The sequence below is a fragment of the Salvia splendens genome, chromosome 13, assembly GCF_004379255.2.
Source record: "Salvia splendens isolate huo1 chromosome 13, SspV2, whole genome shotgun sequence".
Lineage (NCBI taxonomy): Eukaryota > Viridiplantae > Streptophyta > Magnoliopsida > Lamiales > Lamiaceae > Salvia > Salvia splendens.
Window position 1 is genome coordinate 8891065 of NC_056044.1, and position 72089 is coordinate 8963153.

The following is a 72089-nucleotide window of genomic DNA, read 5'->3' on the forward strand; positions in this document are numbered from 1 at the left end:
GGATTTTAGTAGCATGTCAATGCCAAATGAATTTCTCACTTCTTTAATTAAATTTACGTTCTATAGAAACCTGCAGCGGTCGTTAGCGATAGTCCAGAAACCTGCAAAAATTTTCATCAACACGAAAATGAAAATTAAACCAAAAGGTACCAAAAAACTTAACTAAAAATTGCCGAAACACAAAAATTAAATTGTCTTAAAACAAAAACAAATGATACAATTGCTCATTTAAAGTGATGAGCTTGACTTCATCATTCTTGGGAAGAAGGGAAACGGGCATTGAGGTCTTCAAAGGCGCCAATGAGATACGTGATGTCGCCCCTCATGGTTTGGCACTCCTCTCTAGCCTCGTCGGCCATCCTTTGGAGCTCGGCGATTTGTTGACGTTGTTGCACATCTGCGAGCCTTTGAGCCTCCCAAAAATCTTGCTCCGCCGCCCGCCAATCGCCTTGCGCCTCCCAACCTTGCTGATTGAAGGTATTGACTTGTTGTTTCACCCAACGGTTGTCCCAAGTGTTAGACATGTTAGGTGGGCAGAAGTGTCGTCTTGGAACTCTTCGGTGGGATCCGGCCTTCCTCGTCGGCGGTTCCTCCTATTGCGGTGGCGGTGGCCTTCAACCTCTTCTTCTTCTTCTTCTTCTTGTTACAGCTGCGCCCCACTTCCTTGAGCATTCGAATGCTCTCCGCCCTCGTGGTATTGATCAATGGCGTCGAAGGCAGAGTCCTCCTTCGGGTTGAAGATGGGGATGCGCAACGGCATGTTCATCTTCTTAATCTCCTCTTGAATGGGGTTAGCCTCAATGGCTCTCCGGTGGGCGGCGGTGTCGAGCTTCCAATTGGCCTTGTTGTCCCACGTATCGACCTTGATCAAATATGGGATTGGAACGGGAAAGTGATCCCGCTCCACATGGAGAATGAAAGCTTGGCCATTTGAGTCGGTCTTCAAAAGCTCCACCGCAAAAAGTACTTCATAGGTGATGAACATCTCACCCATATCCGGAGTGAAGTCCGTGGTCGGAATGCCAAGGTTTTCTGCAATCGACGTGATTAAGCCCCCGCAACAAATAGTGATCCCGTCCTTCTTCGAGATGCTGTCGACATAGATAATGAAGAGGATCCCAAAGTTGATCACCTTCTTGTTGAGGAGACTCCACGTCACGTCCAATTCGGTTTGAGAGACGCTTCGACCGTCAGTTCGAGCAAACATCAATAAAGTCATCGCCTAGTGGAGGTACCTTAGGACGGGGTTGCGGATGGATGAAAACTTGGCATAAGCCGGGATGAAGTCCTCCCCCTCAATAGTCATGGCACCCCACACATCGGAGTAGTCATACTCCACTTCCTCGCCGGGGTTGAGGTTGTATCATTGAAACACCTCGCATAGAGCCTCCATGGAGAAGGAATGATTGCGGTTGCCGAGGTAGAAATCTATCGTCTCGGGGATGAGGGAACAGCGGTTTTTGTGCACCTTGAGGGGGGTGCTAAGAAATTCGAGGGTGAGTCTCCTATAGGACGGCCACCTCCCTTGGAATATGTGGCTCAAGCCATTCCCGTTCCCGACGTCGCACAACGCCCAAAAATCTTCAATAATCCTCAATGTGGCGAGAGGAAGCTCGTGAGGCTATCGTGAAGGCATCGTGTCTCTAGCCGAAACCTTCTTCCACATAGCCTTGTGGTCATCCAACGGAAGTGATAAGGCTAATTTCATGCATTGATTAAGGGGTTAAATTCATGCATTTGCGGGGTCTAACACATGTTTTAAGCCAGGTGTGTAGAAGGTTTCGCCAGGTCCAGGAAGAAAGAAGGACATTTGCATGGCGAAGGGAAATGGCGATAAAAGTGAGCATTGTGGAGAAAATGACTAGACGGAGGAGATCACGAAGCTGAAGGGCAGAATGGAGATTTCTGCGAAGGCTTCTAGAAGATCAAACTCGCACCTATATAAGGGAGAGAGCATGCAATTCACGAGGACTTTTTTGTTGGCAGGTTTTTGGCTCTCTTAGCTCACTTATTTCTACACACTTGGGGGGATGTCCGGGAACTTATAGGGGATTTCTGGGTTCGCTTTCAATTTCTGTTTGTTGTTGGGTAACACCGTCCTCACGGAGGGCGAAGATACAGTTATTTGCTTTCATTTTATTTTGCAGTCGTGAATTTCACCGAGCTTCGTTGTTCGAAGCTCGGCTCTATTTTTCTGTTGGTTTATCGTGATTAATGCACTTTCTGTTTTCTGATATGGCGATGTTTAATTTGAGTATGGAAGATATTTTATTTCTGAGTTTGTAGTTATTTACTCGATTGGATGCTTTTCACGTTTGCTTGTTGAATTGGAGTAGAATCGTTGAGGATTGTTGTTGATCGGAATAGATTTGCTGAATTGGAGTTTATTGAGTTGATTTTGGTTGTAGTTGGGTTCGGATTGCTTGGATCCGGAGTGGATTAAGCATCCGACGTGTGGATCTGAAACAGAGTAGTTGAAGTTTGATGCCTAGTTTTCGTGTTTTCGTTTCATTCCGTCTAGTATATGTAGATCTGTTTTATTTCTGGTTAATTGCAAGTTTTCTACGTCTGAACTTTTACATTCTGTTTGAATCTGGATATGTGCTCTGTTTTCTTCATGTTCGCGTTTGATTTAGGTAATGAGATGAACGTCGTTGTTAATTAAATTCTTAGTTTGTTATTTGCAGCTTTTCTTCCGTACTTGCTATTTCTGAAAAATGGACTGCACTGTTTACTCGCATTCTGTCTAGCCATATTAGGTAGTCGTTTGCTCGGTCTAGGAAGTTAGTTTGATATCTCGTAATTACAAGGATGTTCGATGTCTGCATGATGTTTTCAGTCTCCTAGGTCTAGTGCTAGATTTTGTTCCTAAGTCTAGTAATAGTTACACCTCAACCCAAATTTGTGTGGCAGCAGCCATTCACCTTTCCAGAGTCTTCTAAATGCTTTCTTACGCGTCCATCTTCGTGGGATCGATCCCTGCTTCCCTGTACTAATTCATAGTATAGCGGGTTGAGGGTTTTGAATGCGGAATTTGTGTGTCCAACGTCTGAGACTTATGAGACTCTCAGAGTTCCTAGACCTTGTGATCTAGCGGATTCTCTGGTTTGAGAAGCTCGACCTAGCATAAAAGCACACACGGTATTCTTGTAGCAACTTCAAATGGCACCGTTGCCGGGGATGGATGACGTAGTTTATGATTGTGTTTAGAGATTTTGGTGTTGAAAGGACCAGGGGTGCGTAGGTGACGTTCAAGCAAGGATATATCCTACTGGTCAGGATAGAGATCCTAACTAAGCCTAGACCCTGGTTTCAAAGATTCCTCAACCCACTCCTACTGATCAGTATAGTGGTGATAAGGGGTCGAATCCCACAGAGATGGTGCGTTTAAACTACCGCGGTGATATTTGGAAAGGTTGGTTAGCTACCACGCTTGGGTTGAGTCTCTACCTAGGCAAGAACTTAAAGGTGGTGTTTTACTGGTCAGATGGTATGAAAGACATCTGGAATGTAACTGTGTACGTGAAATGGGGAGACATTTTTGTAACAGAAAATATTTGGAAGGTACGGGTTTCTATTTTGGGCTAAACGGAATATTCAGAGGGTAGTGGTAGTTTGGTGACTAGGCTGACAGGGCTTAACTAAAAGTGAAGGACAAAAGCAAAAAGCATCTAAAAAGTAAGTGGTCCCCTCCAATTGAAATAGACACCATCTTCTTCAACAAACACATCCAAAATTCAGATAACAATTCCAGATTCAACACGGAAAACACAGATTATCAACTCGCGAACACAGATCTAAAACTACGAAATCAAATCTGAAATCAAACACTGGAACTGGACTTCTGCATACTGGTCAACATGGAAGAACGATTCGGAAATTAAAACTAAGCTTTGCATGCAACGATCCACTTCCCAATCAAACAGTACCAGCTTATACTATCCTAGAGAAACTTGCTACGTAAAACAGATATGAGAGATTCAACACTTAAAACACCAAGAAACTTTAGATCTAAGCTAACTAGGCAAGGAAGGAAAAGAAAACAACACAATAAACGAAACGGAAATCAACTTCATAGCATAAACACGTTCGGATCTTCAACAAGTACTTCAAAAGCAGAAAATATCCAAAAGCAACAAAGATCCAACGTAAGGAAAGCAAGGAAAATTAAACTACGAAGGCAAATAAAAGTGTTTTCGCCACTCCGGGTGATGGAATCTCTAAGCTACAGTCTTGCTGGCTGGAACGGACGATGACTGGAACTCTGGGAACATCTGGGCGTCAGGTGATCATGGCTGCGGCGAGGAAAGAAACGGGACACGGCTGAAAGACTGGTATTACCGAGAGGACTCTCTACCTAAAGATGGTGGTGAATGAGTGAATGTGGATTTTTTTTCTCTCTCTCCTTCTTGGCTTCCTTTTATAGGGAGGCTTACCCTTGATTTTAGGGTAAATCCTTATTGCAAGTTGACTTCTTTGCCCTTAATTGTGGGTAATCCGTCCCAGCTATCCGTCTTCTCCATCTCAAGCCGTTTCAGCACGAATACTGATCAGTATGAGATCATGCTGGCGCCCTTTTTCACCTGAACATTCCGAAACTTCCCTACTGGCTAGAACACTTAACCTGCACACTTTGAGCAACTATTTTGCAGATATAATCAATTTTGCACATCATACTGACCCGTAACAAAGGCCTAGAATACGACTTATCAGGCGTATATAGTTTTGATTTGTTTTTCTTTCTCTTTATTTGCAGTTTATGAGCAGAGACTCACGGTTTGGACACTGAGGTAACTCATCTGGGTGGAGGAACGACCAGTTTACTTGGAAGGTCAGGGACACAGCATCTATGGTCACCACCATATCGGGATTATCTACGGGAGATCCATTTCCGTTTGGTTCGGAGAGTGACGACGATTGGATTTCGTCAGGAAGGGAGGATCCAAAGTCAACTTCAGAAACAGATACAAAGGAGGTAGAGATTAGAGACATGGTACACGTAGTCGATCCAGATCCGGAGATCGGTTCGCTCACTGTCCATCTAGATGGTGAGCCAGCCCAGGCTATAGTTATGAACCCACGTCAGAGGGCCATTGATATTAAGACAAATGTGTTAGGCATTCTACCGACGTTCTCTGGACGTAGGAACGAGTGTCCATACGAGTTCCTAAATGAGTTTAGCAAGTTGTGCAGTATTCAGAAAAGGCCCAACGATGCGACGGAGGAAGATTACCGCCTACGTGCAATTTCGTTCGCCCTGAAGGGAGAGGCTAACACATGGCTACTGAGGCTACCTCCGGATTCCATCCGAACATGGAGGGATTTCAAGTTGGAGTTTCTAGATTACTTTTTCCCTTCAAACAAGACCAACGCTCTCAAGAAAGAAATCGTGGAATGTAAGCAGGAGTATGATGAGTCTCTTAGTCAGTATTGGTCGCGGTTTAAAGGATTGTTAGATGTCTGCCCAAATCATAGAATGATCAAGGCAGAGATTTACTATATGTTCTATGAAGGAGCAAACCCTGAGTCAAAGGATTTGATGAACTCCTCGAGCGGGGGAAATTTCTCACGAAGAAAAAGGAAGGTGAAGCGAGAGAGATCTTGGGAAAGTTGATAGAGGCCAAAAAGACGTACGACAGCCCGAGGAATGTAATGAGGAGGGGGTCAGCAAATGAGCTGAGAGAGCAGGATGACGAGAGGGTCGAGGCGAGAATAGATAGGCTTGCGAAAACACTCTTGAATGCAATCGAGAAGACTAATCTACCAGCCTCACAAGAAAACGAAAAGCCTCCAGGTCCAGGAGAAATTTCACCCCAACAATATTATGGTCCTCAAGAAGGAGATGGGAGTTGGAGCCCAGATGGAAGTTGGAATCCAGGGAGACAGAGGGATGCACCATGGAGAAACCATCCCAATTTCAGATGGTCTGACAACGATCCGAACCAGCCACCTCCACAACAGAACGCCCAGTTGACGCATCAACCAGAAAGGCAGACTAACTGGTCTGGGATAAGTCAGGAGAGGCAGAACAATTGGAACAACCAGAACCAAGGAGATCACTCTAATTGGGGAAACATGAATCAAAACCATCATGGGAACTCTTACGTACCGCCACACCAATGGAACTACCTTGGAAATTATCAGAATACCCAAACCACTTACTAGGGAAACCAAGGGCCAGGAAATCAGTACACCAATAGTTCAGGAGGTCAGAGGAACTTTCGCCAGAACCAGGGTTCTGGACCGAGTCCCAGCCAACCCAATTCTAAGCCACCAAAGAATATTGGTGATATGGTGCATGATCTAGTCAGTTCGTAACAACATATGCAGAACAACTTGCAATCTAACAATGACGTGGTGCATAAGCTTCAAGACGCTCGGTTAGAGCAGAAGGCACCAATGGACATGTTAGCTAACCAACTGTCCCAGATCGCGACTTCCTTGAGCGAGATGCGAGGGAACGAAGGATGGATTCCTGCCTCAGTAAGGCCACCAGACAGAGCTAACATCTGTCAAATCACTTTAAGATCTGGGTGAGGCTATGAAGGACCAGTGATGAGAAAGAATGAAGAGACACCGCCCGCGGACGGCGAAAAAGGGAAGAACTCAGCTCCCGAACTTGGAAACTCGAAGGGGGGCAGTGCCATAAGAAGAGATGACCTTCGGGAAGGTGATCTGGAGAAACCGCTACCTAGTGAAGCTGAACCATTTTTCCTAGACCCAGAGCCGGAAGCAGAGAATGAATTAGCAAATGAGGAAACAGGCGAGCTTCCAGCTGAAGGACCTACAAGTCCAGGGAAACAATTGAAACCATTTCCGCACTGAGGAGAGGCTAAGAAGAAGAAGGATGAGTCGGTGGATTTCATGGACATCTTTGGGAAGTTGGAGATAAACCTGCCGTTCTTACAAGTTTTGAAGCTACCCTTTTTCAGCAAATTCATAAAGGAATTCATAGCTGAAATGACAAGACCCAGTGGGAAGATCCTGATTGGAGAGAACGTGTCAGCAGTAATTCAGAAACGCAGGATGCCTTCGAAACGCACTGACCCAGGTATGTTCACCTTACCCATTTCCATTGGTGATGTCAGAATTGAGCATGCTATGTGTGAATTAGGGGCGTCGATAAATGTTTTACCGCTTTCCATATACAAAAAGTTGGTAGGAGTAGGGATGGTGGATACAAAAGTGGTGATCCAATTGGCGGATAGGTCGTGCAAGGTGCCTTTCCTCTAGCCTGGGCTATGGCAGTCTTGTTGCCAACGGGAAGTCTAAAAGTAGACGTTGGTGTGCCAGAACTCCCTTCAGGCTTAGCGTTGAAATCCATATGCGATGGGCCGCCACTGCTCATGTAATCGCCACTGCCGATGTTCTTCGTTCGCTTCAGCTTTGAGGACGTGATCGGTATCCCTTTGTCGAACTTCGGCTTGTCCTTCAACATCAGCCAAATTTGCAAGAACTTGAACTGCCCGCGCTTCGACTGGTACTCGGTCATTTCATTCTAGAGGACAACCTCTATGCTCTCGCCGCTGCCACTTCGGTCCCTCACACTTCGTGTGAATATTCCTGAAGTTGTTGACGTGGAGCTTAATCCCATCCCAACACTTGCAGAGCTGCTCCTTGTTCCGCTTGTACGCCCACGTCGGCTTCATCGTGTTGTACTTGGTCTCGATCTGCTCCCACATCCTGGCCGACGTCTGGTGGTTGGCGTTGATCAAATCCTCCGATATACCGATCCAACACTCAATCACCTTCAAGTACTCCTCCGGAGTGTAGTCATTACGCCCGACGGAGTACTCGTTGTTGGGATCGTTTGATGGGAATGGGATGGCTGGCGCCTTCTCCTTCCGGGTCGTCTTCTTCATCCGCGTCAGCACCAGAGCGGAAGGTTGCCCACAGCTCGGGTTTTAATGTGGAACTGGTAAAGTAAGAGAGAAGTATTGCTAGTGGAATGTGGGGTCCATATTATTAGTAAGACAGAAGGGAAAAAGTAAGAGAGAATTAGTCTTAGTGAGAGAGAAGGGGAAAACGTAAGAGATAAGTTGTTAAAAACTTTCCATTTTTTAAATGTGCTTTATTTTGTGTGGACAACCGAAAATGGAAAATGTGCTCTATTTTTCGTGGACGGAGGGAGTATAAAAGTTTGAAAAATAAAAAAATCCAGAAAACGCGTCGAGCTCGTCCTCGTCCACGCTCGTCCGAGATCCTACAATAGGCGGACGACGCTTCGGACGAGAGAATGTCCGCACCAAACCTTTGATCAGCCCACTCCTCCGCGAGATCGTATGTCGCCTTGCAATAGGCGGATGAGCTCGGACGAGCCCGAGCTCGTCCAGACGAAGTCTACACCATTGCAGATGCAATGGCACGGGATTTTAATAGATGTTGTTTTTTGTGTTAAGTGGAGAGAGTAGATAGCATATTTATATTAATGTAAGAGAGAATTTTTTTCAAAAAAATGAAATGCAAGAGCTTTTGCGGGACAAACTAAAAAAGAGAGTGTGAAATCTATTATTCTTTCTCTTACTTTACTTTTTCACTTTAATTATTTATTATTGTTTTTCTAAAATATGTGCAGAAAATGATATGTTTCTATTAACATGAAACGGATGAAGTATCAATCTTAATTTATTGAGGAATATCTTTCTATTAAAAAAATTACATAACGCGATAAAGTATTGCATTTCCCCCAAAGGCGGACCTACATGTTAGGGTGGGGGGCCACTGGAACCCCCACCAATTTTCAGGTTATGTTAATACTCCCTCCGTCCCACAAAAGATGTCATACTTGGGGAATGAGACGGGATTTTAGGAGATTTTATTTTATGCGTTAGGTGGAAAGAGAATATAATATTTATATTATTATGAGAGAGAATTTTTTTATAAATGAAAATGTGACATCTTTAGTGGGACAAACTAAAAAGGAAAGTGAAACATCTTTTATGGGACGGAGAGAGTATATTTCATGGGAAAATCTGAATTGTTGGAGTAGTTCAAGTGGCTGTGTAGTTAGGCTAAAATTCTTAAGCTCTTGTTTCATGGGACGGAGAGAGTATATTTCATGGGAAAATCTGAATTGTTGGAGTAGTTCAAGTGGCTGTGTAGTTAGGCTAAAATTCTTAAGCTCTTGTTTCCCCAGTTTGATTTCTACAAGTGCAATATGTACTATTTTTTTTGTATTATTCATTTTTTTTGTGTTATTGGGTTTGGTTTGTAACACCCAACATAAAATTCCTACATCTGCCACTAATTGTTCCATGTTTTTGTGATGGCTCCAATGGCAAAAATTAAAACATAGCAATGACAGGTGCATATATATTAATTTAGCATTCCAAATTAGACCAAAGAATTGCTTTTTTAATGAGTATTACTATCGTCGCGAGAATCTATGGATTGTAAATGTTAAAATTCGAGGCACATTTCTTTCTAATTCATTTTTAATTGCAATCTAACACGTCCCATGTTACGTATTGAATCTTGCCAGAATCAAGAATGATCGCATGAACATGAATAAATCAAAATAACAAACGATAGTACAATATTGTTAATCTTGTTTGGTGAGCAATCTACGTCTTGGGGATCTCCTCTAATATAAACACGGAATATTGGTCCTTAATATCATGAAATTTTTAAAAAGATTAGAGACTTCTTTTGTCGACGACGACGGGAAGTATCAATTTTAAAAATTGCAGGGAATCTTATCGCATTTAAATCGAGAGATGTCCATTATTTTCAAATGACCTCCTAAATATTGTTATATATAATCCACATTTTTCTACGATTCACTAAAACACTGTAGAGAGATAGAGAGAGTGAAATCAATAAACATGGTGGCTTCTTCCCGTTGCAGCAATGGCGATTACGATTGGGCTAAGCAAGTGAAGCAATTTGACGAAACAAAAGCCGGCGTCAAGGGTTTGGTAGATACCGGTATAACGAATATTCCCGATCTCTTTGTGCACCCGCGCAAGAGCTTGGAGAGCGATATTCAGGCCTCGTCGCCGTCGCTGGAGCTGCCCACGATCGACTTCGGGGAGGCGCAGAGGGGTGGCGCAAGAGTGGGGGTTCTTCCGCATAGTGAACCACTCGATCCCTTTGGAGACGATGGACGCCATGCTGGCCGCGGTGAAGCGCTTCCACGAGCTGCCTAACGCTGACAAGGCGCCATTCTACACGGACGACGCGAAGAGGAGGGTGAGGTTCCGCAGCAATCTGCCCACCAGAGCGAACGGCGTCGCGTTCTGGAGGGATTTCCTCACGTGCATCTTCCAGGACGACCAGCTTGACCCTGAGGAAATACCCTCAGTCTGCAAGTAAAACTGTAAATAAGGTCTTTTAAAAGGTGAGTAGCGCATTTCTAATAAATCTGTAATCATGATTGAGTTAAGGGAGGTGATCGGCAGAGCTACTTTCGGAGGCGCTGGGGCTGTGCCGCGACTACCTATCGGGAATCGAGTGCATGAAGAGCCAGTCGTTGGCGTGTCTGTATTATCATAAATGTCTGGAGCCAGACAAAACTCTGGGATCGTCCAAGCATTCCGACACTACTTTTTTGACCTTACTGATGCAGGATTCCCTCGGCGGCCTCCAGATTCTTCACCGCGATCAATGGGTCGACGTCCCTCCGGTTCGTGCCAATATTGGTGATCTCATGCAGGTATGTAGTAGGTATAGAATTCCTTCCGTCCCAAAAAAATACTCCCTTAATTTGCATTTATCATGACAACCCCCGTTTCTATGGATACTTACTTATTCTAGATATAAAATTATCGATAAAAATATATACTTCCTCCGTCCCATAGAAATAGGTTGAATTTTCTTTTTTGTCCGTTCCATAGAAATAGTCTCGTATCCATTTATAGAAAACTTTTTTCTCATTCTCTTTTACTTTATCATTTATGAGCCCCACAATCCACTACATTATTTCAAAATATTTTTTCTTATTTCTATGGGACAGAGGCAGAAAGCCGAAACCCTAAGGTTTTATGGTTAGGGCTGATAATTTACAGTAACTCGAAGAAGAAAATAACTCGAATGCCCTAAACCCAAGTGTGTCAACCTGATTAACATCCCTACTCCATCTTTGTGAAATAGATTATTAGCAATGACAAGTTCATAAGCGTGGAGCACAGAGTGCTTGCACAGTCTGCAAGGCCAAGGATTTCGGTGGCAAGCTTCTTTACTCCGAGCATGATCAAAGAGATTCTTTCCGACGAGAATCCGGCTGTGTAAAAAGAATTCATGTTCGGAGAATACTGGACATTTTACAAGACTAAATTTCAGGAAGTCGCATCGGCATTGTCGCATTACAAGATATGATGATGTTGTATTGTTGTTGCTTTGCTTTAGCTTATTTTCGTTTGGGGTTATATGTGTTTACATCATTCGCATGTAAACCTAATAAAATCAGTCGTTGTCAATTTCATCACCTGATTTGTTGAGTTTATCTGAATTAAATGTGGGATGTCATGATAAACAAATTTATTGTACGTCACTTACATTTGTACCAGAAAATCAAGTAAGAAAGATAATTAAGGAGATAAAGTAGGAGATATGAGTGAGTTAATTATTATCAAAAAAGAAAATGTTACACTTAGATTGGGATATCCTGAAAAGAAATGCTTCATTTGTCCCACAGTAAGAGTCATGTTCTTATTTCGAATGGTCTGATAGTGTCGGCGTCGGATGTCCTCTGCGTTTTCATGTCAGTGGCCATGGTTTCCAGATCATTTAGGGATGATATAATTATGTAATATGATTTCATTCATAAGGTTTTTAAAATTATTAGTAGTATTTAATAAGATGCTTTATAACGCATTTGTGAATAAGATTTGTAAAATTTATTTATTTTCGTTTTTATTTTTTATTAAAAATTGAAAATTATACTCCGTAAGCCAAATATGATCAATATACCACACAGATCTATCGGATTTATAGAATAACCATCGTAAAAAATTGACACTAATATTCAAGTTTGTGATTATTAAGATGACTTTTGAAGTTTATAAAAAAATATCAGAATTTCTTCAAAGTATTTTTCTTAAGGCCAAAATCCCTTAAAAGAATAATACTACTTCGCTTCACATTAATAGTCACATTTTACATTCACCAAAAATAATAAGTAGGTCATATATTCCACTAGCTCACTTTACTCACGTTCTATTATAAAACAATATAAAAAAAGTGGACATCATATTCCACTTACTTTTTCAACCTACTATTTTTACATTTCTTAAAATCCGCGCTCATACCAAATACGACTCCTATTGTGGGACGCAGGGAGTGCTCCACATGATTAATTTGTGATATCATTCTCAATTGTTTTCTACAAAGAGTAGTAAATATTTTTTTTATACTATATAATTAAATTATAAAACAAAATTCCAGTTATATATTATTTTTACGATAACATTTCATACGTAAAGTTAATTATTAATTTGATTACATTTGTTTTCTAAATCTATTTCTCCATCACAATTCATAAGTAAAAATAACTCGAATTTAATTTCATTTATTCTTTTAGGGAATTGATAAATTTACATAAATGTATATACTACTACAAAATTAGGCTTATTTCGTCATTTTTCAGAGCATTAGCAATGGAGGCGTCAAAACCGCGACGCCGATTTTTCGCCGACGCCGGTTCTGACGCCGAACCATTGCGACCGGCGTCGGTGAAATCGGCGTCAATTTCGGCGTACCCATGCCGATTCATGTGGTGACGCCGGTTCTAACGCCGATCCTCACGGCGCCATTGTAGGCCCCAGATCGGCGTCAGACCGGCGTCAGAATTTAATTTTTAATTTTTAATTTTTTTTTCGAAAACACTATATATACGCGCTTTGAACGTCATTTTCATTCGCACCACTTGTTTTAACGAGTACTCTCTCTATCTTTCTTTCTGTACAAGATCAATAACGAGCAATGGAGAACAACTACGCAGGAACTCCAGTGACTCCCGGGGTAGGGTCTCAGACTCCCCCGACTCCCGGGGTAGGGTCTTAGACTTCCCGGCATGCAGCCCCCTATGCAGATGATGCCGGGGGTGGGCACCCGGCATGCAGCCACCGGCGCAGCAGATGATTCCACCGGCGCAGGGGACGCCCGGGGGGGGACAACGCCTATCGGCCGACTTTTGATTTTTCCACCGGTTCTTCGCACACATCGACCCCAACGGGTGCACAGTATACGGAGACCTTCTCCTTAGCGGACTTGGGTTTTGATATTAACGAGGTTCCGAAAACTCTCATTCAAAGTCAGGGAGTAAGGCGGGGTAAGAAGAAGGGCAAGGCCAAGAAGGTCGGCGAGTCGTCGCAGCCGGAGGAGGATAGCCGGGTCCGGAGGAAGTGGACGGACGCGGAGAACGTTGCGGTTGCCAAGGCGTGGTTGAGTGTCTGCGACGATCCTCTCGTTTCGAACAACCAGAGGATCGTCAACTTGTGGGCCAAGATAGCCGCAACCTACAGGGCAGTTTGCCCTGAAGGGAGACCGCGCACCGGGGAGGAGTGCCGGAAGTGCTGGGACTGAATCAGGTCTGGCGTCTCTCGATTTTCGGGTTTGTACGCCAACGCCCTCCGCATGCAGACCAGTGGCCAAACAGAGGAAGACTGCAGGAGGATTGCGGAGAGAGCCTACCCCGATCCGCAGAAGAAGTACTATGAGTTCACCTACTACAACTGCTACGTTGTGCTCAACGAGTCGGAGAAATTCCGGGCAGGTGTCGACGCTGGCTTGCCGAAGAAGCAGAAACTGAACTATACCGGAGATTATAGCGGCAGCAGCGGTGGTTCGACAGACCTCCCCGAGACGGCCTAGGAGGTCCCGACCCCTCGTTCGTTCGGTCGCTGACCTCGCCCGGTTGGCCAAAGGCGGGCGCAACAGGTTGCGAGGGCGGGCACCCCGAGTTCCCAGGGGGTCCATTCGGCATCCCCCTCGGCAGGTCTACCGAGGAGCTCAAATTTTTCGCGCGCCAACAAACGCGCGCTCAAATGGTGAAGACCTTAGCCGAATTCCAATCGGCGGTGGACCCCGAGGTGAAGGATTATCTTCAGGTATTGCTCCAGAGCCAGCGTGAAGAATTGGAGGCGATGAGGAGGGAGACCGGCGGGAATAGCCGCGGTGTAGGTGGCGACAGAGGCGGCAACGACGACGGTGAAGAAGGGCTGGGCGACGACGGAGACGAGGACGGCGGCGAGGAGTGATTTTTTTTTACTTTTTAAATTGTTCTTTTTAATTTTTGTACTTTTTTTAAAATTATTGTACTTTTTTTTAAATTAATGTACTTTTTAAATTTTAATAGTATTATTCGAATTTCTCATATTTGTCTCGTAAATTAAATTACGTATGTTGATACGATTGTAAATTAAATTATATAATTGTTATTAGAGATGTGGATAGGTAGTGGGAAGGCTATGTGAGGGCTATTTGATGTCCAGTTGATGTGGCAAGCTGATGTAGCAGGAGAATTTTAGAGCATCCACAACCGTGCTCTTGCCAGCGGCACGGTTGTGGGCCCGGGCGGTACTATTCATGCCTGCTCTCTGGCAAGAGCACAACACCCACAACTGTGCTCTTCCGCAAGGACGAGCACAATTAATTTAATATTCAATTAAACATAAACATTTCCATAATACAAAAATTCATTAAAAAATCACAATAAATATTACAAAATACAAATAAAATAAAAAAGACATAATTAAAATCCTAAAAATTAAAAATTACATAATTAAAATACTAAAAATTAAAAATTACATAATTATTGGCTAATATTACCCGAGGAAGACTACTTATCCGGCGGCAACAACCCCAATTATTTTTGGAGACCCACTATCATGCCCTCGTGCGTTTGAAGTTGCGTGGGGGTCATAGTTGACCTATCGGCCATATTGAGTTGGGCCAAAAGGGCGCACAACGAGTTGTTCGGGGGTGGAGGTGGAACATAGGGTGCGGGTTCGGGGGCGGGGGCCGATGGAGTCGCAGAGCGCCGGCGCTCGGCCGCCGCCTTCTTCCTTTCTTGCGGTCGGCGTTGGGAACCGCTTGGTCCGACGTCGGGGCTACCCAAGTTAGCTCCGGCGAGTTGGCTAGCCACTTCTTCGGAGCCGGAGTCGGATAGGGATACCGACCTTGACCGTTTGGAGGAGCCGCTAGAGGAGGATGTTACGCCTCCCAGATACCTCGGGTGGAACCGCGTTTCCTGCTAAACGTTGAAGTACTTGAACGACTTACCGTTCATGGATTGGTATGTGCTCAGCGCCACAGTGATGATGTCGACCTCGCTCCGGCCGCTCCCGGCATTCCGCGACTCCTGGAGGAAATAGCCATTGAACTTGCCAATTTCGTCGTTGGCTCGGCCGATGCAGTTGTGCACCATACTCTCGTTGCGCTCGATCGTTCCCAGCGGCCGGTTTGCATTGTACCGGCGAGATACGCGCCACCAAAAGTGATCGCTCGATTGGTTCGTGCCAACCGCCGCATCTTCAGAGATTTCGAAGTACGCCTTGAACAATTTATCCATCTCCGCCGGCGTGTACGGTGTGTGCGGACACCGCTGCCGCGAGTAGGAGCTTGCGAAGGTTGGGAGGGGGCGGTCGGCCTAGGCTCCGGTGTCCACCCGTATCGTCCTTCAGAGGCACCTTGGTCGTCGATTGGGTATGGACGGTGGCCACCCGGAACGGCCGAATCTTGGGTTTGAGGAGGGGCCGAATATTCCGTTTCCGGACTAGGAAACGGTTGTGAACCGAACCATTCGGGGTTCCAACCGTGGGAGCCCATAGGGTTATCGCCTTGGCCGGACATAGTGATGTTGTAGGGTATGAGAGAATGAAGATGAAAATGAATATGAGAGATTGAAGATGAGAATGGAGATGAGAGAATGATGATGAGAATTGTGTAGTTTGATGTGAATTTTTGGGAGTGAAATTGGGGGTATTTATAGATGAAAGTGTGTATTTTTTGGGTAAAAAAAATAAAAAAATTAAAAAGTGGGAAAAAACGGTTATAAACGGATATAATTTTTTTTTATTTTTTATCGGTTTTTTTAATTAAAAACCGATTTTTTTTAAAAAAAAATTATTTAAACCCAACGGCTATGCCGTTGACGAATGAGGGCGCGCCACGTCAGCTGCTCGCTGACACGGCGCTGCTCGATGCATCGAGCAGCGCCGTGCCAGCGCCGCGAGCGCAGCGGCGGCGGGTGGCGTCCATGCCAGCGGCGCGGACGGCGGTGGCGAGCAACGCCACCGTTGCGGATGCTCTTAGTGCTGATGATGTGACAGTGTGAAGGCTATGTGAAGTCCAGTCTCATTGTGGATGCTCTCATTATTTTCAAAATTTGAGGAATTTTCCAATTTTAGTTGCAGCTTCATTTTACATTAAAATCCTTGACCACATCAAAGGAATGAACAACTTCTTCAAAAATAAACTTTTTAATATTTTTCTATAAAATAAGTTTAATTTTCAGAAATGTATATAAATAGTTTTATATTGTATTTTTTTTCTTAGTTTTGACATAAAATATGGAATGAGTTGACAGAAGTAAAAAGAAAAGAAAAAGGCAAAAACATTGATAATTAAATTAGATTTTATTAAAACAAAATTAAATTTTAAAAATATAATAATATAGGAGAGACTCATTTCTACATTATTTTCTTACCTGCATTCTCTGCCCTTTAACTATTTATTAGTATCATTTTTTCAAAATACGTGCAAAATGAAATGTCTCACTCAAAACACTCAATAACGTTATTATGCTGCAGCAAAAAGAGCAGGTAAAAAAAATACAAGAACTAGGTACCCTAAAAAAAGGAAAAAAAACACAACAGCACTCAAAATTACATAAGAAAATATACACACATTGTCACAGATAGAAAGGAAATTGTTGCCAGAACCTCTGCTACTAAACAGTCAACACACAAAAATAATGTTACAAATTACAATGGTTTGGAACTAGAAGAAGCCTCCAAAAATAACTCCGGCTCCATCAGAGCAGTGGCTATCGGAAACGTTAGTTGTTTGTTATGAACTTGCAGATTAATTCGAAATTTTAGGTTGCAACAGCTGCATCAATGACCATAAAACATCCATCCGGTGCATGCTTCGGTTATTCTGCTCCAAGGAAAGCTAACATATTAGAAATGTTGTACCAAAGGCATAGCCAAATCTAAACCAAGTCCCATACTATTACGGATGAAAGCTGCAAGTGATTTGGGTTTCGATCCGGACTAAAACTTAGACTATCCCCTCCCAGTTTGGCTGCCTTCTTTAACCAATTTATTCATAAATAATCTGCACTTGGCCACAATAACATGTGCTAGCAAAATAACAAAATGATCATCCTAATGATTTCATCTTTTTATTCCAAATCTAGCCAAGTCCCCTTCATACTCATCATGCAACAATAAAACCATTTCTATCTTGGTAAGGACACAAGCTAAAGAAAGATCGACTTTAACTATGTTGCTTATAGTTCCATTTTTAGATTTGACTGCAAACATGGATTAATCTTTTCAATGATTTGACATGGAATATGTTAAGCACATAACTGATAGAGATTATAAACCACAAAGTGGAACCTAAATTCATTTTATCTGTCAATTTCACTACAATTAGATGTGTACCTCAACCACAAAGCACATCCAAGCCTTATTTCCATAGGCTTCTGATACGCCTTTCAAAATACTTAGACCCAAGCTTCTGATTGCTTCTGCTATCTCAAGAAACTGGTCACACTCTTTGCACAGCATCTATATCAAGCAAGCAGGATAACTTGGAGATTAGAAGATGAGAAAATTCCATTTTATATCTTGAAACAGAGTCAGCTCATGCCACCAACTCAATTGAGTTCAAAGACTTATTTTGGATAAAAACAACAGATTTCTAAAGGTTTCTATTACCTCAACCAACATTTGCCCGTTCATATTTATATTTTCAACTATGATTGGGCATACTTTTTGGTCGTTTCCCACTTCTACAGCCCAGCTCGAACCCTGCTCACTACGTGAAAATTTCCTCATACCAGTGTCCTTGTCAAGAAACTGAAAAAATAAATTTTCTTTTCCAGTTAAAGCCAATAAAAATAATAAATGTTACTCCCTCCGTCTCACTACAAGTGATTGATTGCCAAAGTGAAAGAAAACGCAGAAAGATAATAGCATTTGCACAAATAGGAACGAATGTGCTCTGGATTGAATAATATCAATCGTTCACCTTTGACGCAGAGCATTTATGTAGCTTTTCTGAATGCTTGGTAACACTTTGCATAAAGATCATGTGCTTAATTGTTCGCTCAAGAAGTGAGTCAATACTGCACTGTGTAATTCAGAAGTTTCAGCAAATAACAAATTAGAAAATGGAGAACTATCATAAGCAAGAAAATTATGGTGCTGATATCACCTTTGATCCATTTGGAATAAGCTCTCGCAATTCTTTTATCCGGTCTTGGATCAACTGTCTATCCCTGGGCCTTGGCCTACAGCTTTCACCAGGTCTAGCTCTCTTTTTAGATGTCTTTAATGGTACTTGAGACCTTTCCACATATTCACTGCCTCTACTAGAACTGGTTGGTGAGATACCTTTCATAGATTCAACACCGTATGTCACTGAGTTGAAGCTACATGATGTGTCTCGGTCAAATGAAAAACCTGCCGAACTCAGAGTGCCTACACTATTGCAAGGTGTTCTGTCAGCAGTCAATAGAGATTCCCCAGTGTCACGGCATGACATCTCACTTTCTGTGTCATCTCCCTTATGACTCGCTTTAGCCACCACTGCATCTAGAAGGTGCATATCAGAGTTCTCCATCAGCAGACTGCAACTGCTCATTCCCTGAGAAATCTCAACGGCCATCTCTGAACCAATATTTTCTGCCTCCCAGACGCAATCATTTTGTTTCTGGAAAGAAGGTCCCAATGCCTCAAACAGTTCATAGCCAGCACAGAAACTGAAAGGTGACGTCTGCATCTCAACACAATTAGGCCTGATTGGTACTTCTGGGTTTGCAAAATCTAGTGTAGGAACATTGGATGCGACCATTTGAGAACCCTCAGTAGGTAGGGTTTCATTACATAAGCTAGACTTTTCAAACCTGACATTATTGATGGGTGGCGCACAAATAACTTCTGCCATCTTCCCTGAATTCCCAACACCATTCGATTCTCCAACATGTTTTGATTCATTAACAAATTCCATCTCTCCTTGTTGTTTCCTTGTAAGGATATTCTCACAACTTGAGGGAAGTAGAATATCATTTGCAGGGTTCGAGCATTCTGCACTTTCATGCATCTTCACTTTCAGATTTTTATTTAAAAAGCCCCCCTTTGGAGGCAAAATATGATCTTTATTAACATACTCCCCAAGCGGTGAAATCAACTGAGACCAAAAATCCACCTCATCCTCGGACCCTTTTAATTTAGCTACGCAATGCTGAAAAGCTGGATGTGAAGCTCTTATACATGTATCTAACTGAAAAGGAATGCAATGGCATAAGTTATTAAGATAAAATTAGTAATGCAGCATAAATCTGCATGTACGTGTGTCGGGAGGGGCATGAGAGAGATGGAACGACAGATTCACCAGAGAAGTATTCTTAAATGAGGTTGGGATACCACCAGCTAAGGAATCTTGCAGGTTACAGAAAACATTTCTGATATGGTCAACCAGCTTCAAATCCTCAGCAATCTGATACAGTCAAAGAATAGTAGGCATAAGAACAGATTTAACTGTTTTCTTCATACACCTTGACCACTTGTTGGCATTTTTCATTTCATCAAAGGCAAGCCACAATGATACCTCATAATACTTCAGAGATAAAATTAAACTAATGGGGTCTAGTCTTCTTGCCAGTCAATTAGAAGTATTTCAAAGTAGGTCATAGGCACTCAGACAACAATTGATTGGAAATTATTAGTGTGTTATTATTATAAGACAAAATGAATAGTTTTCCACAGGAATAGCTAATGTTCAAGATAAGATGGTAAGGATAAATAGCTGTGCTAAATTTTCCAACAATCAAGAACAAGTAGGAAATGTACTGCTAGGAAATGCCAAATTACTACATAAAGCATAGCATTAAAATACTTTTTCATCAACAATCACAAAAGAAGTAAAGTTACCAATAACCTAAGAATTGCAAGATCTTCAGCTTGTCTGAGATATGCCTCACATACAAAGCAAGAATTATCAGAAAATGAGGGCATGCATTTTGCATAACACTTCCCTTGTAGCTTGCATAAATAACAGAATGAACAAGATGAAGATGAGAACTTGAGGTACAATTAAAATACCTTATGAAGGGAGCCTAGTTGTACAACTCCATGTGGAATAACAGGCACGACTGCAATGGTCTGTACGCAAGACATCTCATGTTACAGATTTTTGTAGACAAAATGCAAAGAGCATCCAGCAAAAATACAATTTTAAAATCTCTTTTGCCAGCATTAAAGACTAGAATCTGAGAACATACATGAATGAACGAATAGGTAACTGTATTCGCAGAGTGTCGAGTTCAGTTCAGTAACTTATAGGTCCACAGAGAATCACTTATAGGTCCATGAATTACTTAAAATACAGTGCGAGGGTTCTCACAAATAAGAGATTTCTATTCGAACCAATCTTATCTAAATGGTATGGGGAAAGGTTCAAATGAGAACCCTCAAATATTACGAGGACGGAAAACTATCTTCGGCCTTTCAATCATGGCGATCTGTGGTGGATCCATGTCCTTGCTGAATGAATGGGTGTTGAGCTGAATCTCATGAAAAACGAAAGGTCTATTTTTTAATGCAGCTATTTTCACTACGAATTCTATGACTTTATACGTTTAGTTTACAGTCATCCCATGTTCTCATGAAAAATGTAGTTTTCATGATAACCCAACCTTACTACATGGTTTAAATAAAACTTTTTACTTTCTGAGAATTGTGAGAACTTTTGCAAGGAAACCGTGAGACAATTGCACTGAACCTATAAAGTAATTTGACTGAACATTAAGAATTCGTGATATTTAATACTGTATTTTATAGTATAATAAATTTTAGATATTATATGATAGATAGAACCATAATAATTAGCATGTGAGTGTTTTTCCTCATTTAACTCCTAAACTTAATCCATTATTATACTCTCTTGCACTCTCTACAAAACTAAAATCCTACGTCCATCATTAAATAGAATCCTGAAATTAGTAACCTTAAACTCATTTTGTTTTAGGCTTCATGAACCAATTTCAAGCTTCCAGAATTTTTTAAAAAAAAATCATCTTGATTAAATAACTAAGTAGACATACATAACTGAGAAGGGGGTTTTACTTTGATAAATTTGAACGTTGGGATATCCCAAGGCCCTTATTACCTTTATCATTTTACCTAGTTTTTCTTTTTAATTTGTCCCATTGAGGATAAAGATATCCAATCATCTATCTTATCAATCATGAAAAGTAAATGTCCCCTAAGAATTGAAAGCACATACGTTAAGACAATCCATGGTAAGAGGTTAAATTTGGAAGCAATCATCAAATGCGCCAACAGAAATACGCATGCCTATGTTTAAAAATGCGTGAATTCAAATCAAACTTAGAGTCCAAGACATATTTGTATAAAATAGATACCTTACTAAGATTCATAAACCTTAAACATTCACTATTAAGGTTGGCAAGCTCGGTAATAAGATAATTATCTACTTAACACTTTAAGGAAAAAATCAAAATTTATTGAGGGTTCTACGTTAGCCACTCTGCAACAGAATCTTTGCAATAACCAGAGGTCAGAAGGTCTAGGGATACAGTGAGAGAGATCATTAAAATTTATAGCATATGTATAAATGGTTCTTACAATATACGGCATTCTACTCCCACTCCATTACAGTAAAAGACCACAATAAGAAGCACCTCTTAAATCAAATCAATGGGAGATGAAATCACCTTGATGCCAGCTGAAAACTGTGTTTGCCAAGCACCATAATACTGGATAAAAGAAAGTCCCATCAGAAAGAATGACAACAAAACTGAACGTGTTGCAGCAAGGAATAGCATTACTTGATCTTCATCTAAATTTTGATGACATATTTCCAGTTTAACACTTCTAAATACCGACGACAACTTCTCTAAAAGGTAAGTCAATCTCAACCGAACCACAAAATCTTGAAGTTAAACCTTAGATCTAACCAGAGTTATTCCCCCTCAATAAAAAATCTAGCCAGAGTTTTCCTTGTTCGGGTTAATTCACAATTACAAATAACATCCAACAGAAAAATCCAGTCCACCCAATTAACGAAATTTACGAAAATAGCATTATTCTTGAAGTGTGAAAGAAACAAAGAGCCAGATAGATAACTAAAAATAAAGATATCTACCACGAAATATGACCCAAGTTACTATCTCAAAACATTTCATTCTTATGCTTGAGGATGACTAGAAGGGTAGAGCATGCAAATAAAAGGTTCTCGTTTTAATTATATAGACAGCAATATTACATTAAAATATATACCTCAGATGAGAATGATGAATCAACAACATGCTGATCCGAAAATATCCATGAATGCTTCCCAGAAACTGCAACATGCCCAACAACCCTACATGGCCAAAAGATACAGAATTTAATGCATAGCGAATTGGGTGTATAAGTAAACGTATACATGTATCTCTAGAGACAGTGACACTCATGTGTATTTTTAAATTGTGAACAGATATAGATGAAACCATGACTTCTGCATTTACCTGTAGAAGTGCGGAGACCAATAATGATAAATGGTGACCCACGAGCCATAGTTCATGTGTTTAACTTAAACTCTATCTAGAGAAGTAGATTTGAACATGCAAAAGAGAGATAAGAAGCAGAAACCGTAAGCCTCATACCCTTCTCCAAGAGAATATACTTGATATGACATCTTTGCAACAGCTAATCCCAAAGGATCATGTGAATAAGAACCTTCATTCAGGGTACTTGCTGTTGATTTCTTGTCAGGATATCGGTTGCCTTCATAATACGCATCCGCCCAAGCAAACATCCTGCAATACATTGGTGCGCAGTCAGACAGTCAAATTAATCTATACATTTAAAAATAATCAAAATAATAGAATGAGAAGTCCCCTGCAAAATTTTGTTGTTAAAAAAGTATCTCGTATGTACTCATTACGTTGATGTTATCTGGTTAATAAAAATTAAAGTCAAATGTAGCATTTGATTTGAGATTTACGAGTGATTATATTCTCTCAACTCTAAACTTTCTCAAGGGAACAAATACTTTATTACATGAGTTATTCTGAAATTCATAGGAATGGTTTGAAAGCACAACCTTCATATATTCTTTGTTATCTTTTCAAAAATTTCCAATCTTACAATGCATTTGTAATCTCACGTTACATAGCAACTTACTTTGTCCAGAAGGGATAAAAAAACATAAACAGATTAGACCTTTTGTATCATAACAAAGATGGATGGGTGCATTTGCAGTCAGTAGTCAGTACATACAAATATACCAAGCTGTACATATATGTGGTGCAGAATTTTAATAGCATCCATTTTCAAACATAATTGTAGTCATGTACTTGTCCAAAATAATCAGGCGATTCATTACAAACTAAAACTTGAAAAAGGCACATAAAGATGTGTGAAGACCATCAGAAGCAACCACAGGCCAATATTAGACATCTAGATTTCATTGTGTTAGGACACAAACAACTAATTGTTATGAAGAAGAAGAAGAAGAAGAAGAAGAAGAAGAAGAAGAAGAAGAAGAAGAAGAATTCATAAATCAAATAGCACAAGAGAAGTAGATTATCAATGTGTCATTTCAGGATGATTATATTACGAAATATATTCATTCACATCTGAGAGTGAAATACTAAGAGACTCACATCCTTGATCGATGCTTGAGCTTCCAGAAAACCACATATTCCCAACCAGTGTTGAAACACAAGCTCCTGAGTGCTTCTTGCAATCGGCTTGCCATGTTCAATAAAATTCCTACCCAGTAACACCCAACTCCAACTCTAAATCAGGAAAGAAACCCAAGAAACTCCCTATATCCACCCCCTTTTTGATGTGTAGCCCAAATCTTAGCTTCCTCTGTAGGAGCCTCTTCCAGCTTGTTTCCTTCTCAACCGTCTCTTTATAGGAGGTCCCACTGTTGGCAGCAGCAGAATATCATCTTTGCCCATCCTCTCTCCCACAACCATAACCCAAACCTCCCAATCAAACAACAAAACCTTTTTCAACAAAAACCACCGAACACAGAATCACGAAATTCCTATCTTATACCCTCCATCCCAATGACTTTCCATCTCCGTATTCATATAATATCTCACTCAACGGCTGAATTATCTAACAATAACAATACTACATCAGCTACAATCTGCAGAATCTTCGAACACGCGGCATCTAACGAGCGCTGACGTAGAATTCAACTATACAAATGATTTAATTAGATTTTTTTAATAAAAAAAACGGAATTGTTTGTGGTTAATTTGACATTGAAATGCTTAGGAGGAGTACCTTGGGAGCTGCGAGAAGAATCTCCGAGCTGAAATTGGTGCCATGTTTGCTGCAATTTTAGGCGGTTGTGATTATAGGGCAGAAGCGATGAGCGGAAAACGGTTTTTTCTTTAGGTATATATAGCAAAAGGGGAAGGGTGAATGAAATTGAAAGACCGATTGTGCGCTGTCATGAAATGAAACTCCCGCTTTTTGGCTTTTCGCCGCATGCTTGTCAAATCTCCATTTTACCCTCAATCTTGTCTTATTCCTTCACATAGTGTAATGTAAAGAGCTGTGTCAACATCCATTACACCGCCCACCAGGGTGGATAAGGAGATCAATAACCCCGTTCTCATTTCCGGCCCCAAGTCTCCTCTACGTCATTATTCCTCTACAGTTACAGTCCAGGCCCCAACTGCTATAATCCTGCATGCCGCAACTCGGGCCGCAACTAATAAATAACACTATTCACAACTCCAACCTATTTTACACGTAAAATAAAAAAACACCGAAAATTTATAACACGGAAAATTTCATTTATAACACGAGAATTTCATTTTTAATACAAAAACAATAAATTATAACCTAAAAAATATAAAAAAAATTAGAATATTAAAAAAAATTTAAAAAAAATTAAAAAAATTGAGGAGTAGGCAGCACGTCGCCCCTCTCCTTCTTCTTCCTCCTTCTTCCTCTCCCCCTCCCTCTTCTTCCTCTTCCAAAATGTAAAAATTCAGAACAATAATTGCAACCTCTTCTTCATCTTCCTCCCTCTTCTTCCTCTCCCTCTCCCTCTTCTTCCTCTTCCTCCCTCTTCTTCTCTTCCAATTTTTGGCAAAAATTGCAGCCCTTCCGTCACGGCCCCGAAGCTGCAACGCCGTCCCAGGCCGGGACGCGGGACGCTCACCAGGCCAGGAACGCGGCCCTGGGACCAGCCTGGGCCGTGACTCGCCTCCGTGTAACGCATGGGACGGGCCGGGACTCGCGATTTGCGGCCCGGCCCTCCGCGTTACAGATGCTCTAAGGGCATTAGCAATAGGGCGCCTTATACACCGTCACATCATCATTTTATCCTTCTACCCTTCCACCTGCAGTGGGCCGTCCTATAATCCGCCCTAAAGGCCGCCTTAAGCATTTTCTTTATTTGAATATTTAAATAACTACAAAAATTGGAAAAAAAAACCTTCATTTCATTTAAATAACCTTTATTTAAATATTTAAATAACCTCCTCGCGCTGCATTTCGGCTAAGCAATCCGCCATTGCGTCATTAACGGCATCGAATAAGGCTCAAGTCAAGGTCCGACTAATGCCCTCCGAGGTACTCCAGTCGTCGTCTTACCTCATTTTTGTTTGTGAGAGATGATTGAAATATTCGTATGGAAAGTGAGAGATGAGAGAAATGTTCGTATGAAAAATAGAATGAGAAACGAGGTTTAAATAGATAAAATTCGAAGAAAAAAAACAAAAACGCGTTGCATCGTCCGCGTCGCGGACGATGTCCTATTGTCCGCGTATCGTCCGCAGACGATCTATAGGGCGCAGACGATGCATCGGACATCGTCCGCATACCCACAGTGGCAGATGATGGCGCGCCCGAAACATCGGGCGGCCTATCGTCTGCCCCATTGCGGATGCCCTAATACACTGGAAAGTACCTCTTCACTCCAGTCACAACTTCATTTTTTCAGTATTTCATTTCAACCAACCTATGTAATATAGTGAACCTCAATACCTCATTTCAGTTACAACTAAAAATTAAAATGAAGTAAATGGAGTAGTAATTTGGGGAGTATTATGGTGACATTAGAGCATCCCCATTCGTATGGGCCCAGACCTACTTTTATTACTATTTTACGCCATGCTCTTCCCCAAGAGCACAACACACACATTCATGCTCTTCCACAAGGACATGTTCAAGGGTCTCACCATTCCATTATTTAATTTAAATACTTCAATTACTAAAAACATTTCCACAATATTAAAATGCATTAAAAATACCTGGAATACTATTACAAATTATTAAAAAATATATTACATAATTAAAATTCTAAAAATTAAAAATTACATAATTAAATTCATAAAATTAAAAAACTCACTACTCGTGGCCGAATTTTGCCCAAATGGATGATGAATATGTGTATTTATAGATGATTTTGGGATTAAATTTTTTTTAAAAATTTCAAAAAAGGGTAATAAAACGGCTATATTTTTTGGAATCCGAAAATATTTTTTTAAAATTTTTGGTATTATTTTCGATTTTTTAAAAAAAATAAAAATGAAAATGCCAACAACCAATAGAAACGCGTCACGTCGCCCTGCTCAGCTGCACGGACGTGCTCGATGTATCGAGCAGAGCCGTGCCGTTGGCAAGAGCACATCGGCGAACATGGGTGTGTCGTGCCAGCGGCACGGACGCCGTCCTTGCGGAAGAGCACCGCTGCGGATGCTCTTATAGTTACAATGACATTCATGACAAACAATCTTGGATACATACGCAAGCAACTCGGCATATGGTTCCAAGCAATTTGCGATAGATAAGCAAGTTTTGCTGCCTGTGGCTAATACTCATAATAATTTAAAGAAGAGAAAAGTCAATTTTGATCCTAAATATATGACCAAAATACGAATTTAGTCCAAAACATTCACTTTATGAAAATAGGTTCATAACAATTGAAAATGTCGACAAAGTAGTCCTCTTTTTACGATTCCGTTAAAAAACTAGCGGTCAACGCTAATTGCATAGTGGCATGACCGTTAGTTTTTTTACGGAACCGTCAAAAAATGACCACTTCGACAAGAATTTCATTTGTTTTGGACCTGTTTTTTAAAAAGTGAATGTTTTAGACCAAATTCGTGTTTTGGTCATATGTTTAGAACCAAAATTGACATTTACTCTTTAAAGAATGAAACACAAGTTTTGTTATTTTATTTGTTTTCTTTTCTATACATATTAAACAATACGGAGTACAAATTAAAAGTACTTACGTTAATTTAATTGAGATTAAAAGAGGATAATCAATGTTCGTCTTTAAACTTCATTTGCAGATGATAATTCTAGTAAATTTTACTGGAGGTTGTAAAGGATCGAACATTGAATTTCCATATAACTTTGCAATTCATGAATCATGATAGCTTATAATTATGAGAAAAAGAATTTCGAGATTTTCCTATTTTATTTAAAATTTGAAGTGAATGAACGAGAAATTGTGAGGGGATGAATAATATGATAACTAATTTGATTTAAAATTAAGACCTAAGTGGAGGTGAGTGAAATCAGAAATTTATAGTCAATGAGAGTACATAGTCCACTTAAATGGCAAACAAAATGATTTATGTGGCAAGAAAATGCTTCTTATCTTGCCATCATCTACCAATCTTTCCTTTTAATTACTCCATCAACTTACCCTCTCAAACGGCCAAACCCCTTTTCAACAATCATTTACATTTACATTTACTACTAAAGTTGTCACATTGTCCCCTTTACCCCCTTCCTTTTTTTCCTTTGTACAAGTTTTTCTAAAGATAATGAGATTTCGTGTCATATTTTGGTGAAATTATTTAATATTTCACCTTTTACACCAAAAAACAACAAAATAATATCGAGGGTGGGTAGGAAGTAGCACCAATTTGGATATATATATATATATATATATATATATATATATGGTTTATAGATATCATGAAAAATGCTTCATAAATTTACTTATATGTGATTGGGTTTTAATCCGAGTAAATACAAGTTGCATTCATCCACAGATTTAATTATTCCATAATGTACATTTAGATATCAATGTTATTTCTCTGGTCCAGTTTTTGGATTATAATTTTGGTTTTCCAATAATGATATCGGTAGACCAACTCGCCAGCTGTGGAGATGCTTCATGCACCTTTTCGATTTACTGTAATTTCATGTAAGTTTCGTGTAGCATTTCTTTATTATTTTTATAACAATAATTGTGAACCAAGGTCCAAGTTGGTTGGTCAATATATCTTCAATTACGTGTAATATTAATGAAAATATTCATGCATAATGGTCTTGGTTGAATTTTCATTATTGTTGTTGTTGTAACTTAATTGACACTTAATAGTTGAAAATATTGCGAGAATCTTCCATATTGTCAATTCCTTTAAAAAGAATTGATTGAATTTCGACATTAATTATAAAATGCTAGCTATTCTAAATTAGCTTTAAAATATATACTCCATTAAATATCCGCGGTTGTCAGATTACGACAAAATGGGAGGAAGTTTAAATAAAAATATATTTTTATTACGAGAATATTTTTTAATACAAAAATACAGTGCGAAAAATAAAACGCCATCATTATGTCACGATATATGTATTACAAAAATAAAGGGCCATCATTATTTTTTGTATGGTGTGATTATTGTCATTGATGATTTCTAATCATTTTCTTTTTACTTTTAGCTTCTTAATAATATTAGAAGAACTTCTTAATTGTAAGAGACGTGCATGTAACATTTCTACAAGGGCAAATACTAATCATTCTACATTAAAATCGAAAAAAGGATCAAAATAAAAAACAAATGTAGCATATAAAATATACTTATTTATATATTACCAATCTTTTATCCCTCGAGAAATAATAAAACGATTGATACTCTATGAACTATCATGTTATCAATTTACTCTCTTTGTCTCAAGGAAGATGACCCTTTCCTTAGGCGGCACGCGATTTTATGCAACTTTATTTTTTGTGTTAAATGGAGAGAGTAATGTAAGAGAGAGAATAAAGTAGAGGTAAATGTGTTTCCATTTTGAGTAATGAATCATCTTGGTTGGGGTAAATAAAAAAGGAAAGTGAGTCATCTTTAATGGGACGGAAGGAGTATGTACTAATCATTAATGTGAGAAATATATTAATACAGTATTTTTCATATTAACCAAGGGATATTAATTACTTAAAAATAATAGATAAGGCTGGTACTCATCTTGAGAGATAGGGTTCATACCTATGTGAATTAAATAATTTGAGGCCTCAATCATTATACACTATCTTGTGTTAGTGTTGAACACTATATACTAGTGAGTAGTGAGGATGAATAAGAAGAATTGTGGATTATGTAATTCATTGATAGAATAATTTCGACACAGTCTCCCCACTAATATCGCTACAACGAAATATCAATATTAATTACGGAGGCACGATAGAATTTATTTAAATATATAGAGAAAATTGTTAGAATTGTAAGAATAAATGTGACTGGTATATTTAATTTTGTGAAATTAAATTACATATCGTCGATCTACGTTCGGAGCAGATGACCGTGATATATTCATTTTCACGGTGAGTAAGAAATAATGAATTAAAGTTGGGCAAAAATGCGAGCTAATTAAATAAGCTAGTACTATTAGAGAAGCTAAGGGATTAATTAAGAGTGTTAATTTTCCAATATAGGAAGTGACAACCTTATTAAACTAGTTGTATTTAATAAGAAGAGTTATTACATGTAATAATTATAGTGGGATAAGATGAGCGGTATAGCCCACACGCGAGCGTTGCCGCCGCCACGTGCCATGTGGACTTGGATCTTGGCAATTAGTCTTTGGGCTCGGTGCTTGGGCTTGTCCCGAGGCTAGTCTAATTCTTTTAGACCACCAACGCTTCCACGTCAGCGAGCCAAATAGGATGACATCTCGTCAGTATGATGAAGTGAAGTCAACGTGGCTGACAAGTGACGAAGTCCACGTCGTGAGGGAACCTAGACGTGCAGCTTGTCCCGATACGTCCGTCCAGGATCAGCCTCTGCAGCTCCAATAAAGGCTTATAATGCCCGGCGGCTACAACTCAGCCATGATGACAACCATCAAGACTGTGTTGACCCCTGTCCATTCCATGCATTTCTTACACTACACAATTCTTTATCATAAGCTTTTTTTTTCTTTGCATGGTTCTTCTGTCGAAGTTCTGTCATCGCATCCAATCCAATTCGCCAGAGGTCTGCTGATAGCGGTGCTACTACATCAAAGACGAAAAGCCGTTTTATCTTTAGGGGTGACATGCCAATCCGAGAGTACTACCAGGGGTATCTCGTCTTGCAGACAGAGGCTTCATCAACTCGACTTATTACTGTAATTACGATTTCATTGTTTCGATATTATTATTATAATTTCGTTTCAGTTTTATTTTGTATTCCTTCTTTTGAATTGTATTACGCCCGATTAATTTTCTTGTAATCCAGAAACCAACAAAAATTAAAGAAACTATTTCTCATAGTGACTGCAACTTAATATGCATTGTTGATTTTGTATGATTTGTAATTGTGAATACTATTATTTTACTACAGTATATTAATATTAAGAAGCATTATCATACGGAGAGTATTTAATATGTAAAAAAATTATTAATAAACAGGGAATGTTCGAATGAAAACTCATTCTTAAAGTAAGAATGAATAACTAGTTGTGGTTAATCTATTATAATCTAAAGTGTCAGTTTAATGAAAAGACTTATTTGTCTTTTTTGGCGGGAAATTGTGAAGCTAATTTGTTTGCCATTTTGGTCATTTTGCGAAATGACAACCATTGGATAGAAAAAAGACAGCTCCTATGGAGCAATAGTGGCTTCTCAAATAGTCCAACAAAATGCAAACTTCTTGAAGAAGATTTGAAACACTTTTAAATAGATGGACTAGAATCTGCATTTTGTGGACGAATTTTGTGATTGCAGTATAGCAGGTTGGGTTCTGCTTGGAATCCGGCGGCGACAGCCGGCGGGTGAACGAGAGAGATGCCGGAGATGAAGGGAAGCAGTGACGCTGCTGCTGTGCTGGATGGGTTACTGCGGCGACGGTGGTGCAGGAGGGTCGACGGCGGCAGAAGCGGAATAAAGAGAAGGAGAGTCGACGGCGGTGGCGGCTGGACTCACACGACGGCAAGCCCGATACCTGAGAGTAACGAGAGAGAGGGGTTGGTGACCGGCGACGGCGGTTGGGTGGCGTGGAGAAGTCCACAGGCCGGTGGCCAAGAGGTGGAACCGCGAGAAGGAGAGAAAGGCGGTGACCATGGCAAGTAAGGCAGCAGCACCGCGAGGGAGGAATGTGCGAAGGCGCGGCGGGTAAGGCGGCGCGACAGGCGGGACGAGCGGCGAGGCTGTGTGGAAGGAGAGCCGGCGAGGAAGAAGGAGCGGTGCTCTGGCCGGGGAGATGATTTCCGCCGCCGGTTAAGGAGGAGGAGGAAGGAGGGAGGGAGAGAGAAACTTGAGAGAGATGGAGGCGTCGCATGTTGCATTAGGGTTTTAGAATATTATTAATTTATTGTATATTGTTTGAAATTTTTGTTTAATATTTAGTAGGCTTTTAGTACTTCTTATAAAACTATGTAATCAATTTAGTAGGCTTTTAGGGATGCCACTTTTAGGATGCGGGTTTATTAATTTATGTATTCCATAATTTTTGGGCTTTATTTTGGGTATTAATGTACTACTTGGGTAATATATTAAGATTTAAATATATATTTAATATTTAAAAGTTTCAATTTGGGTGTTTTGCTCGATTATGTCTTAAATTAGTAGGTTCTAATTTTGACTTTTGATTTTTGGATTATGTTTACTACGGAGTATGTATTTTAAAAATTAAATTCTTTGTAATGAAATAAATAAATTTAACATTAATTTATTACATATTTTTTATAACCCTTTAGTATACTAAAACTATCATATGCAATATAAAATAGTAAAATTTATTATTTAAATATTTATGGAAATATATCTACAGTTAAATTTAGTATACATAATTCTAATTGAGTTGATTTTATTTTATCTACTATAAATAATTACTATGTAGATCAAACTCTACAACCATTCAATAAGAACCAATACCTTCTCTAATTTGTTTTCATTTTTTTTTTTATTTCTATTAAGCTCTACAAGTTTATTGGTAGTAAGGCTATTCCATGTAAAAAAGTTGCATTGGCCCACCAGATATTTAATTAAGGAAAGAAATAGGGAAAAAACAATGAGAGAAATAGAATTAGAGTACTACGTGTTTAAAATTCTACCATCCTACTGTTTTTCATATGATAGTGGTTACGTTTAACCATAGCAACCCCCGCTATGTTATAGTATAACACAGCAGAGGATTCTCCCCATCTTACACGTGTTTTTATTGAATGTGTCTTTGTTATATATCTCTCATAAAACAAAACGTCTATTAAATTTAGATGTTTGTGTAGTGTTTTTTGTCATTTGTCACTTTGTGTGTATTTGTGCATTTTGTATATGCATTTTGTTTTTGTGCGTACTAATGTAATAGTTGGGTGAAAGAGATAGCCATACATGGTTTATGGTTTTATATATTCATTTATTTTATATTTATAATTTGAAATATTTATGTCCGGAGCATAGTACTGGTGTTAATACTAGTTCGTTAAACGGTGGACCTATTTACTTAGTGGATGAGTGCAATATCAAGATTCAAAAGAGTCATTTTCAACTTATATAAGTTTTATTCTTTTAGAAATTTATATTGTTAATAAAAGTCGTGTCATTTAAAAATGGGGCATATAATTTAGTATTTGTCATGTTATAAACTTTTTTCCTAATAAATAAAGTGGACTATTTAGCCATGTAATTGGAAATCCTATATTGTTTAAAGTCTCAGTAAGTTTTCTTATCTAAGTGTCTGAGTCGAGTTTTTTAATTAACTTAATGCAATCTTAATTAAAGATGCTTATTAGGCCTGCCAAATTGGGTATCCGCGGATACCCGATCTGAAAATTTCGGGTACCCGATCCCAAATTTCCCAAAATCTAATATCCGATACCTAATCCGAAAATGATTTCGGGGACCCAGATACCCGACTCGGGTATCCAGTCCCGATTGTGAATTTTTTAATATTTTTTAATTATTTTTTTAAGAAAATTAACTACAAAATTTTAGAAATACAAACTTGTAGTTCGAATTTGATACAAACTTGAAGTAATTCGAGTTTAAGATAAAAAAAACTACTACAAATTATTATAAATAAAAAATTCATATCATTCATCTATAATAAACATCACAATTCATACCTTAACCCTAATGTAACTTAAGAGTGAAGGATTTTGGGAGTACATTTGATTTTTTAAATAATAAAATAGATACATAATTTATTAAATTTAAAAAAAATTGGGTAATTCGGGTAATTTGGGTATACCCGATCGGATATCGGGTTACCCGATACCCAATAATAAAAAAATCCTATACCCGAACCCGAAACCTGAAAAATCGGGTATTGGATATCCAATTACCCGAAATTTTGGGTTCGAATATCGGGTATCCAATTCCCGATATCTATTTTGACTGCCCTAGTTATCATCTTCAAAGTTATAATTTTAATATTATTGATTAAATTGAAAAGCTGAATTAGATCAGTTAAAATACAATATAATATGATAATATAAATACACATCCTATATAAAATTATTGATATCATCAATACAACGAGACAAAGGACAATGATTATTCAACCCCTTTTCTCCTAACAAATGTTAGGAAAAAAATAACATCTTCGAGTGCTCATTGAGTAAATTCATTATTATGTAAATTCGTTATCATAGATGAGGCAAGTATTGTGTAAGGATGCTTGTAGAAAATATAATAGTTCAATAATACTTACAAAATCCCACTTTTCTCACTTAGATCTGAAGGGCCCATCATTTCTGATCTTCGTAATTCCTTCCTTACATCATTCAATTTTTTTATTAGGTTTGAAACAACTGCTAAGTACTACTTTTATTACTGAAAAATATTTCATTTACATTCCATATGAGTTTCGCAATTACTTTTAAGTAGTACTACTTTACATGATCACTATTCACTTACATTATTCATAGAATAATCGAATTCAATTTAAATACTATTTGTGTAGTGATAATTTCAATGTCTTCGTAAATCGAATTCAATTTAAAATTTAAATCACCAAATAAGTTATATAAACAAAATATAAAAATGAAGTTAAGGATATATTATAGTGATCCTAAGCAGATCTCTTAGCTTTGCTTTTTTAGTAACATGCCATCAAAGATTGTGACTTGGTAATCTACAGGGTCATCGATTAATAGTTTGATTTATGCCTCTTAAGTCAAATTGGGCAGACGTAATAATTGGTGTCCACTTTTAAAATTGTTCCAATTGATGGTATGTTTAATAATGGCACATAATTTGACCACAAAAGATGGCAAATGTGGTTTAAATTTTAAGTATAGCACTTAAAGCTACATGTTTCTTGACCTCAATTGTGTGCGGTCCACATTGTTTTGAAGCAATTACATTATAAAATATACATGGATCATGAAAGTCTATTTTCCTCGGGTTCCATTCTATATGTGATCATGTTGGTACAATAATAATACTTGAGAGCATCCACAACGGTGGCGTTCGTCGCCACGGCCGTCCGCGCCACTGGCACGGACGCTACCCGCTGCCGCTGCACTCGCGCCGCTGGCACGGCGCTGCTCGATGCATCGAGCAGCTGACGTGGCGCGCTGGGATTCGTCAATGGCATAGCCGTTGTGTTTGATTTTTTTTAATTAAAAAATCGGTTTTTAATTAAAAAAACCGATAAAAAAATTTCACTTCCCAAAAAAAATATATCCGTTTATAACCGCTTTTTTCCACTTTTTAATTTTTTTTTTCATTTTTACCCCAAAAATACACACTTTCATCTATAAATACCCCCAATTTCACTCCCAAAAATTCACATCAAACTACACAATTCTCATCTTCATTCTCTCATATCCATTTTCATCTTCAATCTTTCATATCCATTTTCATCTTCATTCTCTCATACCCTACAACATCACTATGTCCGGCCAAGACGATAACCCTACGGGCTCCCACGGTTGGAACCCCGAATGGTTCGGTTCACAACCGTTTCCTAGTCCGGAAACGGACTATTCCCCTCCTCTCACCCAAGATTCGGGCGTTCCGGGTGGCTACCGGCCATACCCGGTCGACGAGCAAGGTGCCTCCGATGGGCGATACTAGACATGCCCACGGTTCACGAACCGGCAGTTCCGGTTCGGAACCGCCGGTTCCGGTTCGGCGGTTGGCGGAACCGGAACCGAACCGTGAGGCTATTTCACGGTTCCGGTTCCGGTTTTCGAACCGGCGGTTTCGCCGGTTCAATTATTTTTTTTAATTTGAAATTTGGCTTTATACAATAAATCGGAACAAGACAATGCATAATTCAAGCACAAATAAGACGAATATGGAGAAAATGAAATAAATTTTATTGATTTTGAGTTGTAACGGACAACGAGTCAACGATACATTACAATTTACAATACATAAGTATACAATACAACAACATACAACAATATAATATAATTTACAAGTGTCGTCGCCTCGTGGGACTCGCAAGGTAAATAAAAAAAACATGAAATGGGGGGAAAAAGGAAAAATTGAAAAGGGCTTGGGATCAACTTAAACTTTCAAAGTTAAACTTTTCAATTTTAAGTTGAGTTGTCTACGTATCCACAATTTTATTGAGGAATCAAATCCCACGTAGTTCTCTTACCTTATGATCAACCATTTTTTCTTGCAAAATATTGCCCATTTTCTAAGCAAACACATATCAGCACACCATATACACATTGCTGCATTTCTAATAGGGGCAATTTGATCTTCCAATGCAGCAATGTGTATATGGCGTGCTGATACATGTTTGCTTAGAAAATGGGCAACATTTTGCAAGAAAAAATGGTTGATTCCGAGAAGAATTGTACTTGAAGATTATTAAAATATATTCCCCATTTGATAAATATCTTATTGGTGAAAAAGTGGGTATCTTTGAGGCAGATGGTACTGGAACACAAATTTATATATGGAATCTGGATGATACTTCAAGATCATATATAAATTTGTGTTCCAGTACCATTTGCCCCAAAGATATCCACTTTTTCACCAATAAGATACTTATCAAATGAGGAATATATTTTAATGATCTTCAAGTACAACTTAGCCGCAACAACGATACATTTTTTTTAGCAATTGAGAAAGGAAGACAACTTATAGAACTACGGGAACAAGTATAAGTGTATAACAATGCGTAAAGCGTAATAAGAGTAGCACTTGCGTAATTAAATGGAAGCACAAAAGCACAAATGAGAAATTGGAGACAAAGAGAGAGAATTGGGAGATTGAAGAGAGAAACTCTTATTAACACAAGAGTGGGGTGAATGTAAATGAGGATAGAGGGGGGTATTTATAGATAAAAATGGGGGGGGGGGGGAAATGGAAGAATTCGAATTTGAAATTTGAAAAATCGGCAAAACCGGCGGTTTTTGGCGGAAAACCGCCGGAACCGCCGGTTTCCGGGGCAAAACCGCCGGTTCGGTCAACAAAACCGTCTGCAAAAGCTGCGTCATGTCGCCTCGTTTCTCGCGCCGCATCCGGAACCCCCTGAACCGGTGGTTCACGACCCAAAAACCGCCTGAACCGCCGGTTTTTCAGCTGAAAAGCTACCGCCGGTCTGCCCCATCCACATGCCTTGAAAAACGCACCCGAACCGGCGGTTCGGCCGGTTAACCGCCGGTTCCGAACCGTCCGGAACCGCCGGTTCGGTGACGGTTCCGGTTCGAAATATCTTGAACCGGAACCGGACCGCGACCCGAATTCCGACGGTTCCGGTTCGGGAAAAAGGCCACGGTTCCGGTTCGGTGGTTAACCGCCGGAACCGGAACCGGTGGGCATGTCTAGGCGATACGGGTGGACACCGGAGCCTAGGCCTCCCGTCCCTTCCCAAACTCCGACTCCTCCATCTCGCGCCGGTGTTCGCACACCGTACTCACCGGCGGAGATGGATAGATTATTCAAGGTGTACTCGGAAATCTCCGAAGATGCGGTGGTTGGCACGAACCAATCCGACGATCACTTTTGGTGGCGCGTCTCTCGGCGGTACAATGCAAACCGGCCGCCGGGAACGATCGAGTGCAACGAGAGTATGGTGCGTAACTGCATCGACCGAGCCAACGACGAAATTGGCAAGTTCAATGGCTATTTCCTCCAGGAGTCGCGGAATGCCGGGAGCGGCCGGAGCGAGGTCGACATCATCACTGCGGCGCTGAGCACCTACCAATCCATGAACGGTAAGTCGTTCAAGTACCTAAATGTTTGGCAGGAAACGAGGACGCACCCGAAGTATCTGGGTGGCGCAACATCCTCCTCTAGCGGCTCCTCCAAACGGTCACGGTCGGCATCCTTATCCGACGCCGGCGAAGAAGTGGCTAGCCAACTCGCCGAAGCTAACTTGGGTAGCCCCGACGCCGGACCAAGCGGTTCCCGACGCCGACCGCAAGGAAGGAAGAAGGCGGCTGCCGAACGCCGTCGCGCCTCGACTCCATCTGCCCCCGCCCCCGAACCCGCACCCTATGTTCCACCTCCACCCCCGAACAACTCGTTGTAGGCCCTTTTGGCCGAACTCAATATGGCCGATAGGTCAACTATGACCCCCACGCAACTTCAAACGCACGAGGACATGATATTGGGTCTCAAAAAATAATTGGGGTTGGTGCCGCCGGATGCGTAGTCTTCCTCGGGTAATATTAGCCAATAATCATGTAATTTTTAATTTTTAGGAGTTTAATTATGTAATTTTTAATTTTTAGTTTTTTAATTATGTAATTTTTAATTTTTATGATTTTAATTATGTAATTTTTAGGATTTTAATTATGACTTTTTTATTTTATTTGTAATTAGTAATATTTATTGTGGGTTTTTAATGAATTTTAGTATTATGGAAATGTTTTTGTGTAATTGAATTTTAAATTAATTGTGCTCGTCCTTGCGGAAGAGCACAGCTGTGGGTGTTGTGCTCTTGCCAAAGAGCAGGCAGAAAAAGTGGGGTCGAGCCCACAACCGTGCCGCTGGCAAGAGCACGGTTGTGGATGCTCTGATAAAAATTTAAATGAATTATTTCACTTTTAGAGAGCGAGTGAGAGAGAACGGAGAGGGGTTAATTTATTTGACTTGGTGTTGCGATCCTTCATAATAACGCATATTTTAAATAGATTTGGCACAATATTAAGAGCATCCACAATCGAGCTCTTGCCAATGAGCACGGTTGTGGGCTCGGCCCCACTTTTTCTGCCTGCTCTTAGGCAAGAGCACAACACCCACAGTTGTGCTCTTCCGCAAGGACGAGCACAAGGGTTCCACCATTCCATTATTCAATTTAAATAAAAACATTTCCACAAAATTAAAATACATTAAACATACCCGGAATAATATTATAAAATACATTAAAAATTACATAATTAAAATCTTAAAAAATAAAATTTACATAATTAAAATCCTAAAAATTACATAATTAAACTCCTAAAAATTATAAATTACATAATTAAATTCACAAAATTAAAAAACCCACTACTTGTGGCCGAACTTCGCCCACATGTGTTTGATTAGGTCTTCTTGTAGCTCAACGTGGGTTCGGGTATCGCGCATTGTGTGCATTGTTTCGATCCTCTCACCCATCGTCGTATGCACACCTCGACGTGGGGGAGACCCCGCACTTGAGCTTCCGGCTTCATCCTCGTCGTAAAAGCTAGCCGCCCTCGGTCCTTCGTCGGCTATAATCATGTTGTGTAAGATAATACACGTGTACATGATGTCGGTGATATTTTTGACGTACCACAGCCGAGACGATGCCTTCACAATGTTGAATCGGGCTTGAAGGACCCCAAATGCTCTTTCGACGTCTTTCCGCGCGGACTCTTGACGCTGCGCAAAAAGAACCCGTCTCGTGTCTTGCGGGTTGCTGAGCGTCTTCACGAAAGTCGACCACCTTGGGTAGATACCATCGGCGAGACAGTAACCCATATGGTATACATTTCCGTTGACGGTGAAGTCGATCGCCGGTGCTACACCATTCAACACATCATTGAAAAGGGGTGAAGAATAGAGCACGTTCAAGTCGTTGTTGGATCCGGCAACACCGAAATATGCATGTCAAATCCATAGGCGGTAGTCGACGACCGCTTCAAGGATAAGTGTTGCCCCCTCCAAGCAGTAGGACAATTCTTCCACCTCCAATGCATGCAGTCAATGCTGCCAAGCATACCGGGAAAGCCATGGACTGATTCGTGAAGACGAAGCAACCGTTGGCAATCATCGGTGGTGGGTGCCCGAAGGAATTCATCACCGAAAGTTGTACGAACGCCCTCGCAAAAATTTTTAAGACAAAGGATTCCAGTGGACTCACCGACATGCAAATACTCGTCGAAGAGGTCGGCCGTTTGCCCAGTAGCGGGTTGTCGGATGGCACACGTACACTTCTGCAACACCAAGAGACTTTGCCGACTGGCTACATTTGGACCTGTTTGGAAGAATTCAACACGGACGGACAATGTGTTGACAATACGCATAAACAAGCGTTTTGACATGCGAAAACGGCGCCTAAAGTAATCTTCCGGAAATCAAGGTGGGTCGGCAATGAGCCTTTCGTGGGCTCCCTCCCGGTCACGATGGATGTAGCGGCGAGTTGATCTAGTTGGTTGAGGAGGAGGGGCGGGGGTATTCGCTGTGACATATGCTTCATAAGAGGCACGATGTTGTTCGTAGTATTCTTGTTCTTCGCGCTCCGCTTCCGCAATGAGATGAGTGAAATCCATTTGAGGTTTTGAGTGAGAGATGAAGGTGTAGATAAGTTGTTTGAAAAATATGAATGAGAGATGAATGAGAGACGATTTGATGTGAAAAATGGATGATGAATGTGTGTATTTATAGATGATTTTGGAGGAAAAAATAAAAAAAATATAGAAAACGGGCAAAAAAATGGCCATTTTTTTGGGATTGGGAATATATATATATTTTATTTTTTTGGTATTATTTTCGATTAAAAAAAAAAAAATTTCCAACGGATATGCCGTTGGCCAATCACACGCTGCTCGCTGGCACGGACGTGCTCGATGCATCGAGCAGCGCCGTACCAGCGGCAAGAGAGCATCGACAGACAGCGGTGCCGCGCCGCTGGCACGAATGTACGGACGAGCGCGTGCTCTCCGTTGTGGATGCTCTAATATGTGATGTTTGATTAGTTAGATAATATAATAGTGAAATAATGTAAAACAAGTTAAAATAAACTTTGTGTATAGAATTAAATTAGTCGCAAAAGTGAATGTGAGATGATTAATAATGAGAATACAATATTATAATTTTGACAATATAGAGATAAGTCGAGTCATAAGCAAAACTTATAAAAGAAAGACAATCAAAAAGTCGGATCATAAGTAATTTTTTTGTTAAAAAATAATCGAACCAAGAGATAAAATAAGACATAGTTTTATATCATAAGTAAATATTCCAATCAAATATATCCATAGAGTATAGATATATGGTGCAATGCCAATTAGATTAAATATTTAATTGAATTAACGGAAGAATCGTGAGTACGGAATTGAGTTCGAGGTTTCACTTGAACAAGGAAAGAAGACTGCATCTTATTTAACAAGAATAAGTATAAATTTGATTCTCGTCCCACTTGTCGTATGTTATCATAAAAAATACTGTGGTAAAATAATTTGATATGCATTTACTTTAAAAACAAATATCACTATTTTATTTTAGATAAAGTGTATCCTCCTTAAATATTCGTGTGATGACATCTCAGAAGGTAGGGACAACTGATCCAACGATTTAAGGACATAGATTAATCCTCGCTTGAGGGGGCTGAAAATGACAATTAGGATTTTGATCGATTTCTAAGCGAAGAAAAGCCCAATGGGCCACGGTGAGTAGCCCAACTACAAAATGGGGTGGGTTAGTACAAAGTATTTGAATGAAAGGAGAACTCAATTTCATAGAATGACAATCTACCCCAACTTATACCCTTAAACCCTGCTTAAGTTTTTTAAAATACAAACAGAAAGCAAGAAAAAGAGAAGATGGAAGTTGAAGCAGCAGAATTTGGTAGGGCGGAGGAGAGAGAGCAGAGCCACCGCGTCATATGTCAGCTCACCGACGCGGAAGGCACGCCGCTCGGTTCGCCTATTTTCCTGCCGGAAACCGCAGGTCCTAAGGAGCTCCAGCACCTCGTCAATCAGCTCCTCAACAATGTAAATTTATCATCAAACAAAATCTATTTTTTTGGCTTCTTATTAGTAATTCTGAACTGGAAATGTTAATTACTGCTCTTCTCATCCACTTCAGTTTTTCTATTTGAAATAATGTCGACTTAGTAATCATAGGATTCTCTTTTGGATTATCTCAATTAGTATATTTTTGGAATCTGTTTGCCTCATATAGTGCTGCTGGTTGCCTTTTTTTTGAACAATATTTATATGAGAAATCTGGAAATGAACTACATGTAGTTGATAGGATCCTATTTAACGAGGAGTATGTTTGGTTATCTTAGGAGGAAAAGTTGCCTTATACTTTTTATGTGTCGGACCATGAGCTTGCAGTGGAGCTTGGATCGTACCTTCAGAAGAATAAAGGCAATTTGCTAATTCCGTTGATCAATTTATTGCTCCTGATCTTTCTTTTTACTCCTATACCGAACACAAATTGAAATTGCTGAGATTATTATGAGTAAATGATGCAGTTTCCGTGGAGAAGGTCATTACAATAGTATACCAGCCCCAGGCTGTATTTAGAATACGTCCAGTGACTCGATGTTCTTCAACTATTGCTGGTAAGAAATGTGTTTTATTCCGTTCACATGCTCACCCCAATTAAGGGTGCATTTTGTTTCATTCGTACCTGCATGCTCGACAATGGCATGGTTAGTCCTGATCACTGCCTAGCTCATTCTTCACTCTATTTTACCTTCCTATAACTCTTGAATTTTCTGAAGCACTTCTTGAGTATCTTAAAAAAACTAATGTTTGCAATATCATGACTAGGTTTCACAAATGGATAATACGTTTCTCCATACTGATTCTGTATTGGCTTTGATATACATTTAGGTGTTATTGATACATGATTGTTCTGTAGGTAAAACACGAATAAGTGGGTAGTTGTGATAATTGTTAAACACATTGACCTTAACATTAGTAACTTATATATTATAGGAGATTAATCATAATTAAACCAAGTAGTCTCATTTTGCAATACAAAGATAATAACAAGGATAATTACTTCTCCTAAATCTCATCTTCCCTAGGGTTGTTTAACTGGTTAAGGAACCCCTCTACCAAAGGACAAAGCTAGATTAAAGACACTCACCTCTTCTTGATTTTTATGTTTGATACAACCATATACTCCCCCTGTCCCATTAAATATGCAACATTTGCTTTTCGGCACGGGATTTTATGTAGTGTTGTTTTGTGAGTTAATGAAGAGAGTGTAAAGTAAGAGAAAAGAAAAAGTAGAGAGAGTAGTGTTTCCATTTTTAGAAACGTTTCATTTTTAATGGGACGGACCAAAAAGGAAAACGTTTCATTTCTAATGGGACAGAGGGAGTATATGATATATTTGGCGGGCTTGATAACATTTTCTTCTAATTTTTCTTGGCCAAAGCCAAAAAAGCATTTCTTGACTCTTGGCGGACTTTTGAAATAAAATGTTATTCTCGTTGAATGAAATAATTTCAAAACTGTTCAGTTTACTGACTGCTAGATTTATTTGGCCCTCTTAATTCTTATTGGGATGAAGTTTTCTTGGATTTATCTTTAAAGTGATGTTTGAGTTTGACGGCATTTTTTTGTCCAACTCTGGTTGATTTATTGTAGGTCACACTGAAGCTGTGCTTTCTGTTGCCTTTAGTCCTGATGGACACCACCTGGCTAGTGGATCAGGTGATACAACTGTTCGTATGTGGGATTTGAATACGCAGACACCATTGTTTACATGTAAAGGTCAGAATCTTTCTTTTGTATGTCTGAGCAGCATTTTTCTGATGGTTGAATGACATTACTATAATTCCCAGATTTTAAAACGTTTATCTCCATTGTTTGGGTTTCTTGAAATCATCCAAGAAAGAAATCTACAGCACTTTGTTTGGTTATATGTATATAATTATATCTGCATAAAGCTATTTGGATATGTGACATTATAAAAGATAACTATATGTATGAAGTTAGATGGTTAGAATGCCACAATTAAAAATCCGGTCTAAAAAGTTCGCACTCATTTTTTTGACTATGATACTCTTCGAATGGATTCGTTTTGCTTAATTGTTATGTAAGCCCTTCCATTTGAAATTATGGAATTCAATTGTATGTCATTACCTATTGGTTGTGCCTATAATGTCCATTTCATTTTCTTGAGCTATTTGGCATTTGATGTCACAAGACTTCTGTTTCTTTTGTCTTTTTCTATAAATAAGTAGTGATATATAATGATCACCGTACTTTATCTCCCCCCCTTCAGGACACAAGAACTGGGTTCTTTGTATTGCATGGTCGCCAGATGGTAAGCATCTAGTTAGCGGAAGCAAGGCTGGAGAACTTATATGCTGGGACCCACAGACTGGCAAATCACTGGGAAATCCACTTATGGTAAGTGTAACAACTAGTGTTTTTCTTGATTGAATTTCTTCCTTGTTGATCTGAATATTTTTTTTAACCTGCCTTAATCTATTCTGTCAACCATCTTAGAGTCGAATGTATTGTAGAGTGTGTTGATTGTGATCTGTTTTTTTATCTTTGCAGATGCTCAATAGGAAAATATCATACTAGATATATAGGTCTATGTATATATTAAGAAGGGCATAGGCTAGTGGCACTGTCAAGATACACCATTATACTTTTGATGAAAGATACGTGCATGTTTGACATTGTGCCTCCCCATCCTATATATTCATCACCTAATTTGATTGATATATAATAAGATCATCTTTTACATCACTAATTATAATTTTTGGAATCTCTCAATGTTATTAAATATCAGCTATGGCGCCGCCGTGGCGCCATTGCATGGCGGGTTTCAAGAAAAATGCCATCGCCACGAGCTGCCATGAAACTTTTTAATGGTGACTGCCATTTGCCGCCATGAATGAGGCTCCATGGCGGTGCCATGGCATGTATGGCGTCAATTTTTTATTGGGCTGCCCCCAATCCTCAACCCAATTAGCAAATAAGACGGCCCAATTGTATATACCCCCTAACCCGGTTCAAACCCGACCCAATTAATAAAAAACTAGGGTTTTACTTTTTAGAAATTAGAATCAGATTTCTCACCCCAAAAAACCCTAGCTGCGCCAACCTCCAAAAAAACCCTAGCACCAAATGCCGCCGCCGGCCGGTCAGCGCTGACCCCTGTCGCCGGTGAGCCCCCCCCGGTGTCGCCAGTCAGCGACTCAGCGCCCCCCCACGTCGCAGTCAGCGCCGACCCCCGTCGCCGGTGAGCCCCCCCTCCCCTGCGTCGCCAGTCAGTGATCCCCCCACGTCGCAGTCAGCGCCGCTCCCCGTCGCCGGTCGCCGCCCACCCAGATTCTTAAGGATATTTCATTTCCATTCGTATAAGTTAGTAAATTCAAGCATAATTTATTGCAAATTCAAACAAAATTGCAGAATATTTAGGGCAGCGAGTTAATACAATTGCTTCTTCTCTTTTGAAATATAGTTAATACAATTTTCCCAGTGTCTCATGGAGAAGAAGCCACATCATCAGAAATAAACATTTTCCTAATGTTATATTTCTCCTGTTGCAACCTTTCTAATGATAAAAAAGATGTAGCAAACCGAGTGATGGCCGGCCTCACCAAGTCTTTCTTCTTTGTGAAAGTTCTCAACAAATATAAGGTAAAACCGTGGCTATAAATATAGCCCAACAAGACTAATGGCCCTTCGAATGGTTCTTTGAATGACCGGAATCTTACCAATGTCCTCAAGCATGAGGTCTATGCAGTGAGCTGCACATGGAGTCCAATAAAGATGTTTTCTCTTTTCCATCAACATCTTTCCGGCGGCTACATAGTTACTCCCATTGTCTGTAACTACTTGGACAACATGTTCTTTGCCGATCTCCTCCACGACGGAATCAAGCAACTCAAAACAGTTTTTCCCCTGTTTTCACAAAGCTAGATGCATCAGCAGATTTAATAAAGACCGATCCACTAGGAGATTTAACCAAGAAGTTAATCATAGTCCTTTGCCTCCGATCAGTCCATCCATCTGACATGATTGTGCAACCATAAAGCTTCCATTCGTTCTTCTTTTTCTTCATCTATGAATTTGTATATTGACCACATTCTCTAAAAGAGGAACTCGAATGTCATGGTAGCTAGGGGCAGGCAAATACTTGCCAAAGTCACCAACTGCATGGAGCATATCTTGAAAGCTTGGCAATTGAATCAAGTTGAATGACAAACCCGCTTGATACCAAAAACGAGCAACATATTGATGAACTCGGGTTACAGCTTCTTTGTCAGCAGATTCCCTCACATTCAGCTGCCTCAGCCTCTCTTTGCTTCGCTTTTGCATCGCTGTCTCGGTATTTCTAGTATACAAATCCATAGGCCTTTTGACGATCTGCTTTCTTTTGTGTTTGACCTATCTTCATCTTCATCTTCATCTTCATTAAAACCTAAGCCACCAAGATCAACATGTCTAGCTGAATGACTAGATATAGGAATATGAGAGGATCCTGCAGCTCTTTTGTCGGTAAAATATTTCCAAAGTTCTTCACGAACACTTTTCGGACACTTCGGGCATGCAACAACCTTTCACCGGCGCCGGGGGTCGGCACTGACTGGGCGGCGTCGTTCGGTGCTAGGGTTTTTTTGGAGGTTGGCATAGCTAGGGTTTTTTGTGGTGAGAAATCTGATTCTAATTTCTAAGAAGAAAAACCTTAGTTTTTTATTAATTGGGCCGGGTTTGAACCAGGTTAGGGGGTAAATGCAATTGGGCAATCTTATTTGCTAATTGGGTTGAGGATTGGGGGCAGCCCAATCAAAAATTGACGCCATACATGCCATGGCGCCTCATTCATGGCGGAAAATGGCAGTCGCCATTAAAAAGTTTCATGGCAGCTCGTGGCGATGGCGTTTTTCTTGAAACCCGCCATGCAATGGCGCCACGGCGGTGCCATAGCCGATATTTAATAACATTGGTTTATACCAAAAAGACATTAGGCACCGACACATGTCATGTCATGTTTTTCTTGGAAGAATTTACAATGGATTTAAATAGCACGGATCATGTCTCAGGGGCACAAGAAATGGATAACTGGAATTTCATGGGAGCCAGTGCATCTTAGTGCTCCATGCTGCCGATTTGTCAGTGCAAGTAAAGATGGTGATGCAAGGATCTGGGATGTTGCTTTCAAGAAATGTATAATATGCCTTACTGGACATACACTGGCCATAACCTGTGTGAAATGGGGAGGTGATGGATTCATATATACTGGGTATGTTTCACTTTAGTGAGAATCTACACCTCCTAAACAGGAATTTGTAAATTAATATGATTGAACTGTTATTTTTCTTTGAAATTTGGAAGCACCTTGTTGGCCTATATTTTATATTGCAACCTAGGTAACAATTATGTGGTGATTGAATGGCATTCACTCAATTGGAAGATCATGCATAAAGAGCATTTTTTCTGCGAGTGAACAATTCAAAATGGCTCAATAATTTGTGCTTTCTTCTGTAGTTTCATTTTAAACAAACTTTTATAATTTCGAAGCTGTTTTATCTTCCAATTGTGAATTATCTGTAATTTTTATCCTGATAGGCAGTTTAATTGGTAGGGTTGGAGGAGGTATTGTAAATTTTAGGCGATGTAAATGCTTATTATACAGTAAAATTGTAGAAGATAAAAAAAAATTGATTTGTAAATTACGTTTTCAGATCTCAGGATTGCACAATTAAAATATGGGAGACTACACAAGGAAAGCTAATTCGGGAATTGAAGGTATTTCTTTTTTTGTGGCTCAACAATCTTTTGTTCATTTGCCTCCCATCCTATTTTTATAAGTGCATCCGTTGCACATCTGCAAAGCAGCATATCCCTTCCCTTCAGTTCTCCTTTTCTACATTTATCTGAAGCTTTGGGCTGCTTGTCATGTTGTTCTTGTGTAGATTATGTTGTCTTATGTACTGGGGGTTAAATGGTTAATATGTCCACAGTTCTTGTGGTGACTAATATGCTTCTGTGAACATCAAACGAGCCATGGGCTTTAAGACTACTATCAACTTATTGTAGTCTTAATTTTCTTATACTTAGTCGGCTAGTCGCTCATGTTTCCCATATTTCTCATCGTGTAGGGCCATGGGCATTGGGTGAATTCATTGGCATTGAGTACTGAGTATGTTCTCCGAACTGGTGCCTTTGATCACACTGGTAAACAGTATTCATCTCCAGAGGAAATGAAGCAGGTGGTGTGATTTATCTTTGTTTTCCCTTCATAATTACTCATTGCAGAGTATGTATGCTTCTCCTTTTGGTCTACAACACTTCTTGTTAATTCATCAAAGTGATTTAACCATTCAATACAGTTGTGGACCTTAGATATACTACTATGCATTTTCTTTTACATTTTCGGAATGCTTGGTGCTGATTTTTATGGTTTTGCATTTTGGATTTTATTTGGAAGGACTTAAAGGTTGAATTAAGGTGGTATTTAGACCTCTTAGGTTTCGTAAAATGTCTTTAAAGATAAGAGGGCAGCCACTAGTGGAAAGAGATTTAGTAGGGAGCGAGAGAGAGTTAATATATGTACTTATGTAAAATTTCCTTTGTTTCCTTCAGAATAATGAAATGATTTCTAAAAAGTGTGTGCATCTTAGTAAATGGGATTGCAGCGTATAAAACTCCTTGTATTATATGCGTTGGCTTTACTTTGTGTACTGCATTTGAAATCCGAGCCTACTTAAATTGTTTTACCAGGTTGCTTTGGAAAGGTATAATAAGATGAGGGGCGGTGCTCCTGAAAGATTGGTGTCTGGTTCAGATGACTTTACCATGTTTCTATGGGAACCTGCTGCCAGCAAACACCCCAAAAATCGTATGACTGGTCATCAACAGGTGCTCAGTTTTGCATCATTTCAATATTAGCTCTGTTTTTTGAATAAAACCAAACTCAGTTGAAAATTATTTATTCTGGATTAAATGCTTTATATCTTTCAAACAAATGCTGATATTCCTTTTACTAAGTTTACTGAAGAGCCAATGCATGTTTGATTTCATAGACATGAGATGCAGAGAATGAGGGACTGGCATTGGATAGATGACATATCATTAGACTCAGAACATGCGTAAATGATAATCAGAGAGAAAAAAAAAGGAAACATACAAGTAGAAAATCTCTAGTGATGATTTGGGAAATGATTGGTAGCCATGGTCTTGGCATATAATTACGGACTGCAGGAAAACTTCTACATCCATTCTCAAGCTTAATCAAACCCCAAAATCAAACATCTTCTCGTTTAGTGTTACCTTTCTGTCAACTACTTGTGTTCATCAACATGCTCGATCTAACAAAGCTGTGCACAGAAAATATTGTACCCGGGGCTTCCTTCTCTATCTCTCAATCTCTTTACACCATTGATGCATCTAGTTTGCATAATCTGGTTAATCCTCTCATTATATGTCCGGAGCTTTCAACCTTATTAATGATTATTGATACTACCATATATCGACATTGAGTACAAACCTCTTATTATTATTTGATCTCCTGTAGCTTGTAAATCATGTTTACTTTTCTCCTGACGGGCAATGGATTGCAAGTGCCTCCTTTGATAAGTCAGTCAAATTATGGAATGGAGTAACTGGAAGTTTCGTGGCTGCCTTCCGTGGCCATGTTGGGCCCGTTTATCAAATAAGGTTTGGATTATTTTTAATAGAATTTTATGCATCTAGTCTGTAGATCTAATGAGAACATCTTCTTGCAGCTGGTCAGCTGACAGTAGACTGCTTTTGAGTGGAAGCAAAGACTCAACTCTCAAGGTAAATGTCCCTTTAGATAACTGAATGTACTAGTAAGAATGGAAAAATGGTGTGTGTTATCATTTTCATGATTATTGACATGGAAGCCTGTAAAAACAGGTTTGGGATATTCGTACGCAGAAGCTGAAACAAGATCTTCCAGGACATGCAGATGAAGTAAGCTGTGTTGTCCGAGTTGTTTTGGTCCATTTTATGCATCTAATTGAATCTTTGACGAACCCCTTTTTGAATTGCAGGTGTTTGCAGTGGACTGGAGTCCAGATGGTGAGAAAGTAGCATCAGGTGGAAAGGATAAAGTTCTGAAGCTATGGATGGGGTAGACGTAACGCCAACAGTTTCACTATCATATACCGAGTTTTGGCAAGAAACGGAATCGCTGTTGCCACAAGAGATCACAAAGACAGGTATACATTAGTTTAGAGAAGTAGTATCTTCTTCTGTGGTGGTGATGATCAAGCTGCATATTTTTATTTCTCATTTATTTCCCTTTGTAAAGGAATAAACAACAAACAGGGTTAGCTAAAATTTTCATTTTTTTAATCTTTACCAGTTGCACTCAACATCCATATCCTTGGAAGAAATGGTAATGGAGTACATTTTTGTTTCCCAACAGCTTAATTTTGTCAATCGATATTATAGAACCAAACACATAAAAGCAAGTTGCCAATCTAACAAAAATATTCTTCTTTTAAATACTACTCATAGTACAAGATTCAAGCAATCTTTAAGCTATCTAAGCAAACAAAAATATTTCATTATTTCAAATTGCATTATAACAACATTTCCAATCTGTGCTTCTATGGACCCAAGGTGCCTCAAACCTTCGTACACGAATATCCAATTGTCGCCGACTAACAAAAATAAATAAATTTGTGGAAAAAAAATTGTCGAGAAACGCCCCAAAGATGCTCTTAACGCAAATTTCGCATGCCTCGAACCCATTTTGATAGGCAAACCCATAAATCCAAAAGTTATACGCCTTTTACAACAGTTTGGAGCCACGAAGGAGATGCCGCGCAAGTAAAACATACTCATATTTTAGTGGAAACATTCAGTGGTACTGGTAGATGCAGAAATTTTAATGCAGTGGTATGAAAACTAATTATAACTGCTTGGAGTTTCAATATTCCACTAATTCTTTTATTTTTGTAAATCAAATCCTTCATTGTAAATATAAATAAATTGTTTTTCTAGTGTTACTATTTGGCATCTTTTAGCTCCAATTGGATGGCTTCTAGAATACAATTAAATTTTAAAATTCATTCATATTATGTATTAAGATTTTAATTTAATTTTTCTTAATATTTTATTTTACAAGTATTAAAAATCATATGAAATTATTTTATTTATTGAAATATTAGCTACATAAGTATCTATTAAAAACAAGATAAATAAAAAAAAATAAATATGAATGAAAATTAAATTAAAGAAATTATATTTATTAAATTGTTAGCTATATAAATATTTAATAAACATAAAGTAAATAATAAAAATTAAATATCAATCAAAACAAAATCAAGTTGAAATCGTGTATGAATGAAAACAAAAACAAAATGAAAAACGCAAGTCAGCATCAATGAAATTTCTTTTTGAAAAGAGCAAGTAAAGTTGAGTTTTTTTTTATATATAAAAAAGGCTCAAGCCAAAAACGGCGAGCAAGCAAGCCCAGTGTACAAAACTCCCAAACAAAAGAAGCATCAAACAACATCACTCAGAGCTACTCGACAGACCACCTACAAAACACGTCAACGGCCAAAAAACCAACACACCCGCCCAAATAACCGAAAAACTAAAATAAGAACCCACAACCAAAAGCACCCCACAATCCAAGCCTCCTAGCTCAACTGGTTGGGAAGGGAGGCAAGGATATGGCGCCATCCAGGAGGTCCTGAGTTCGAATCCTGGATGGCGCAACTTGGGATTAATTTCCCTGTGGGCCTTTGGGCTTGGCAAGCTTGCAGACCCCGACCCGCTTGATGGCGAGAATTTACGGTCCCGGCCCCGGTTGCCCCGGACCCGTCGAACGGGGGGCTAGAGAACGAGCCTGAGGAGGGGCTTGCTCACAGGCTGGTGCGCGGCTGCGTGTGTCAGGGATAGTCTTCGAGCCATGAGGGGCTGTGTGGCAGGGTTAGCTCGCTTGCCGAATGTATCACGAACTCCGATGTGTGTGTGTGTGGGTGTGTGTCTGTATGTGTCTGTGTGTGTGTAAAAAAAAAAAAAACCCAAAAGCGCCCCACAAACAACAGCAAAGACAAAAAGCACAACAAGCGAAGAGAAGAGACAACAAAAAAAAACACCCACAAAGCTAGATACCTGGTCCCAACTTATATCCCCGATCTCTCAAGTTCAGACTTTCTGACTCTTTGTGTCTTCAGAAAGTTTCTCAACCAAATCCACTTCCCATGCAAATAAATTCCTTCGCCATTTGAAGCTCCAACTCCAAGACCCATTCTCCCATATCATCAATGTATCGGTTCTTTTGGTTAGACACTACAAAAATTCTAGGAAATGTGTCTTTCAAGCTTTGGCCTCCCGTCCAGTGATCTAACCAAAACCTTGTTCGAGTTCCATTGCCCACTCCCATCTGAATTCCTTTGCATGCCACCTCTTGGGACTTTTTTTTGATAAAACTGTAATCAATAATTTGTCCCCAGATGCTTGAAGAAATTCTCTTGTTCAATCCTTGAAAATCTAAACCCAACTCATCATGCATTTGCCCTGGAGAGAACGAAAAGTTGGTACACCAACATGTTATCCAAGCACTTAAGTGCCAGGAGATAAGTTTTTTCTCGATCTCCAAATTGTGTACATAGCTTTGGTAAACGTTTCTGTTTCTAAGGTCCCAAATCGACCATGTAGTCACATAGAAGAGGGCGATCCATATCCTCTTTCAAGATTTCGGAATGGGCCACCCATCCAAGAGAGGAGGCAAGAAGTCGGATCTTTGGGAAGGCACGTGGAGATGATGTTCCATCGGCAATGACAATAGTACCAAAGGCTGCTAGAGAACCTGCAGCAGAAGATGATGTTCTCAACAGATTCAGGTCCTCCTTGCATAAGGCACATCGATCCTCATCAACTCCAAGAACGCCAATTTTGACCAACCTATCTTTAGTGTTGAGTCTTTTTTGGAGAATAAACCACACTTGGAATTGAGCTTTAGGTGGTGCGACATTTCTCCAAGCTAACTGTCCTTGAGTGCCGATAGGAGTTTCTTCATTTTGAGCATGTGTGGCCTACAAGTAAAAATTAGAAACATAAAAAGAGTTTGAGTTGTCGAAAGACCACACTCTCACATCCCTCCTATTCTCTCTCAAAGACGTGCGGTTAACAACTCTAGAAAGTTTCTCAACCAAATTTACTTCCCATGCAAACAAATTCCTTCGCCATTTGAAGCTCCAACTCCAAGACCCATTTTCCCATATTCCCATATCATCAATGTATCGGTTCTTTTGGTTACACTACATAAAGTCTAGGAAATGTGTCTTTCAAGCTCTGGCCTCCCGTCCAGTGATCTAACCAAAACCTTGTTCGAGTTCCATTGCCCACTCCCATCTGAATTCCTTTGCATGTCACCTCTTGGATTTTTTTTTTGAAAAAACTGAAATCAATAATTTGTCCCCAGATGCTTGAAGAAATTCTCTTGTTCAATCCTTGAAAATCTTGGACGTGGTTGAGATTATGGTTTGACTTGATGATTTCCTTCCAGAGAGATTTCTGATCTTCAGCAAATCGCCACCACCATTTGAAGAGCAAGGCTGCATTAGGGGTATGTATGTCCCCGCCAATCCCCGACCTTCTTACCCTGAAGAAACATCTCTGCACTTGTATGATACGCCTAAACACGCATACGAAACAAACTGAGATAGTAAACGGGGAGATTATTGATGACTGACTTAATGAGGACTAGTCTTCCTGCCTTGAAAAGACACTTCGCTTTCCAAAGGGATAACCTCTTCTCCACTTTTCGAATAATAAGCTTCCACGTTTCAAACCTTCCCGGACAAGCTCCAAAGCAAGTAAAGTTAATGCATCGATTGAAAACAATTTATTAAAACTAAATTAAGTAATGAAAATAACATAGCAAAATAAAATAAAACTGAAAGAGCGTCGATGAGGCCAAAGAAGTTTTTTCAAAAAATTATAGACGTAATTACATTCTGAGAGTTCAACACCAGGCTTGTATTGAAACAAGAGTAGTTTTTTTTTATCACTACTATTGATGACAAATTCTTAGTTAAATGTGATACCATATCGTACACCTACATCCGTTATTAAACGCCACACTTTAACTCCATATAAAATTTAAGAAATACTTCCTCTGTCCCGCTATAAGTGAGGCGTTTCAATTCAGACGTAGTTTTGCAAAAATGATAATAATTAGAATTGAGAAAAAGTAAAGTAAGTAAGAGAATAATGTATATACGACTCACTTCTAGATTATTCTCTCTCTTACTTTACTTTCTCTCCTGTCTAACTATTTATTATCATTTTTGTAAAACAACGGCCGAAAAGAAACGCCTAACTTATAGTGGGACAGAGGGAGTATAATGGAAAGCTGATTGAAAAAATTATTAGAATGTGAGCTATACTTTAATATATTCCATTCGTTCCGAGAAAGATGACCACTTCATTGGGCAACACGGGATTTTATGCAATTTTATTTTATGTGTTAAGTGGAGAAAATAAAGTAAGAGAGAAAATAAAGTAGAGTTCAAGGAATTTCTATTTTTATTAATGGATCATCTTGGATGAGACAAACTAAAAAGAAAAGTGAATAGTTTTTGTTGGGATAAACGGAGTATTAGTTTTATAATAAATTATAAGTGAGAATAAATTAGTAGAATGTGAGGTCCGTACTAAAAGTAGTACCCCATCCGTCTCACTCAAGATTTTCACATTTCTTTTTTAGTTTGTCCCATTTAAGATGTTCACTTTCCATATTTGGAAACAAATTCATCTCTTTTCTCTCCTTATTAAAACACCCGAACTATCTTCCTTCTCTCTACTTTATTACACCAAATAATTTTTTCTAAAACTCTGTGCCACTCAATATTGTGGACATCTTGAGTGGGACAGATATAGTAGGAGTAAAAAGTAACTGTGACAAGTATTGGCGAATAAACCACAAATAAAACCAGTGACAACTAATGACAAACACGAGGAATATTATACTTGAGTTTGTGGGATACAGCTTGTAAAAATCATGGATTAAATATGCCCGGTCAATGGTTTTGACCAAAGAATAAATGTGACGAGACATTTAATTTTGTGAAATTAAATGATATAGCGTCGATCTACATTTTACGTAGATAAATGTAGTATATTCACTTTCTCAAATCCGATTTCCGGTGAGTGAGAAATAGTGGATTAAAGTTGGGCATAATTAGCTTTTAATTAAAGCTTGGAGCATGTGCTTAGGGAATAATTAACTAGTGTTAATTATCCCACATTGGAAGATTAATACATCTTTAATGTGTTTAAATTAAGTGACTTTATGTTACTTAATAATTATAGTGGATCAAGATGGGTGAAAAAGCCCACACGCGCGCGCCGCCGCCGCCGCCCGCCCCGCCCGAGCCCGAGCCCGAGCCCGTGCCCGTGCCCGTGCCCGTGGGCGTGGGCGTGGGCGCGGGCCTCGGGCCTCGGGCCCGGGCCCGGGCCTGATCCCGAGCCCGATCTCGATCTCGATCTTGGACTTGGACTTGGACTTGGATCTTGGCAATTGGTCTTTGGGCTTGGGGCTTGGCCCAAACTATTCTTTTTGGACCACTGCCGAGTTAGCAATCCAAGTGGCTTGACACGTCGTCAAGCGAGGCACAGTCACGGCTGCCACGTGAGAAATCCACACGCTCCACATGCGATAGGCACACGCCTGCCACACGCTCGTAACCGACGGCGGTTACGAATCTGCCATGATGAGCCTTCATGGCTCGGTTGACCCTGCATGGTGGCTTGGCCTATAAATAGGCTAGCCATACCACTGCATTAGGACACACTATTACAAGCCTTCTGCATCATCATAAGCTCTCTCCCTCTCTCTGCATTGTCCTTCTGTTGAAGCTCTGCCCTCTCCTCCATCCAGTTCGCCGGAGCTCTACTGATTGCGGTCCTGCATCAATAGAGACGTAGCCGTTTTACCTTTGGGGACGACACGCCAAACCGAAGAGCACTACCGGGGCGTATCTCGTCTTGCGGGAAGAGGCCTCCTCGACTCGGCTAAACTTAGTTCACGGTTTATTTGTTTCATTGTAATTCAGTTCAGTTTCGTTTCTTGTATTCCTTCTTTTGGGTTGTATTACGCCCGGCTTTTATCTCTTGTAATCAGTAGAACCAACAATCGCAAGACGAGATAACTTCCTTTTGAAGGGATTTTGACCTCTAAACTGAACTTAAAATTTCGAAACTTAATACACCTTTGCTGGAGATGTCGACGGAATCCAACACCACCGCTGCCGCCACCACCGCCGCCATTCCTTCAACCATGGCGACCACTGGACCTGTCAACACGTCGTCGATTCCGACGATGATGCCCACTCCCGGGCGCTATCCTTCTTCCTCAACAACCCCTTGGGAGTTCGTTAACCCCCTTGGGCTCACTGGTGGATCCACTTCGAGTGGGTCGGTTGGTTCCACTTTTAGTGGTTCCTTCGGGTCCTTTAATGGATCGAGTGCTGGGGCCTTCGGGTCTCACACGGGTGTTGGGGCCTTCGGGTCTCACACGAATGTTGGGGCCTTCGGGTCTCATGCGGGTGCTAGTCCCTTCGGGGCTGGTACGACCATGGCGGGCTCTATGCCCAACATGAATGGTGGGGGCTCTATGCCCAACCATGTTGTTGGCTCCTTCGGGGGCAACAGAATTGGTTCCTTCCAAGGACCAACTGCGGCACCTTTGGCACCAAGAATGATGCCACCTGCCGAGAAGCCACCAAAGTTTGGAGGATCTGACTTCAAGCGGTGGTATCAAAAGATGTTGTTCTACTTGACAACATTGGGCGTCACCAACTTCCTCACGGAGAACGAGCCGCCCGCGCCAAGCGACCAAGAGACTAGGCTCGAAGTCATGGCGGACTATGAAGCTTGGAGAAAAGGGGATTATCTATGTAAAAATTTTATTTTAAGTGCATTAGATGATAGCCTCTATAATGTATACTCCAATGTAACCACATCTAAACAAATGTGGGAAAACCTAGAAAAGAAGTATAGCATAGATAATGCTGCAGGGACGGAACAAGTTGTAGCATCCAAGTTTATGGACTACAAAATGGTCGACTCTCGACCCGTCATGGAGCAAGTCCAAGAGCTCCAAATGATCATCCACTCATTAGTGGCTGAAGGGATGACCTTGCCCGATAAATTCCTAAGGTGCACGATCATTGACAAGCTCCCTCCAAGTTGGAAGGACTTCAAGAGTTATCTCAAGCACAAGCGAAAGCAGATGACCCTTGAAGACTTGATCGTGAAGTTGCGCATCGAGGCCGACGTGCGCAAAAGTGATCAAAAGGCTAAGGGATTCGCCCCAAATGAAGCCAAGGCCAATCTGTTGGAGCGGGGCGGACCCTCCAACAAACGCCCTCGCCCAAACCGTCCAAACGACAAAGGGAAGGGAAAGCAGCCTTCAAAGAAGTTTGAAGGCGACTGCTACAAGTGTGGCAAACCAGGCCACTTTGCTAAAGACTGCCGCAGCAAGAAGAAGAAGCCGGCTGCCCACGTCGTTGAGAAGGAGTTCAAGGACTGGGATGAGAACGACCTCATTGCTGTGGTCACTGAAGAGGTCAACCTTGTTAACAACAACAAGGGTGGCTGGTATATTGATACCGGCGCTACTGCACATGTTTGCACATATAGGAGTATGTTCTCCACCTACAACAACGTTGAAGGGAGAAAGATAAACATGGGGAATCAAGCCTTGTCTGAAATCCTCGGAGTTGGTGATGTAATCCTCAAGATGACGTCTGGCGTCTCAATCACCTTGAAGGATGCGCTGCACGTTCCGGACATCCGGAAGAACCTAGTTTCAGGATCAATACTAGTGAATAAGGGTTTTAAACTTGTATTTGAATCCGATAGGTTTGCATTGTATAAGTTTGGGAAGTCCCTCGGAAAAGGTTATGTAACCGACGGACTTTTCAAGCTTAGTGTAGCAACACTGCGTGTTCCAAAGCCATTGGCTAATAAGAATAAAGCATCTACTTCCTCTTATTTGATTGAGTCTTCAAATTTGTGGCATTGTAGATTGGGACATGTGAATTCAAAAGCTATTAAAGATTAGTGAATTTAGATTTACTAAAGGCTAATGAATTGGATACCCAAGATAAATGTGAAATTTGTCTTGAAGCAAAAATGACTAAGTTGCCGTTTTACTCGGTTGAACGAAGCACAAAACCCCTTGAATTAATTCACACGGACGTATGTGATTTAAAGATGGTGCAAACAAGAGGTGGTAAAAAGTACTTTATCACTTTCATAGATGATTGCACAAGGTATTGCTACATTTATCTTTTAAGAAGTAAAGATGAAGCAATAGAAGCGTTCAAAAATTATAAGAACGAAGTTGAGAATCAACTTGGTTATAAAATCAAAATGATTCGAAGCGATAGAGGAGGCGAATATGTAGCCCCGTTTGAGGAGTTATGCTACGCAAGTGGTATAATTCATCAAACAACTGCTCCATATTCACCACAATCTAATGGTGTTGCAGAACGCAAAAATCGAACTCTAAAAGAGATGATGAATGCACTGCTTCTAACTTCAGGATTACCACATAACATGTGGGGGGAAGCTGTTTTGACAGCCAACTATATCTTGAATAAGATCCCTCTCAAAGGAAAAGATGTCACTCCTTATGAGTTGTGGAAGGGAAGGAAGCCATCCTACAAATACCTCAAAGTGTGGGGGTGTTTGGCAAATGTGATGGTTCATCCGCCCAAAGAAGTTACAATCGGACCTAAGACGGTTGATTGCATCTTCATTGGATATGCACTTAACAGTAGTGCATATCGATTTGTTGTTCACAAGTCTGAAATATCGACTATCACAGTAGGAACAACAATTGAGTCGAGGAATGCTGTATTTCTCGAAAATACATTTCCTTGCAAAGACAAGGAAAAAGTCTCAACCAATTCTGAGACAAGAATTGAAGAAGCCACTAGTTCTAAACAAGTGGAAGAAGAAGCCACTAGTTCTAAATCAGCAGATGCGGAACCTGAATCGCGCAAGCGTGCAATGCCCGATCCAAAAGATACAGTACTAAGACGTGGTAATAGAGTCAGAACACCAAAAACTTTTGGTCCTGACTACATTTCTTTCATGTTGGATGAAGAACCAACATCGATAAAAGTAGCCTTTGCTGGCCCAGACGGGCTGCATTGGAGAGAAGCTGTTCAAAGCGAAATTGATTCAATTTTGCTAAACCACACATGGGTGTTGGTTGATTTGCCCGAAGGTGCTAAACCTTTAGGATGCAAATGGGTTCTTAAAAGAAAGTTTAAGGCCGATGGAACAGTTGATAAGTATAAAGCCCGATTAGTAGTAAAGGGTTTTAAACAAAAGGAAGGACATGACTTCTTCGATACCTATTCACCTGTAACAAGGATTACATCTATACGAGTGCTTCTCGCTATTGCTGCATTGCACAATCTTGAGATTCATCAAATGGATGTAAAGACCGCGTTTCTAAATGGTGAACTAGAAGATGAAATCTATATGGAACAACCCGAAGGGTTTGTAGTACCTGGACAAGAGAAAAAGGTATGCAAGCTCGTAAAGTCCCTATATGGATTGAAACAAGCACCATTGCAGTGGCACTTGAAGTTTGATAATGTGATGTTATCAAATGGGTTTAAAATCAACGAGTGCGACAAATGTGTCTACATCAAGAGCACTAATAACGGTCATGTTATAGTGTGTCTCTACGTTGATGATATGTTAATCTTGGGTAGCAACACTCAAGTAATTAACGATACAAAGGCCATGTTAAAGAGAAACTTTGACATGAAAGACATGGGTCGAGCCGATGTAATTCTTGGAATGAAGATTCTAAGAACGAATGATGGAATCATCTTAACACAATCACATTATGTTGAGAAGATATTGAATAAATTCAAAGCCTATGATGGCGCGCCGGTTAAGACTCCAATTGAACTCGACGTTCACTTGAGCAAGAACAAAGGCGACGCCTGTTGCTCAAGAAGAGTATGCACGGGTCATCGGGTGCATTATGTACTTGACTAATTGCACTCGACCTGACCATCGCTTGTGCCGTGAACAAGTTGAGTCGTTACACGAGCAATCCAAGCAAAGAGCATTGGAGAGCTCTTGTAAGGGTTTTGAGATATTTAAAACATACTCAAATTATGGGCTACGCTTCTCGAGATACCCCCTGGTACTTGAAGGGTACTGTGATGCCAATTGGATATAATAGAGACTCACTTTCAACAAGTGGATATGTCTTTACTATTAGGGGTGGTGCTGTATCGTGGAAATCCACAAAACAGACCTGTATAGCCCGATCAACAATGGAATCGGAGTTCATTGCCTTGGATAAGGCTGGTGAGGAAGCCGAGTGGCTTAAGAACTTCCTTGAAGACATTCCATGTTGGTCTAAGTCAGTGCCACCAGTGCTGATCCACTGCGATACCCAAGCAGCTATTGGAAGGGCAAACAATGGCTTCTATAATGGTAAGTCTCGACATATACGTCGACAACATAACACCGTGAGACATTTGATCACAACAGGGGTGATTACAATTGACTATGTGAAGTCAATAGATAATCTAGCGGATCCGCTAACCAAAGGGTTAAACCGTGATCAAATGAATAAGTTGCTAGAGGGAATGGGTTTGAAATCCACAAACTAAAGAGCTATCACAGTGGTAACCCAACCATGATGACTGGAGATCCCAAGGAACTTGGTTCAAAGGGACAACTAAGCTACGAGAGTTCATGGAAAACACTCAAACTATATCTATTCCCTAAGAGCAATAGAGTGTTGGAGAACTTGCCTAGTGGTAAAGGCTAAGTCTATGACTTTTAATGGTTCTTAAAGATCTCAAAGAGATGGAGTTCTCAAAGAGACCAAGTATGGCAAGGTACTTGACTAAGAATCACCTATGTAAGTGCGAAGTGTGGTCGCTTCATAAAACGTACTTATGAATCCAAAGTGGTGTCCAAGACCGCAATGGACACAAAACGTGAGAACGGATGAGGTGAGGTGTTTTAAGCGTTAACACCATTGTCTCGGTGCACGCCGTGGGGGATTAGTTCAAAGCATCGCGCTACTAAGCCGCCTTGTGTATCCGATGGTGTCGACTATGGAGGGTTTCAAAGTCAACAACTACCTATCCTTATGCTTATATACCTCTCGAGGGGTTTGAGCTTATGTCTGCATGCATATGCATTGGCTTATTTCCACTCATGTGGGGGATTGTAAAAATTATGGATTAAATATGTCCGGTCAATGGTTTTGACCAAAGAATAAATGTGACGAGACATTTAATTTGTGAAATTAAATGATATAGCGTCGATCTACATTTTACGTAGATAAATGTAGTATATTCACTTTCTCAAATCCGATTTCCGGTGAGTGAGAAATAGTGGATTAAAGTTGGGCAGAATTAGCTTTTAATTAAAGCTTGAAGTATGTGCTTAGGAATAATTAACTAATGTTAATTATCCCACATTGGAGAAGTAACACATCTTTTAATGTGTTTAAATTAAGTGACTTTATGCTACTTAATAATTATAGTGGACCAAGATGGGTGAAAGAGCCCACACGCGCGCACGCGCGCGCGCTGCTGCCGCCGCCCGCCCGCCCGAGTCTGAGCCCGAGCCCGTGCCCGTGCCCGTGCACGTGCTTGTGGTCGTGGTCGTGGTCGCGGTCGCGGGCCCAGGCCCAGGCCCGGGCCCGGTCCCGATCTCGATCTCGATCTCGGACTTGGACTTGGATCTTGGCAATTGGTCTTTGGGCTTGGGTCTGGACCATTACTAATCTTTTTAGACCACCGCCGGCTTGACACATTGTCAAGCGTGACACAGTCAAAGCCTACACGGCTGCCACGTGAGAAATCCACACGCGAAAGGCACACGCCTCCCACAAGCTCTCGTAACGTTCGGCAGTTACACTCTCGCAATGATGACAGCCATCACGGCTGTTGACCCCCCAGCAGTGGACTGAGCCTATAAATAGGCTAGCCATTCCATGCATCTCTGCACAACATTCACAAGCATTTGCATCATAAACTCTCTCCCTCTCTGCATTGTCTTTCTGTCGAAGCTCTGCCCTCTCCTCCATCCAGTTCGCCGGAGCTTTGCTGATAGCGGTGCTGCTTCACCAGAGACGTAGCCGTTTTACCTTTGGGGACGACACGTCAAACCGAGAGCACTACCGGGGCGTATCTCGTCTTGCGGGAAGAGGCCTCCTCGACTCGGCTATCAAACTTCACGGTTTTGTTGTTTCAATTTTCATTTATAATTTCAGTTCAGTTTTCCATTTGTATTCCTTCTTTTGAGTTGTATTACGCCCTACTGTTATCTCTTGTATTCCCAGAAATCAACACATAGAATATTATGTATGAAATAACGAATACTAATTTCAAGAATTAAATCCTATTAGAAAATATGCTAACTTATGACTCAATGCAATCGCCCAAGTAGGGACATAACATGAACTTATATTCTTCCTTTTTATTTTTCATAACCACAACCTTCAACAATTCATCACATTCTCGTAGTTTGCTTCATAAGTTTCTTATTTCATAACTAATCATAATTCATCGAGATAACAAGTCATATATAATCTCATATGGACATTTAATTACAATATAAAAGCATATAAGAGAATTAGGCTTTTTTAAGTGTTAAGTATGCTACCTGATAGACTATTATCACATAAAATCATTTATAATATATATTCACTATTTATCCATTTTATTTCATTAAACCTTAAAAAAAAACCTATTATTCTGTTACCATTCACCAGATACTATTTACTCATAGGTTACTTTCATAAATTCCTTAATAATTTACATAATCATCCATACATACCCTGAATCATAATTTCGTTATCAACACTAATTATTTTTCTTTACTTGTTTTTCACTTCTAAACATGTTTAGTTACTCATAATCACCTCAGTACCTACATTACAGATTATGCTTCGATTATCAATATTAAGTACACTTTTACATTCTTGACCTACTTAATCACATTTATTTATTTGTCATTAGCGTCCATACTCTACTCATAAAAACCTTCAACAGTAGACAATCTAACTAATTTTCAGAATATACTTAATCATTTAACATATATTCTATAAATTCTTGTTATGGTCCAAGTCATTTCCAAACGGGATATTTACGTTCGAATTAATCAAGTAGAATTCATAACGTAAATTCCTTAAATACAACTTCTCCGACATTCCCCATTCTTAGTATACATGTTATATTAATTTCTTTTTTCAAAGCATGCTTAATCACATTATCAGCATCATCACTATAATTAAATCAAAACAATTGCTCAACATTAATTAATAATTTTAGTCTCACTATTTTCGATTCTTATGCGTCTTCCAATTTATGGTATTCTAACTTTCAAATTAATGACCAAACAAGTCTAACAACGTTTAAAACATCACATACTCATTGCTAAATCGAACATTAAATCACATACTCACTACTCCATTGGGGCAAAACTTCCAGTTTGTATAACTCATTATATACCAAATTTCATGTCATAAAAATAGTATAGAAACAAAGAGCTTACTTGATTTGCCGAGTTCTACCGAATTACCCATTCAATTCATCGATTATCTTGGAGATAAATTGAAGAAAGCTTGGAGACTCAAAAATGGCTATGGACGTCCCCTCCTCTCCCACTATTGCAAGGGTGAATCAAGTGGGAAATGTACTTTCTTTTCTTTTTATATGTATAATAAATAAATTAGCTTCAATGAGATATTTTGCCTCAACACGTGGTACTCCCTCCGTCCCAAGGTAGATGTCGCCCTTTACTTTTTAGTTTGTCTCTCAAAAGATGTCACATTTCTTCTTTTGGAAAAGTTCTCTCTCACATCAATTATAAAATTATATTTTCTCTCACCACTTAACACACAAAATAACATCTCCTAAAATTCCGTGTAATCTCCCAAGTGTGACACCTACCTTGGGACGGAGGGAGTACTTAAATTAAACACATGGCAATATTTTAGTAATACACTTGAGAGCTCATTTTTTTCTAGAATTTTCTTTAGCTTCTAGACTAAATTAAATATTGCAACCAAGTCATGCCTAATTGATAGAAAATAAACGACACTTTTAGTTTAGGTAACTAGGATTAGTTTTGTTTAAACTAATTACTATTAGTTTATTTCTCTATTTAACTATCACGTATATTCTAATTTCTATTTATTCCATTCACATACTAGCATAAATTCATAAACTACATCATATCTCAGATTTATAAATATTATTTCAAATACATTTTTCAATTATTACTATTTTTAATATCGATTTTATTCACCAAAATCCCCGATCGTCGATTTCTTACCTAAAACAGTAAATTCCGTCTAGGGTCATTTTTGGGATGTTATATATACTCCCTCCGTCCCGCACTACTCGCACTTATTTCCTTTTTGGGCGTCCCAAGTTACTTGCACTCTTTCCATTTTTAGTAAAAAATTTCACCTACAGCCGTCATTTTTTACTTTCCTATACACTCATTCCTTAATTTCCGAGCCGAAAAGGAAATGAGCGAGTAGCCCGGGACGGAGGGAGTACTATTTTGGATTATGTTTGCTAACAGTTATATTTGTTTTTTGTGTACAGATGCTAGTCTTATGATCTCCCAAATGGAAAATCTTATAAAGGAAGCGAGCGTACCACTTCGAAAGTGTAGGACATATGGTGTGATGTGCCATCATGATTCGAGATCATGTCTAGAAAAAGATACGGATATAGGCAAAGAGAAGCATAAGGGGAAGAAGAAATGTTGATATTTTTTCGTTTGTTTTCCAAACATATTAATTTTTACAGCTGCTTTGACATCTACATTATTTACTACCGAAGGATTACATTATTAATGAGTTTCCGTACATTGTTCACTAGTTAATGACTACATTAGTTATGTATTTTATGCACATCGTTCGTTTAGGCACCGAATGACTACATTATTTACTATTGAATGACTACATTATTAATAATGAGTTTTCGTACATTATTTATAAGTGAATGACTACATTAGTTATGACTTATAGTTACATCTTCTAATTATCTATTACAATGGTACATTACTATTACTATGTTATGATGTGTTACATTATTGTTCCCTACATGTACATTACCAACAAACTTGATAAATAATGTACGCGTTATTATACAATTAACGTATTGTTCATATCGTAAATAATGTACAATTGTTTCATGCACACAATGCTATCATTAATATATAAAAGTCAAATTGTACATTAAAATACAAATATTATGAACAATGTAAACATGAATATTATAAACAACGTAAATGCTTTGGCGCCGTAGCACGCTCAACATTATTCTCTGCAATCTATACATTATTCACTGTTACGAATGTACATTATAAGATACTATTTGTACATTATTTACTGTACAAAATCTAAAACACATAAAAAATAATATTTAATTCATGTTGTGGTACTATACCCTAGCCCATGTATTGATAAATTCTAGGGGAATGAATCAAACTTTCTACCCTTGGTGATGGTTTCGTTTGTGAGTGGGTACTACAACCTAGCCACATGGATTGCTAAACCAAAAGGGTATGAATTCAAGTTTCTTTTAACATTATTCTCTTCAATCTGTACATTATTCACTGATCTGAATGTACATTATTAGATACTATTGGTACGTTATAATTTACTGTACCAAATCTTAAACACATTAAAAAAATAAAATTTAATTCATGTGGCGGTACTATACCATATCCCAATGGGTTGCTAAACCCATGTGGAATGATTCAAACTCTCTGCCCTTGGTGATGGTTCGTTTGTGAGTGGGTACTACAACCTAGCCCCATGGATTGCTAAACCCAAAGGGCATGAATTCAAGTTCCTTTCAACATTATTCTCTTCAATCTGTACATTATTCACTGTTACGAATGTACATTATTAGATACTATTAGCACATTAAATAATGTACCACATCTAAAGCACACATTAAAAAATGAAATTTAATTCATGTGGTGGTACTATTCCCTATCCCTATGGGTTGCTAAACCCATGAGGAACGATTCAAACTCCCTGCCCTTGGTGATGGTTTCGTTTGTGAGTAGGTAATACAACCTAGCCCAATGTATTGCTAAACCCAAAGGGTATGGATTCAAATCTCGCCAATCATTAAATTCATACACACGTACATCATTTAGAATTACACATGTATATTAAAGGCCACTTGGCATACATTATTTAGTTCTACTTAGCCTAAATATTATTCCCTGAAACACGTACATTATTTAAATTCGGACTGTACATTATTAGACATTACGAATGAAGAACACATGTGCTTAAAATTTATGGAAGCCAAAAGAGTATTGTGAACAAGCATAATCGTCAAAATCGTGTTACTTAAGTGGAGTGAATCCAGCGGCGGATCCAGGTGGGGTCGGCCGGGGTCGGCCGACCCCACCATTGGTCCATGAATGCCACCAGAAAATACCACTACTCGGCCCGCCGACCCTAAAAAACCCTGCCTCCGACCCCTCGACAGCCTTCTCCATAGAACCGAAGGAGATAAGACAATGAAACTAAAAATTAGATAAACAAAGAAGAGAAGAGATATACATGTACATCATCACCGTAGATAAAAAAATTTATAAGATTTCGATAAGAAATTTGGAACAAAGAAAGAGGAGAGCTGAGAATTTTGTGGAAGAAAAAAATTTGGGGAAGAAGATGCATCGTGTTTTGAGATCCGATTCAGTCGATTTGGGCTTAAAAATTGAGACAGTGGGGATTTAGGCTTAAATAAAAAAAAATAGTTAATGCTACTTCTTCTCGAATATTTTTTATTTGAAAATCATCAAATCTGTATAATGTATTCATTATTATTTATGTTCATTAGTACTTTAATATTATCAATTTTCAAATTTGGTGTTATGGATATTCAGTCTATTTCCTATCACATAAGTCATAAAAAAATACAATATATTGAATACCAATTATATACATATCGTAAATTACATGACATATATATTTAAAATTAAAATACTTTAAAATACAAACAATAAATTTGTGAGAATCAACTATTGTATATAGTAAAAGATACTCCTTCCATTCTATGTTAATATCACAAATTAACTATTGTATTATATATAGTAAAAGATAGGAGTAATACTATTACTTAAATTAAAATGTATTTCTTTCAAAAAATATTCCATGTAAATATTATTTAAAATAAATAATTATTTTAATAAAATATTTACTCCGTATAATATATTTTGTACTCTGTCCGACCCCACGAATTTTATATTCTGGATTCGCCATTGAGTGAATCATAGAAATTCTTTGAAAAATGAAAATCTATTGTGGAAAACATATTACGAATTGAAACACAGTGATTTTGATTATTTTTTAATTATGGAAAAAATCAATCAAATATATTATGCAACCATAAAGGAGTGAAACAAGGAATGACATTAACCGTTTAAAATATTAACTCCTAGCAATGCCCTTTTCAGTTTTTATAAATATTAATTTAAATTACACATGGCAAAACAAGGGACCATTAGATTATAAAATCCAACGGTTGGGAAGTGTTTTCTTTTTTAGCACTATTTAGTATAAGGATATGAATATATCCCATAGGACATATAATTAAATCCATGGCAAAAAAGATAACCTAACTGCATAGTGTACATATAATTTCAATGTGGGTGGCAGTTGTAAACTATATCACGCACATGACTAAACAAATTCAACCATAGCCAAATAAAAAATAAAAAATAAAAAATAAGAGAAAAGATAAATGTACCTAAATTGCATATATTTTTAAATTTAATTGAATTTACTTAATAGTTAGTTTTTTGTTATTTATTGTATTTTATAAAGCAATAAGAAAGAATTGATATAATTTTTTTTTTAAATTGTAGCATGATTTCGAACTTGATTCAAATTAATTATTGTATTATTTAATAAATTTTCTTAAATATAAAAATATTTAAATTAAAATTTCATTTTTTTATTGCAAAATGATTAGTTTGAAATTTATTTTAAATCAAAATTAATTTTTAATGTAAAATATTAACAAAAAAGTTAGATCGTACAATTATGTACATTTATCCCTACCCAAAAAATAATGCCATAGTGTTAATTTATATTGGAGTGTGGATATCAGTTACAAAACATATGTTACACTTATTTTATTAAATAATGATTTAAGCTATAAACTAATAGTCAACTTTAATTGTTTATTGGTTAGCTAGATAAATGCATTTTTATTTCTATCATATATGATGGAATTTAAAAGGTTTTAAAAGTTGTTGGGATCTTTAGTTTTGTCTATAAATACATGTTCTTGTGGAATTATTTTTTTAATACAGACATTTGATAAATTTTATTACTGTAAGATCAATGGATTCAAGTGGCCGACGACGAGAGTTCTCTTGCGATAATATATGGAGATAGAGGAGGTGGAGATATAGTCCTATGAGAAAGAGTGAAAGACAAAGGGTCGATGACGCGAGTCGAAGGTTGTAGAGAGAGAGTCGTGTAAGAGATGGTGAAAGGAAAATAGCACTTTTAAATCCTATTTTGAGGATCATGTTATGTTTGAGTGATATTAGTCCATGTTTAAGCTTTTTTTTTTAATGTTAGTTAGATTTATTTTTTGTTAGTTTTTAATAATTGTTTTATGAATAGAAAAATCATAGAAATTTACTATCTATAATATTTTGTATTTAATGGATTGCATATTCGTCTCTAACTTCGTCACTTCCATAGATATCATGCAAAGAAAACACCCAAAGTCAACGAAATGGCAAAAGGAAGCAAAGAAGACGAAGAGCATAAACTATCACATTGTTTTCGCGTACATGTATAAATCATCAATTTGGAGATTGGAGTGTGTATGTTGTTAAGGGTGATATTTTTCTTTGTTGTAGAGACTTATATATATTAAGCGTTGTAGTTAACAAATAATTTCATGTTCATTTGATTTCAAATTTATTTAAATATATACTCCCTCCATCTAAAGGAAGATGACTCCTTCCTTGGGCGGCACGGGATTTTATACATTTTTATTTTATGTGTTAGATGAAGAGAATAAAGTAGTAACAAAGATGAATAAAGTAGAGAAAAAGAAGTTTCTATTTTTAGTAATGAGTCATCTTCGATGGGATGAAATACCTTTTTTTCTTATATATTTATGTTGTTGTTTTTAATTTTATTTAATCTTTTTAGAATGATAAATTATTAGAATAAAAATATTTTAAGCCACGCGTAGTCTTGTAAATGATCAAGTAAAGGTATACTGTTATTGTTGAGTATTGTCATAATAGTGGAGTCAATATTGTGCTTGCTTTGGTCAAAATAGCATACGATTATTTCCATCATTTGGGTCAAGGTTGTATGTCTCGTGAAGGTTCTACTTCTTACACCTTCTACCTTTAATCTCGTTCCATCTATTTCTTTTGGATTTGGTTTTTGTTAGCTAAATCCATTTATCTTCTTTTGATCTTTGTAAAATCTTACATGTGACAAATCTTGAGAAACAACTAATAAATCAATAAAATTATTTTCAACCAATTATATTAAATTCAAAATCATTATTCTATATATACAACGTCAAACATAAATTCCACTACAATAATTTAAAAAAAAACTAAAACATTTTTAAATTAATACTTTATCAAATAGTAATTTTATATTAATCATTTACATTAAACACAAATCCAAAAAAATATTTCTTATTCACTCTGGTTTCATACGTTTTAATTATATGTTTATCTAAAGTATACATTAACTCCACGTTAGTTCTTAATCAATTAAAGTTCATTAGCCTATTAATTAAGTTAGATCTTTATTAAGTTAGCACAATTAATAAATTCCATTAGGTTTTCGTTCGGTTTGAAATTCAAATTCTATTAAATTGAATTGGAAGGAATTCCAAATATTTTGTTCAGTTAAATGATATAACTGATGTGAAATTGAATTTGAAGAAATTACATGTAGTGTGTGCGGTGTGTGTACGTAATGTGTGTGTGTGCGTGCAGTGTTGTGTTAGTATAGTGTGGTGTGTGTTTGTATGTGTAGTGTGTGAAGGTGCTCAATTTTATAATTATTTGGAATTCCAATGATCTACTTTGAATTATGAAATTCAAATTGTGGAATTGTGAGGAATTTGAACTGTAATTCAATTTCAAATCAAATTTTTTATAGTGCCAAACATTGGATTTGGATTGAAAGATCCAATTCCAATTATTTTTAGTGTCAAACACTAGATTTGGATTGAAGACTCCAATTCCAATTTTTTTTAGTGTCAAACACTGAATTTGGATTGAAGACTCCAATTCCAATTCTACAGGCCTAATTCTATGATACCAAACGGAGTCTTAGCAGAATCCATATTTTACTTAATTTAGTGACCAGGCCCAGTTTTAAACTGATTAATTCCAATCCATCAACCAAGGCTTAATTAATTTAATCGCCAAAGAGTGTACTACCTGTAGCTATTTAGAAACTCGAGCATGTAAATATGTAATCCATCCTAACATATTTAGAATATTCGTAAAAAGGCGAAATTATAAGTTTTAATTTATTCTGTGTTAAGAGGTTCATTTATTCAATATATTCAGGTTTCAACCAACTTCCATTTCACCATATTTAAGTGAAGAGGCTGACATTGAATGCAATTTCTTAAAGATTTTGCATTTGTGGTGTGCAAATTTTCCAAAAATTAATGTTTTGCGTGTTGATTTGGAGGACGCTTGGGGACGATTCTTTGCTACAAAATGAGGTTTGGCGTAGGACTGGAGATGGTCTTGTAGTGGATAAAATATATGAGTAGAATTGTGGGTAATGAAAAATGTGATTTTGAGTGACTTGATTTCTTACTCTATTCTATCTTCTCTTCTATACATTATATTCTCCCTCCATTTCACTCGTAAAATATTCTTTTTTTCATATATCGCGGAAAATATTTTTATTGACTACAGTAGGAAGGAAGGAAGGAATACCTTTTGAAAGCTTAAGGGCCCATTTAGTTTAGGCCCAACCCGGAAGTTAAAGCCCATTAAGGAGCGCCTTTGTTTTCTTAGAGAGGTATACTAGCAGTGCTTGCTGAGTGTTGAATGTTGATTTTTTTAAATCAAGCAAGCCGGAGTTGGGTTTTATTCTATTTTTTGCTAATTTGTTGACTTGTTTCTCTAGCAAAAATTGATTTTTATTTCTCTATATTATTATCACGACTTTAAATAGGAGGCTCAGGATATTTAGTAGCAGAGTAGCTGTTAATTAAACCTTAATGCATACTGCAAATTGTCGTTGGTGTAAGGAACAAGTAGTTATGATCAATGGGCATCTGGCTCAGCCTATTCGACTTCAGAATCTTTTCCACTCACTTCTGCTTAATGTAAATAATCCACACTCTTTTAATGCGAGGCCGTATTAATCACTAAGTTGATATGGGACAAGATTTAGACATTTTAACACGTGAAGAAACATCATCGATGTGGGCCAGAATGAACATCGAACTTCCACTTGTGAGGTAGATTAGAGATAAAGAGATCCGTCATCGACTTGGGCTGCTCTGGTACCATATTAGAAATGAGTCACTCACCCCCTCATTAAAGATAGTTATTCACGATGACATAGGATTATCTCCAAGTCGATATGAGATAAGAATTAGAGATATTATAAGAGGCTGCTTTTAAAACACTTGAGAAGAAACAGGGCAAGGTTGATGATATTCACAAAAATACTGCCCGCTCTGCAGAAGTAGAGAAAAGAGAGGATTCAGTGGAAATGCTGAGTTGGACAGAGATTTTGTCTTGCTAACGAAACAAACTGATCAACATCAGATTGAGCTTTATTATTTTTTTCCATTCCATATTTTCATGTCTGATTCCTACATGTTACATCATTTTCATCCATAACATTTCATGAACCCTGTCTTGTAGTGGGTACAGACTACTGAGGAGAAGCACAATCAGCAATTATCGACAACAAAGTTCTGTATGATGAATTATGGTATATAAACTCAATTATAGACTGAAAGAGAGCGGCTTGTAATGGAAAAAGGAAGCAAATAAAAATAAAACTTATTTGAATAAGCACATTGATGATCTTACATCCCAACTCAATTCTCGAGAATGAATACAATGGTTTAATATCTAGAAAGAATATACTCTCTCCATTCCCAAATAATTTGTCCACTTTGATTTCGGAATCGATTTTAAAAAAAATGTAAAGAAAGGTGGATTTAAAAAGTTAGTTGAATATAGATATCACTTTTATATTTATTAGTTTTATAATAAAATGTGAGTGAAATGAGTTATTAGAATGTGAAACCTAATTATCATTTATGGTAAAAAAAAGTGAAAGTGGATAATTAATAAGGAATGGAGAAAAATGACAAAAGTAGACAATTAATAGGGGACGAAGAAAGCAATCGTTATGTCCCACGGGCTTATGGCCAACAATAGTGCATTTGGCATGTGGGCTTGGGATTTACTTGCAACACTTCGCTATATGCCCATACTAGAATAGTGGAGTACTTGTAATAGTCCCTCCGTCCACAAAATGTTGTCCATGTTTAACTCGACGCTAGTTTT

General features: G+C 38.8%; 2 protein-coding genes and 1 pseudogene across 3 annotated transcripts; 2 read left to right on the plus strand and 1 right to left on the minus strand.

The window, feature by feature from the left end:
* Window positions 1–9824: 9824 nt before the first annotated feature.
* Window positions 9825–11316, plus strand: LOC121761728 (annotated as a pseudogene).
* Window positions 11317–16799: 5483 nt separating this feature from the next.
* On the minus strand, window positions 16800–24633 carry LOC121762048 (transcription factor EMB1444-like). 2 transcript variants are annotated; one of them, XM_042157800.1, is made up of 12 exons: window positions 24483–24633; window positions 23846–24394; window positions 22844–22996; window positions 22476–22560; window positions 21911–21952; window positions 20277–20336; window positions 19567–19671; window positions 18388–19455; window positions 18202–18303; window positions 17889–18029; window positions 17613–17738; window positions 16800–17100 (listed from the first exon to the last, which is right to left on the minus strand). In XM_042157800.1, the coding sequence occupies exons 2-12, from the start codon at window positions 23938–23940 to the stop codon at window positions 17026–17028; spliced, it is 2052 nt and encodes a 683-aa protein (XP_042013734.1). In that variant the 5' UTR covers window positions 23941–24394; window positions 24483–24633; the 3' UTR covers window positions 16800–17025. The 2 variants fall into 2 exon arrangements, with proteins under 2 accessions (XP_042013734.1, XP_042013735.1); XM_042157801.1 differs by lacking the exons at window positions 22844–22996; window positions 23846–24394; window positions 24483–24633 and adding an exon at window positions 22706–22840.
* Window positions 24634–41269: 16636 nt separating this feature from the next.
* On the plus strand, window positions 41270–49950 carry LOC121762915 (notchless protein homolog). The gene is made up of 13 exons (XM_042158945.1): window positions 41270–41519; window positions 41819–41900; window positions 42008–42097; window positions 43137–43262; window positions 43777–43904; window positions 46556–46755; window positions 47198–47261; window positions 47615–47725; window positions 48237–48374; window positions 49030–49172; window positions 49241–49295; window positions 49395–49451; window positions 49532–49950. The coding sequence occupies exons 1-13, from the start codon at window positions 41349–41351 to the stop codon at window positions 49613–49615; spliced, it is 1449 nt and encodes a 482-aa protein (XP_042014879.1). The 5' UTR covers window positions 41270–41348; the 3' UTR covers window positions 49616–49950.
* The last annotated feature ends 22139 nt before the right edge of the window (window positions 49951–72089 follow it).

Excerpts from the sequence above, each read along its gene's own strand:
- LOC121762048 (XM_042157800.1), bottom strand. The coding sequence starts at position 23,940 with ATGGCAAGCCGATTGCAAGAAGCACTCAGGAGCTTGTGTTTCAACACT. Across the intron at positions 18,304-18,387 it reads TTATTCCAAATGGATCAAAG|TGCAGTATTGACTCACTTCT; the intron begins GTGATATCAGCA and ends TGAATTACACAG. Across the intron at positions 17,739-17,888 it reads ACGGGCAAATGTTGGTTGAG|ATGCTGTGCAAAGAGTGTGA; the intron begins GTAATAGAAACC and ends TGCTTGATATAG.
- LOC121762915 (XM_042158945.1), top strand. The coding sequence starts at position 41,349 with ATGGAAGTTGAAGCAGCAGAATTTGGTAGGGCGGAGGAGAGAGAGCAG. Across the intron at positions 41,901-42,007 it reads GTACCTTCAGAAGAATAAAG|TTTCCGTGGAGAAGGTCATT; the intron begins GCAATTTGCTAA and ends TAAATGATGCAG. Across the intron at positions 49,296-49,394 it reads GCAAAGACTCAACTCTCAAG|GTTTGGGATATTCGTACGCA; the intron begins GTAAATGTCCCT and ends CTGTAAAAACAG.